At 48.2% G+C, this 70,172-nt stretch overlaps 3 protein-coding genes across 13 annotated transcripts; 1 reads left to right on the forward strand and 2 right to left on the reverse strand.

Annotated features, from left to right (window-relative positions):
• Positions 1 to 4,455: 4,455 nt before the first annotated feature.
• LOC100285692 (uncharacterized) lies at positions 4,456 to 9,552 on the reverse strand. 9 transcript variants are annotated; one of them, XM_008645612.4, is made up of 10 exons: positions 8,799 to 9,552; positions 7,651 to 7,778; positions 7,384 to 7,527; positions 7,161 to 7,307; positions 6,722 to 6,982; positions 6,359 to 6,603; positions 5,950 to 6,249; positions 5,617 to 5,856; positions 5,298 to 5,540; positions 4,456 to 5,178 (listed from the first exon to the last, which is right to left on the reverse strand). In XM_008645612.4, the coding sequence occupies exons 2-10, from the start codon at positions 7,724 to 7,726 to the stop codon at positions 4,822 to 4,824; spliced, it is 2,013 nt and encodes a 670-aa protein (XP_008643834.1). In that variant the 5' UTR covers positions 7,727 to 7,778; positions 8,799 to 9,552; the 3' UTR covers positions 4,456 to 4,821. The 9 variants fall into 9 exon arrangements, with proteins under 9 accessions (XP_008643834.1, XP_020409004.1, XP_020409005.1 ...); XM_020553415.3 differs by having other exon boundaries at positions 7,161 to 7,304; positions 8,799 to 9,549; XM_020553416.3 differs by lacking the exon at positions 8,799 to 9,552 and adding an exon at positions 8,111 to 8,635 and having other exon boundaries at positions 7,167 to 7,307.
• Positions 9,553 to 9,914: 362 nt separating this feature from the next.
• LOC100272354 (uncharacterized) lies at positions 9,915 to 18,712 on the reverse strand. Of its 2 annotated transcripts, none has more exons than XM_008683127.4 (10): positions 18,485 to 18,712; positions 17,108 to 17,548; positions 16,712 to 16,761; positions 16,441 to 16,591; positions 16,267 to 16,352; positions 15,844 to 15,948; positions 14,645 to 15,757; positions 12,148 to 14,022; positions 11,856 to 12,036; positions 9,915 to 11,447 (listed from the first exon to the last, which is right to left on the reverse strand). In XM_008683127.4, the coding sequence occupies exons 2-10, from the start codon at positions 17,541 to 17,543 to the stop codon at positions 10,279 to 10,281; spliced, it is 5,166 nt and encodes a 1,721-aa protein (XP_008681349.1). In that variant the 5' UTR covers positions 17,544 to 17,548; positions 18,485 to 18,712; the 3' UTR covers positions 9,915 to 10,278. The 2 variants fall into 2 exon arrangements, with proteins under 2 accessions (XP_008681349.1, NP_001357102.1); NM_001370173.1 differs by having other exon boundaries at positions 9,947 to 11,447; positions 17,108 to 17,544; positions 18,485 to 18,707.
• Positions 18,713 to 21,186: 2,474 nt separating this feature from the next.
• On the forward strand, positions 21,187 to 25,471 carry LOC100192477 (uncharacterized). 2 transcript variants are annotated; one of them, XM_008682830.4, is made up of 11 exons: positions 21,187 to 21,487; positions 21,570 to 21,610; positions 21,791 to 22,068; positions 22,327 to 22,444; positions 22,978 to 23,082; positions 23,177 to 23,499; positions 23,617 to 23,898; positions 23,996 to 24,176; positions 24,287 to 24,438; positions 24,543 to 24,705; positions 25,181 to 25,471. In XM_008682830.4, the coding sequence occupies exons 3-11, from the start codon at positions 21,827 to 21,829 to the stop codon at positions 25,265 to 25,267; spliced, it is 1,653 nt and encodes a 550-aa protein (XP_008681052.1). In that variant the 5' UTR covers positions 21,187 to 21,487; positions 21,570 to 21,610; positions 21,791 to 21,826; the 3' UTR covers positions 25,268 to 25,471. The 2 variants fall into 2 exon arrangements, with proteins under 2 accessions (XP_008681052.1, NP_001131169.1); NM_001137697.1 differs by having other exon boundaries at positions 21,459 to 21,487; positions 21,570 to 21,707; positions 25,181 to 25,422.
• Positions 25,472 to 70,172: the final 44,701 nt, after the last annotated feature.

Raw genomic sequence — 70,172 nt, forward strand, 5'->3', positions numbered from 1 at the left:
CTTCGCTGCTTCGTCAACGGATGGGGCTGCCTTCGAGCTAGCTCTCTTGGGTGCCATCGCGGGTGGTTTGTTAGTAGCACGAACGGTGGACGCCAAATGTTGGAACTTGCTCTCCTGGGCAAGATGATCCAATGGGGGAGTGAAAGGAATGCAAACAAGGTTTTAGCTCGAGATGGCGATTGCTCTGTTAATCCAGCCTCTCAAGGGCACTGTACGGGGGTATTTATAGGTGCCTGAGTGCCCAACGTCTTGATGTAAGGACGCATGTGCCCTCGGGCACTTGGACTATCCTCGGAATATTCCCATAAGGGAGGGTTACAGACTGTCATTACAGAAAAGCCATTACAAATCGGGCTCGTAACACACTTCTCCGTGCGGGGCCTGTTACAATGGGTCGAATCCCATGTGGGCCTCCAGGTTGGGTGAGAGCGAGGGACGGGGCGACCCCGTCATAGGCCTTCATCTTGCAGTGTAGAGGACGAAGGGTGGACCCCGCCGGTCGTTTTGCCTCCGTCAGTGCAGCGAGATTGACGAAGGCTTGGAGCGAAGGGTAGCGTCTTCGCCTTTGCCCCAACAGCGTACCATGCAAACGCGGTTCCTGTTAAAGATAATGAAAATAAACGCACGCAAAATGCTTCTGTGTCGGCCAATTCCCCTAACTGTGCTAAAAACTGGCATATGTGTTCGTGTGTGTTTTTTCCTTGGTCACCCGAAAATTTTGCGAATTCGGGTATCCTGGTTCCCTGTGGGTATGGGTGGTGATCAAATCTGCTGTCATAAGGTTTCTGATATGATTGCCCCCTAGGGACCATGCTTACTCCGAGCTTATCTCGGAACGCCCCGACTATTTCCTCCCTTACTATATCAATGGCAGCCGGTGCAAGACCACCGGCTCTCTAGTCAAACATAGGTGGGGTTGGCTGGAAATTAGCATGTTTTCTTCCCCCCCCCACTAGTTATGTGGTGCATTGCCACTTGCTCTATATGGTTCATAGGTTTGATCGTTCCTTTCTGGCCTTCTAGGTGGGGCCGGAAAGCTTTCCTGGGCTCTGGATCTTGAATTAACGGGCTGATGCATTGCATAGTGTGAAGGGAAGTGTTGCTGGGATGGGTGAGGATTCAGGTAACAATCCTCCTCAAAAAGGTCATGCGCGGACTGTCCGGACATTGGCCTGGACCGTCCGTGATTATATGTGGACCGTCTATTGTTGTATGCGGACGGTCCGACTGGGTAGTTTAAATCATGTGTCGTATGTTGTGGCTCGGGTGCATGTCGGGGTAACTCATTAAAAATGGGCTCGGCCGTGGCTGGCCCGGACGGTCCGCACTCACGTGCGGACGGTCCGGGCATGTGCAGATCGACTGATTTACTGCCGATTTGCTGTTGCTCAGGGTATGTGTCCATCGGCATCCCATAAAGGGATTGTGACTGGTCGTGACAACCTATAGCCGATGTATTATGCATGTTATCCCCTAATTCAACCTCGTGCGAAGGAAAATTTGCAATACTAGATTTATCAAATGCACGTACTAGTCTCCTATAGTCGTTTTGCATATCCCATATGATATTTTGCATTTGTTCTCGCTGTTCATCTACATAATTCTTAAGAGATTGCAGCTCGTTTGTATTACTTACATTGGGGATATCTGGTGTGGGTCGAAGTGAAGCCGGATCCGTCGCCCGTTGTCGGACGACCTTGTTATTCCTATCCACTTTGAAGTTGGCCAAGAACTTTGCTTTTGCCTCCTGGATCAGCTGCTCCTTATGCTCCTCGAACTGGAGCTGTTCGTCAGCCGGCAAGGTTTCCCAAGTCGGCTCTATAATGTTGCTGGGGGAGACTTCAGAACTATCCCTTGAACCGGCCATTGAGGGCCGATTTAATAGGTGAAAGGGAATTAGGGTCAAACCTTTTCCTAATTGATTTTAGTGGTTGAATTGCCCAACACAAATAATTAGACTAACTAGTTTGCTCTAGATTATACACTCTACAGATGTCAAAGGTTCAACACAAACCAATCAAAAGAACAAGTAAGGCTTCAAAAGATAGGAGCAAAAAGGAAACCGAAGGATGCCCTGGTCTGGCGCACCGGACTGTCCGGTGTGCCACTGAACAGTGTCCGGTGCACCAGGGTGAATCAGCTCAAGCTCTTCACCTTCGGATTTCCCAGGCACAGTTCCGCTATAATTCATCGGACTGTCCGGTGCATCAGCGGAGCAACGGCTATCTACACGCAACGGTCGACTCTGACAGGAACAGTGCGGAACAGTGATCGCGGCAGAAGTCAGAGCAGCGGTCAGAGGGGGCACCGAGCTGTCCGGTGTGACACCGGACTGTCCGGTGCCACATGAGGACAAAGCCTCCAACGGTCGACCAGCTTCAGGGCCTAACGGCAGGATGACGTGGCGGCACACCGGACACTGTCCGGTGGCGCACCGGACTGTCCGGTGCGCCCATCGCCAGCAGCCTTCTCCAATGGCTACAATTTGGTTGGTGGCTATAAATACCACCCCAACCGGCCACTTCAAGGTGTGGGAGCCCAAGCAACATTCCAAGTCATATAGTTGACATACTCAAGTCCTCCCAACCACTTCTATTCATCGATCCATCCTATACACAAGATTTAGACCACTACAACCCACACAAGTGCCACAAAAGTGAGAGCAAGCAAAAGAAAGCTTCTTGTGAGAGTTTAGCTCTAGTGCTTTGTGAGATTGATTGAGAGTTAGTGAGCACTACATCTTGTGATCATTTGTGTGTGGAGTTTTGACTCCCATTGAACTTCCTCCAAACTGCTCTGCGCACGCGCGGACCATCCAGCCCATAGGCGCGGACTGTTCGGACCGCGGACCGTCCGGCCTCAGGGCCGGACCGTCCGCCGGCTCAAAGTGATGCTCAACACCACCCTCTTTATTTTAAAATATAATTAATACTGGGTGTGTGCCCGTGCGTTGCGACGGAAGTTAAAAATTAGTATAAAATATAGATACAAAACGACAAACATCAATATGATAGTTAGGTGCTCGTGCGTCGCTACGATTTCACTGAGATCATCAAGTCACCTACAACAAGATGATCATGTATTCCTAGATATGGTTGCTTCATATCACTTCGTTTACCAATGCAATGAAATTTCTAGCCATCCTCATCGACATACCCATTCATATGAACTCCATAAAGTAAATAAATTAAGAGCAGGAAAGGGTAACTTAAGCAAGTGTCAACTTTTGTGCTAATGTTTTGATGATTTATGTGTAATAGCCAACAATTGGTGTGGCCTTTAATTATGAAATTATGCGTAATGGGAAAACACTTCCTGTAATTAGCCCTTATATGTTTCCCTAAAAAAACTAACATATCTAATGGAAATATTGTTTCTGTCAAGAATCCATCAACAACTATTGTTCCAATACACATTCTTTGCACCACAAAATCAGGATAAATTACCAAAAAGACATTCTCATTGCAAAAGGCATCAGGTTCTTTGCTACTTCCAACACATTCTTACACCAATTCATTACAGTATATTTTAATACAATTCCAAAACAGGGTCAGAAAACACACAATGAACAAGTCATTTTTCACCTGAGCTCCTCCATCTTCAGTTCTAGGTCATTCTTCCTTCTCCAAGCGCTAATTCTTTGGCAAGGTCTCTCATAAGACTTAATGCCAGTGTGTTATGCCATATGAAAATAGTACGAGTATCCGGAAATTTACCCATATGCATTCACTGATGATGGCACTAGCTCCCTGCTCGAACTACTTTAGTTAAAAAATTCAAAACCTAAGTGAATCTATATAAAAAACATACTAGCATTCACCATATTAAACAAATACCACCCTCTTTATTTTAAAATATAATTAATATTAAAAATATTAAACGTAGAAAGGCTAAAAGTTCTTATATTTAGTAATTAAAGAAACACTAGATTCACTATGACATAGATTTTACTATATGCATTTAGAGCACAGGCCACATACAGTAAAGCAAAAATGCTAGTTTGTGGCCCAACCTTTTTAAACTTTTCTAACCGGCACAAGCCATCATTTTAAGGGGTCCATGTTCGTGCGCCAAGCTTGTCACCGTGCCACTCCAGAAACCACACCGCTGACACAGTGACACGCACGTAGCAGGCCGCACGTCACAGTGCCACCACAAATAAGATTGGTCATCCAAGGAAAAAAAAAGGCTCAGCGTCAATGTTCATGGCACTGACCCTTACCACGCAAGCGCCAAATCAGCACCCCGAAGTGAGACCTCGACGCAATTTATTTTGGCGCCAAACCATATAACCTCGGCGTCAATAATAACAGCGCCGAGATAAGGGTCTATTTTTTAATTCAAACTAGAAAAGACAAAGTTGTAAAAATCTTGTAATAAGGGCCAAAAATCAAAAAGTTGGGCCCGTTATGGACACGTATATTCTAACGACCCGAAGACCACGAAGCACAAAGCTGAAAAGAGCTGCTTTTGAGATTCATGCATTGAACTCGGTCTTATATTTTTTGCTTCTGTGAACACTCATTGTCTGTTTGCTTGTGTACAACAGTGATGTGTCCAATGACGCGCGCCGTGGATTCAGATTCATGCATTGATCTCGTGTTCAATCTAGGTCCTATATCCCATAACGATCTCGATGCCTTTCTTTTCTTTTCCCGTTGCCAATCTAGATGTATTTGCCTGTACTGTACATTCATGAACGCAGATGCAGAAGCAGATGATCCTGGTGTGGATCGTGGAGGCACGAACAAGAAGATGTACAGCAGCACCCGCCGCCGCCGCACCAATCAGAACCACCACCACCTGATCCTAATCCTTCCGTCACCTGAAAGGCTGAAACGCCGCCGGCTGCGTGAACGCCTCCATCCGGGGCTCCGTCAGATCCACGTCCACTGCCTCCTCGTCGCCAAGCGGCGGCGGCCGCCGCCAGCTGCCCCGCCCGTGGGGGTTCATCAGCACCGTCCCGTTCACCAGCTCGCCCGACACCGCCGCGCCTCTGCTCACAACGTTCCCCCTGTCGCCGGGCCACGACGCGCGGCCCGTTGGCGCGTGGGTGCAGCGCGCTTGTTGTTGTTGCCACTGGACAGCCGTCGTCGGCGAGCACTCCTGCTGCTGCATCTGCCTCTCGATGTCGTCGTCTTTAGGCTCCGGGTCACACCGCCCGACGTGCGGCGATGGCTGCAGAGTTGAGCGTACGTGCACGGTGCGCCGTGCCATGTTTGAAATCAGCATGCACGCGTGGCGCTTTTTGCAAGAGATGTACGTACGTACGTGATTGGGGAGGAGGAGGAGCTCACCGTGAGGTTGAAGGCGGTGGCGATGGGAAGGTTCCGACGCTTGGCGCCGTGCTGGAGTGGTGCGATGGTGGCGAGGATGTGCACGACCTCCGTCATGGTGGGCCTGGCCTCGGGGTCCCACTGCAGGCACTCCCGCGCCAGGTGCGCCATGATCTGCATCTCCTCCGCCGGGAACTTGCCCTGCAGCGTCGGGTCCGGCAGCTCCGTGACCACCAGCCCGCTGTCCCGCAGCCGCGACGTCGCCTGCACGACCAGCCCATGCCCATGGATAAGCTTCTGCCTGTTGTGAACCGAACCGAACCGCGGCAGCAACACGCACCCAGAGTACGAGGCTCTCGTCGGCCCTCGTCGACGACGACTTGTGGATGGGCTGCCGGCCGGTGATGAGCTCCAGCACAACGACGCCGAAGCTGAAGACGTCGGACTTGAGCGACGCCTTGCCCACGATGGCGTACTCCGGTGCGAAGTAGCCGAACGTGCCCAGCATCCGCGCCGGGGAGCTCGAGCAGCTGGTCACGCCGTCGTTCATCAGGCACTTGGCCATGCCGAGGTCAGTGATCTGCACTCACGTCACGCATAGATCGAGAATCAAAACCTCGAGAAGCTTCAGTAGCAAAGCCAGGCACCAACCAGGTGTGACTGAACAAACAACCTTGGCTCTGAACTTGTCGTCCAGGAGGATGTTGGTGGACTTGATGTCGCGGTGGAGGATGCGCGGCGCCGCCGCCTCGTGCAGGTACTCCAGCCCCCTCGCGGCGCCGAGCGCGACGCTCACCCGCGTCTGCCAGTCCATGGGCTTCCTCCCTCGCTTCAGGTCTAGGCAGTCCCTCAGGTTGCCGTTGGCCATGCACTCGAACACCAGCAGCCGCTCCAGCTGCCGGCCCTGGCTCTCCGAGCAGTACCCCAGCAACGGCACCACGTGGCAGTGGTTCAGCCTCGACAGCAGCTCGATCTACGCATCATCCAGCACACGTTGTCGCAGAGATGAAAAGAGGAACCGCAATGGCTGGTGCTGCCCTGCCATTCGCAAGGCTGCTGCTTTGGCAGTCTAGTTCGCGTACCTCTGACAGGAACTCCAAGTCTTCGTCCGTGCCTCCTAGCGGCCTAAGCTTCTTCACGGCAACGACTCTGCCATCGCCGAGCTGGCCGCGGTACACCTTGCTTGACCCACCGACTCCGATAAGGTGGTCGTCCGAGAATCTCCCGGTCGCTTGCTCCAGCTCTGCGTACGAGAACCGGGCGACGACACCGGGGAATGCGCCGCTCTCTCCCCCACAGATGACAAGATTGCAGCTGCACAGAAACTCTGCAGCAGGAAGTTGGAACAGGAGTCAAGGTGTGGCCACCATGCAGTGCACAGACCTCAGATGAAGCACAGCATCTGAAATTTTTCAGACAGGGAAAAAGAAAATGCTAGTACTTGCCTTTCAGACCACCAAGCTTTGGTTTGGGTTTCATCTGGGGAAGCGGAGACGATCGACTGCTGACGAGGTTCGACCTGCTGCTCCAGCTAGTAGTGTATCTATCGAAGGAGTATATCTGCGATCGCGGAGAGAGGGCGTCCTTGCGGCGGAAGTAGTATACGGTGGTGACGAGGAAAGCGGTGGTGGTGAGAACCACGCAGACCAGGAGCGTAGCTATGACTGTTTTGCTTGAGACACGCTTTCTCCCTTCCTCTGAAGTTCCTGGAGATGCGACAAGAGACAAAATATTCAGTAACACCAAATCCAAGCATCATCTAATGGAGACTCAATGTATCTGAAACCCTGAACAGTTAGGACTAGTTTGGGAACCTCATTTTCCCAAGGGATTTCTATTTTCCCAAGGGAAAATGAACTAGACAAGAGATTATACATCGCGTACCAGTACCCGACGTGCAGTTGCAGGAAGTGAAACAGCTCCCGTCACGTAGCTCAGCATGCTCTTCCTTCTGAAGGCCCTCATCACCAGAGGCACACGTGCAGTTCCACGAGCCTGCGCCGCCGCCGCCGCCGCCGCCGTTCTCATCTGCTGCCGCAACAGCTGATTTAGGCGCCATTACATGTTGAGAAGAAGCTGTACGGTGAACCGAACCGACCGCCCTTACCTCGGTGGCAATGGCAGGAGGAAGAGCAATTGGACAGCAAGCTGCTGTTGGAGTCTGGTTCACCGAGAGGATGAGCTGCGCACACACATGTCCAGTTTGCCGTTCCGTTTTCGCCGGTGGTGGTGGTGGTGGCGGCGGCGCCATCTGCACAGCATCTAGTGTATCAGACACCGCTTCCTTTTCATCCGGATTCAGTCGTCTTTACGGGGCATTTTTGTCAGGGCAGCTTTGAGAACACAGAAGAAGTACACGTTCATGAGAGCTTACCACATAGTGCTGCCTGCATCAGAAGAAGGCAGCTGATGAAGGAGGGCAGGAGAAGTTTCATCCGGAGGAGATCCATCGGCTCGCGCCCCAAGTCGAGAACGGCAAGAGCATCAAATAAGTCCAGTCATCTAGTGAAGAAAAAAAATGGTGATGGAAGAGTAAGAATGGCATGTTCGTTCGAAACCACTGCCTTGCCTGCTCACCCAACAACAACAACAAACCCCACAAAATACATGCAGAGCGACAAAAAGAATGACATTTTTTTTATTTGTCGCGTTTTAGTTAAAAAAATTGAAAATAACCGGCGACAAATTAAATATTGAAGGACGGCACGGTTGACTAACTGTATCGGAACCGAAATCTGTCCAGAGGAATAGCCGGACAGAAAATGTTTTAGAACCGCTTTGAAAGCTTGTTACTTGGGATAAAGTAATGCATTACTGCAACTCAAAACACTAACCAAAACTAGTACGGAGATGGCGCTAGAGACGGTAGAGCGTGATGAACAAGTGACAGAAACCAAATGAAGCGTGTGCATTGAACGGAGGCACACAGACAGAAACGGGCGTAGTATCCTGGTCTGGAAGCAGAATCTTGTTGTCTAAGAGCTGGTTAGACAAGGAAGGCAGCTTGTATGCAATGCAGGCGGTTCCAATGAACAAATGGTTTGGCAAACTTGTGCCCTGCTTTTAGAAGAGAACAAATAAATAAGAGGCAGGCAGCAGCTTGCGAGACAGCAGACATCTCAACCTCCTACAGCACTGTAAAAGCAGGCCTTGAACGGGATTGGGTGTACTTAGGTGCAATGTTAAGATCAGTCCTCCAAACCGAACGGGGGCAGAGTCTGGAAACCTGGTAGATACAACACAACGACATGGACTGGATTCTGTCGGCCAAGGACGGGCGAGAGGAATTCGACTTTCCGTTTCAGAAATTAAATGTCGCTTCATACGATGGTTGCGTCCCATCTAATAAAAAAAATATATATATATGTGGTGCACGCATTGTGGTGTGGATGTGCCCTCTGCAACTACCACAGCCAGCTGCTACTCGGTGGTGGTTTAAAGTTCCAAAAAAATATATGGTTGAATGCGAGATGCACATCGGTGGTGGTTGCTTAGATCAAGATCTTAGGCGTGTGCGGCTACCTGACAGCACTGCTGCTGAGATGCGAAGCAGGTAGAGTACTGAGCTTTGCCTTTGCGTGTGGAAGCTGGAAGGAAGGAACGTGAAGCGCCTCGACGGTTGATTGAGTTCACCAAAACATCCTTGGACGGCGGTGGTGGAAGGAATGAAGGGAAGGAGGGGGGGCGGCCAATCCGGGGCGTCCATTTCTAAATTGGTGGCGGAGATGGGATCTGGAAGCGGGCGGGGGGGGCGGAATCCATCTCCATCCAGCCGCAGCGCAGCGGACGGTGGTGCGGCAATGTTTTTGATATTTCTCAGCCAAGAGCCGCCAGCCAGACCAGTGCCGAAAGCAACAGTAGTAGCTGCGAGCAAGCCTGGGTGAGGAATGCGGCGGAGAGCATGGCGGAGCAGTGCAGGTACTAACCTCATCAGAGACAGAGACACTGGGAGCTCAGCAGCACTCGGGCGGCTCGGCCGTCTTCCTCCACCTCCATTCCCCTGCCCTTTCTTTCCTCCCTTCCTTGACGGAGCAGCAGCGGAGGGAGGGAGAAGGTCGTGGATCCGAGTACTGCTAGCACTGTAGCAGGGCTTTTTATTTGAGATTGAATGCACTGCACTGTGTCTGTGCGTGAACTGAAATAATAAATAAATAGATAATAACCAATGCAAGGAGGTGAGGTGCGGTGGCGGTGGCAGTGATACCAGGCAGGCCAGGCCGTGCACTGCACACCGCATACAGAACAAAGCAAATGCAAATGCTGCTGCTGCGGCACACGGATAACGTGAACACCATCACCAACGCCTACCGCAACGGCAGCAGCTGCTGCTTACATACGACTCCTACCAGTCAGTACACCCGGGTCCAGGTACGTACGTACGCCCCAGCTCGCGCTGCCAATACCTACCAGATCCAGCTGCAGTGAGTCTCCCTCCCAATGTCATTCATATACCGCACCAACATGTTTTCACGCGCTACTAAACAAACAAACAGCCATCGCCACCAGGCAGGCACAGGCAGGCATGTGACCGATCCTCCCAGCTACATGACATGACATGACATGCCATGCCATGCCAACAACACATTCACCAGATCCCATCCGAGGCACAATCACATTTCTCAGGTCAAAGGCCTCAGCAACACCAAGTACCACATCCACAACCAGACCGATAATAATAATATATGATCATTCCAGCCCCACACCAAACAATCACCACCAGGCTATGAAACGACAAGACTATATATCAGAATTAGGGTTCATATGCTATCACTATTCACTAATATGCTGCTGCCGCCACGCCACGCCACCAGTCCCCCACCCCCCAAAAATACGACATACTACCCTCATCAGAGCCAGACATCTCCTGCTTCCAAGGATGCCGCTGCTGCTAAAAGGGGGCGACGATATCGTGCCGCTCTACTGTTGCCTATCCAACCCATGCACATCTACGTTGCACAGACCAGCCCAGCCCAAAAAAAAAACTACTACTCTCTACGCTATGCTACTCCTCGTCATCAGATAGGCACACCACCTCTCTGCTGGCGCCGGAGCCGCATCCCTGGGCAGCGGATGTGCCGGGGGGTCCTCCAGCCAGGTCAGAACATCCCTGTCCCAAGGGGTACGTGCCTTGGTGTCCACGAATCAGGCCAACCCTGAGCGTCGCCTCCCACTCGAGCAACGAAGCCGATACCTGGTACGACTGGCTGCCTATGCGGGCTCCGGGGCGCCCAACTCCAGCCACTGCGTTCAGTGGACATGCCACGTTGTCAGGAGCTGGATTCAGTAGCCCTGCTTGCTGCCGGGCTGCCATGGGAGCCGGGTGTGAGCTTGATGCGGTTGGCTGAGCTAAGCTTGGCGCCATGACTTCGGGCAACTGTAGTAGTAGGCGATGCAGCACGTCCTGACTCTGATCTGAGGCAGCCTGAGGAGTGCGTCCTATATGAGCTCTAGCTTGCTGAATTCCTGCTGGTGCAGCGTTCAGTGGACCACCTCCGATGTGGTGAACATATGGATTCAGGCGTGGTGCTTGTTCGCTCGCCATGACAACAGGGATTCTGGTACTTGACCGCACAAAGTTTGTCATCGACCCTGGACCTGAACCTGGTAGAAGCGAGGATGCTGGGAAAACTGGATGTGAGTCTGATGTGGACGACATCGCCTGGTGACCTGAACTTGGTGCCATGGATGCAAATGAGATACCTGCCAGTGCATTGCCAGAAGCAGAGCTTTCAAAATTACCATGGACAGACTGTCTCGATGGTATAACCCCGGGATTCATGATACTGGGTGGATGCTGTCCATCTCTGTGAACCATTGCAAACGGTGCTGGCATCCTGAGTTGCTGGAGATGAGGAGCAGGCCCACGTGATTGTGCTCCAACAGCTCTGTAGATTCCATGTCGTGGATGCATTGAACCAACAGGTGATGGTGCTGCTCTGGAATGGTTTCCAGGTAAAACAGGTTGCAGTTGGATAGCCCCAGAAGCCGGTGGCCGAGCCACCTGTGAAGGTGGGAGGTGAGGTCCTGTTGTATGATATGACATCAAAACTGTTGGTCGAGTGGCTAAAGATGAGGCAACCGGTAATAGTGTGGCTTGAGCTGCTGTTGTCCCACACGGAGCATGCTGAGAGGACTGGGGTGCCTGCCAAATTGTGGGCCTTGCAGATCTCTCTGTAAAATACAAGAAGCAAACCATGTATCACATGTTCCAAGGAACAAAAAAAATGAACTCAGCAACAATGACAGATCTAAATGCGTAGATCAATGTAAAAAAGAAATGCAATTCAACTAGCCAATCCAGACATAGCATATATCATTACTGCACTAGAATCGGTGAAGGGGGGAGGGAAAACTCCACACACACATGCCATAATTCTACCACACAGAACACCCAGGTATGCAAATCAATGGGTCAGGTGAGATCAAAATGATTAGTCTTAACCAAACAGTGCTCAATCTGACAAGAAAAATCGAAAACCAATGCAGACTATGGAAGATCTGCATTAAGTATAAAACCTCACAAGAGCAAAGAACACTAATACATAAACGCAAACACAAAGTTATACTGGTAATCAATACCTTGAACTAGAGATGCTTTAAAGAATTCAGCTAGTGATTGATTTACAAGAACTTTCGTGTAGATACGGTTAAGGTCTGTGGTCAATCGATGATACACAGAATCTTCCTCTTGACGTAACAACTCATACTTCTCCTTTACCTTCTCTATTTCTTGGTTGCACTCTGTTTGAAGTTGTGATTTCTGTCCGCAAGAAATTGTGCAGAGAAGGAAGAAATGAAAAGTCTCACGGTTAGAAAAATGCAATCTAATGTAAGGATAAAACATCTATATAGAAGTAAATATGCGGCAAACCTTCTGTTCATGGTTTTTACAGAGCACGGCGTTGCAGTATTTCAGTTTTTCAAGCTCATTCATTAGTGGTTCGTTACTAGACAATAGACCTGCAGGTGTCAATGTAGATAGTTGGCCTAGCAGCTCAGGAACCGGTGTCGTATTTGGCTGAAGACCTATTTGAATTCTCTCATCAGGGTGTGTCCTCAATGGTGAGATATGCTGAGCTGAGGTTGATGACCACGTTTCAGGCTGCAAGTTCTGAGCTGGAATGGTGCCAAAAATGCCTGCTCCTTCTGCTTCCGCAATTTGATCCTGCAATTGAGATGATGACTGCATTCTGGACTGCAAATCTGGAGCTGACAACATACCCCAAGTACCTGCCTCTTCTGCATGTGGATCACATGAAGGTTCCACACTCTGCAGAACAGTTGTACTTTGTGTCACAGGCATGCCCGACAGATCAGTTCTTTCAAGTGGAACATCCTCCTGTGTTATCATTGACAGTTGCAAATCCTGAGATGCTGAGGTGCACAAGAGACCAGCCCTTTCTGTTTCCTCAGACAGAATCAACGTCGGTGGCTGCAAATCACCAACTGGATGCTGTGAAGTTGCTAAAGCTAAACTATGTTGGGCATGGGGACTTGTGATTTCCTGTGCAGGCATACTTGCTTGACCATTCTCAGTTTCAGCTTCACCAGAAAGTGGAAGGGTGGACAGATCGCTGGTGGTACAAGCTAGATATTCAGTTTCGCCTTTCCCTGACAAATCAGTTCCTCTATCTGGCTGACAGACTGTTTGGCTCCTGTCATCTGGGAGCATTCTTTGAAGTGGAACACCCAACAATGACATGGATGGCCCCAGGTCATGATGCAAATCCTGTTCTGGCTGAGTGCCCAACATACCTGATGATTCTGAAACAGCAGGTGTGTGCCTTGAAGATACACCGTTACTTTGCAGGGAAGACGTACTTGATACATTAGCAGGAGTTCCAGCCTCCAAAGGAAGTGACAACATAGCTGTGCTTTGTGGGGCAGCCAAAATTGGTGAGTCTGATTGGGCTTTTTGTGCGTGAAAAGTGCCAACATCGTGATTTTTACTGCCTACCTGTGACAGAACTGTTGTAGTTTCTGGCTGATGCCTTGTTTCAGAGCTGTCAGCATCCAACGTTGAGCTTGATGGTTGAATATCTGGCTTCTGGGCAGCCTCTGTGTCCAAATTACTTGATGGATTTGCTTCTTCTGGTGGATGTCCCAAAACTGGTAACTTCCGCTGAGTAGGAAGACTTGTACTATGTTGTGCAGGCATACTTGACTGATCACTCTGAATTTCAGCTACCCAAGCTTCTGGCATAGCAATATAAGATTGATTTTCTGAATTCAATGGATCTGCAATGACAGTGTCAATATTTTTTTCTTTAACTCCAGTGCTGGAATCATCTAAATGGTCAGAAGTTTTCCCTTCCTGAGACATTCCAGTTGTTATATCTGGTTCAACGTTCACCTTACTGGAATCACCTAAATGGTCAGAAGTTGTCCCTTCCTGCAACATTCCAGTTGTTGTATCTGGTTCATGGTTCATTTTACTAGAATCATCAGGGCACACCTTCTGATGTTGAGCACCCAATGTTGGGCATGTTGTTTGCATCTCAGTTTGCAGATCCTGAACTGCCATTGCATGTAATGTATCAGACGGTTCTTCTGATGTTGGATGCTGCAAGGTCGTGACAGAAGCCAAAATATGTGATTCCAAGTGGTCTGGATCTGCTGCAACAGTACTATCATTTTCTGCATTGATTACCACAAGAGAAGTTGCACTTCCTGGAACCATACTTGGATTAGCAATAATGTCACCCTTGGCATGTTCAATATTTCTGTCATCACCAGTCGAAAATTCCTAAACATTTACAGAGGCAATCGACACAAATAATAATCAAAGCGCAATGGTTAAAGAAAATACACGCAAAAAAATCTCTAAGCACTCGTGAAGTATCAACAAAGCCCACTGGTACAGCAAAAAGGCTTAGACACTTTGATTATCTTGGTGGTCTGGGAGCTGTAGAAACATGGCAAGATCTGTGTTCAATAGAGCTTCTATGAGATCAGATACGGTTCTATAAGTTCAGACACGGCTGTGAGGGCAGTAATAGAACTGTGGAGAAGGGTGCCTTATGACGTGCAGCCAAAGCTAAAGACCTCACTGATTTCTCAGTTATTAAGCTGTTTCTTCTTTTGTTCAGTGGCACAGCTGTGATATGCGAATTGGTGTTTTGTGTCAGTAGTTCGTAAGCGGTGTGGCAGATCTCCTAAACATTGGGGGGGTAGTTGCATGAAATGGCTTGGAAGTGATTTTCCATAGACAAGATAATCACTCAAAGAATCTTGTGTGCAGAAAAATAATATAACAGATTCGACACGCTTCAAACACAGAACAACCTCCAATCAAAGAACAGTAAACAAAAGCCATGGTGTATGACAGATAACAAAAGAAAGAAAAACTCGGATGACTAATGTAATACCTGATTGATTGAACCATGACTTGTAGGAATAGAACTAGCAGAACAACCTCCTTGGTAGTCAATTCCAACAGAAATACAGTGATTATTGTTATCTGGAAGATCTACATATTCTGATGATGCTCTCCCACCAGACCTCAAATGAGCTTCTGTAGGCTCATTTCTCACTGCAAGTGTAGAACAAGCCTCTGGTGAAAACAAACTGCGTAAAATAGTAATTTCCATCGGTCTGTCATCCATAAGCTGGTCACCATCCAAAGCCATTTTTTGGTCAACATGACTATCATCATTTTGTTTCTTAAAATGGATAAATTCCTCAATGACAGAATTGGAATCTGGTAGAGTAACGCAATGATCAGGAAATTGGTCTAATTCACCTGATACTACTTCCTGTTTGAGTTTTTCCTTCATCAGTTCCTCTTCAGCCAGTGTTGTAGAATGCAGTGCATCAAGTTTGAAAAACTGGAGCCTGATGTGCGCCAAGAAAGAATGCATAAACATAGTGAACCACTGAATTACTAACTTTATTTGGTCAATTTCCATCTCTTCGTCAATGTTACTTATCCGAATGTGTTGAACAACTGCATGGCATACCTCTTTCAGTTTCTTAACTTGATTGTCTCTCAGTGTTCTTAAATTTAATATCTCAAGTTGTTGCTTCTCAATGATATCCCTCTCTCTTGAGAAAAATATGCTGTTAAATAAATCTATTCTTTTCATTGCAGCACTACTAGAAGATTCTTCACTTAAGAGATGTTCTCTACCAGCATCTGGAGCAGATAGCAATTCTTGTTCATCTGAAACCATCACCATCTGATCAGTGGCAGATGGGCTATCTTCAGTGCCTTTTGTGAAGTTACCATGAAGATCCATTGCCTGCTTCCGGAAACTGTGGTCACTTCTCAAGTTAGCAGATGAGCTCTCATGTGGTGATAATCTACCATTGATTATTCCACCTGGTTTATGTGCAACCTTTTCTTTTAGGATGCCTATTTTTTTATAGAAAAGTTCTGCGAGCTCCTCATTGCATTCATAATTCAATCCATCTGAAGCAAGGGCAAGTGATTCTCGATGATCCAACTCAGTGTATTTCAGAAAAGAAGCAGCACGCCAACACTGAAACAAGTAAGAAAGAAATTTATCATATTTGGTAAATTCAATGTAAAAGCAAACAAAGTAACACCGGTTGGTGCCTAGCTTACCAAGGCTATGTTGAACGCATGCAGTATGCTCCGTGGCTCCCGCACAACTAAATGATTATTTAAAAGATATTCAAGGAACTGGTTGGCCAGAAAGAGTACATTATCCTGCAGTTGTGAATAATTAAAAAATAGTTCAGAACCAGAGGATCAGATACTTCCACAAATAATGATATCAGAAGGACACTAAATGCAACAATAGGAGCAGAGAGGGAGGGAAAAAGTTAGCAGGAAGATTTTTCATGTTAAAATAGAACAAGCAGTAGTACAGCATGGTTTCGCATATGCATCATGAATATATAACCATTAAGTGCATCACAAAAAATCTTAGCAAATGCAGAAGAGCAACTCTGAACTGCAGACATTGTCCTTGTTTCTAGTTTAGAGCAAAAGAAAAAACTACAGAAGAGCTTAGATTATACATACTGGTAGCTTTAACACCGTATTTAGCTTTGACAGCTCACGCTTAAGTTCAGCGTGAAGACTTTTAGGTGTCCTCATGTTTTCCACTCCTTCAGAATGAATTTATTAGAAAAATGTAATATCTACTCCTACAGAACAAAAAAACTGCTTTGAAATTGTAATTTCAGATTGTTTTACCTGTCTCAGTAAGTAGATGAAGGTCAGCACTTGGAGTACTCATTTCAGGAAGCAGGTCATGATTATTTACAGAACACAGATGATCATTATCAAAATCAGGATGGCACCCATCTGGCAATCTCTGAAGTTTCTGAAATTGAATTTCCTTAAACTGTAAAGAACAGAAAATGTGGGTTTCAGTAGCCAAAAAATAACAAGTGGGGAGTAATGTAAATCAGGTAAAGAGTACGCAATTAGAGAAGAAGAATCATATTTCTGCTTTCAGGCATACCTTCTTTGTTTTTGTGGAAACAGTTGATTGCTTGGATTTAGCAACTTCATCTACAAAATTAGACACAAATTAGATATGCTAACATATTTGCATGAAACGTGTCGTAAATAGCCAATAGTGGTTATCACATTTCTCTTCCATATGGAATCTAGTGTACATGTTTAGCAAAAAAAAAATGTTGCATATATGTCCAACACACTATGTTTTTGGTAAAAATTCCAGATGCTTATTTCTTGTATGCATTTAATTGTGTAAATTTTCTAATTCCGTGTGTACTATCAGTTTATTCCCATATGAAACTTCAACTGTTTGTAAGAAATAGGCAACCCCTTGATTTTGCTGGTAAACAACAAAAACAATTTGTGGTCTAGTGGATAAGGAGAGGATATCAAGTACCTGTGTGTTTCCCTTTTAGGGGTGTAAATAGTCCCAAGTAGTGACTTGTCTGCATACATCTTCGTTTAATTGGTGAGCCCCTAGCATTCCCAACTGTGGCATACTCACTTGAATGCCCTCCAGCATGGTCTTCGGAGGTAGAAGTTCCGTTGGGATCTCTCGACACCGCAGAAGGTGAAGCACTGATCTTGCCCGTATTTGAAGCTCCACAAGGTGTATCCTCCTCATTTACCACCTTCCGCATCTTCGGGGATGGCTCTGGCACCTCACTCCCCAACCTCATGGGAGGATGTGTCCGCCTCCTCACGCTCGGCACTTTGGTCACGTGGTCTGACCCTGAGTGAGAGCTACTAATGACGCCCTGGCTGTCATTCCTGCTTGCCAGGTTGCCTCCAGCTGCTCCGTCCATCAATGATCCTCCTGAAGTGTTGGACATTCTGCCTTTGTAGTAACAGCATCAAACATGGTACAAATTTTTTGTCAATCACAAGGCAGCAGGAAAGGCACATCCACGCACGTAACATAACAAAAATAGCAGGATCGCCCCTATATCATATAAGATGAAGAGGAAGCCTGAGTGTTTCATTGTTTGATTTACATTTTGACCAAAAACTCAAAAACAGACATGGGAAACAAAATACCTTAATATATCCATGGATGACCACATGTGTGCTTTCGCATCAGCAAAATTTGGAGGGTCACTTGTGGTGTCTAGTAGGGGGCTACCATAGCTGGACATGGCTGCCATCTAAAGTGGTTTTGTGGTGTTTGTGATTGCGGTCGCCCTTTTTACACTCCCTGGTGCATATCAAGCATGTTTCAAAACACCATTGTTTGCCTTCGTCATGTGCGATTGCAGTAGGAACCATCTAAGGGGCAAGGTAGGCTGACTCGGCACTAAAAATTCTCCTCTAAGGCCTTGTTCGGTTATTCTCATCCCATAGGGATTGGAGAGGATTATTAGAAAGTATTAAGAAACATTTTGACTTGTTAGGGATTTAAACCCAACCAATCCCCTTCAATCCACATGGGTTGAGAGTAAAATAAACAGGCCCTAAATGATAGGCACCATTTAAGGTAATTGCGAAAACAATGAACCATTCCCAATCCCAACACACCATTATACAGTAAACAGAATGAATAGTAGTAGGATTGAGGGGGAATAGTGGAGGATTCTAGCCCCCTCAATCCCCTCCATTATCTCCCAAACAAGCCCTAAACCATATGCACTCCCGCGTTCCTCCGAAATTAGGGTCTAAATTTCTCACGATGAGACTAGGCACTCAGCATTCCTCCGAAACTAGGGTCTAAATTCCGCACGATGAAAAGGCGCATGGGATGAAGGGAAGAGGAGCCGGCGTGTGGGTGGCATCGTACCTCCGGTGGCCGGGCGAGGGAGTGTGCGACGGGGAATGTGGCGGAGGTGGCGGCAGTAGGGTTACGCGCGTGACGAGCTCGGGCGCCGGCGAGCTTGGGCAGACGACGCGTAGGCGAGGTGGAGGGACGGTTGGCGGTGGCGTAGCCCTCCTCTGGTCCTCCTCTTCCCACCTGCACTCCGTCGCTCTCACTCGGTGTTGAGTGTTGATGATTCATGATGAGTAATTTGCTCTTTTCTCTCGCTAGCTAGCTTGTAGGGATGTAATCGAACCGATATTATTTTTTATATTTTTCATATTTTTTTCTTCAAATTTGAATGGAATACGTATGTATCGAGTGTGTCGTATAAAATTTAAATTAAATATCTAAATTTAGATATATGAATACAGATAAATCGAATAAATATAGGATACTGAACAACTAGACTAATTGGATCTCACCTCTCTTAAACGGATCAAATTCGAATATAGACGTATAACATCCATATCATTTACATCCCTATTAGATTGTATGAGTGAATAATAATAAAAGCAGTAGTATTATTAATAATAATAATAACAACAATACATGTGTGTGAATACAATATTTGTTTAGTCCTAAATAAAATTATAGTATTTGAGCATATCATGGTGTTTTAGGTCAAAAAATGTTTATAAGCATATTTAAAACTCTGTATTCTATCATAGTATTTTGGGTCTAAAAAAATTTGGCCTATCTTCTCTCCTCCTGGGTTGCAACCAAAAAAATATGTCTCTATATAGGTATTAGTTTAAACTGATATAAAATATAATATAGTTGTGCTGTAATATTCGATAAAATGTGATATTATAAATTACGATAATTTTGTAAAGTAATATTGCCACACAAGCCCTGAAGGGTTGATTCTGCCGCACAAAGATAAGGGAGCAAATTAGGAATTTAGTCTGTTTGGGATTCTACCTAAATTACTACACCTACTTTTCTGATTAAGGTTAGTTCTTCAATACGAGCGACTAAGTTTAGACATATTATGGTGTTTAGGTAGAAAACCAAACAAGCTCTTTGTCAATGACACACCCTATGCCCCCATCACTGCACATAGCGTGAACTTCGAGGTTGGTGACATTATCCTTTGGTACGCGACGGTTTATCACCAGCGCCCTATATACTGGGGTGAGAGGAAACTCCTCTCTTATATTGGTGAAAAGGAAATAGGCTTAATCATTCTCTATAATCAATTTTGGTGGTTGACGTCCATTACAAAACCACATGGACTAATTAGTTTGTCAAGATGTCATTTATCTTAGGTGCATAAGGTTCAACACAAATCAAAAAAGTAAATTCAGTTACGGACTCAAATAAATTTGAAGCAAAGAACTTGAGAGTGTGCTGCAAATGGACGCTCCGCTATAATTCATCGGACTGTCCGGTGTGCACCAGACATGTCCGGTGAACCAACGGAGCAATGGTAACCTGCGCCAACGGTCGTCTACCAAAAGTAAACAATGGTGAACAGTGCGCGGATAACTCAGAGCAGAAAAGTCAGAGCATCCAGTGTAGCACCGGACTGTCCGGTGCAGCTACAGGACAAAGGGTTCTAACGGTCAACTGCTTCAAACACCAGCGAACTTGCGTACAATGTAAAGCTACCTTTGTGTTTGCAAAAAGATGCTACCATGTATTATAGCTTTTGGTGACGGATGTGCCTGGTTGATTTCACACGGTAAAGAATGAGATAACATAAAAAAGGATGCGCACCTTGGTCAGCTCAGATTTATGAGTGAACTTACTCTTAGGGTGTATTTGGTTTGACTTTTGCCTTTGACTTTTGCCCCCCTAAAAGCCAAAAGCCAACTAAAGGACTCGATACAGGAAGCAGCTTTTACTAAAAGCCGACTTTCTCGTTGTGCAAATCTGAAAGCACTCCTAGATCTGCTTTTAGTGGCTTTTCGGATGGAACTATGAAAACATATATCGAAGAATTTTTAACGACTTTTAGTGGTTTCCACCAAACAGTTTTTAGCTTTTTAACAGCTTACAACCTACAACAGCTTTTTCCACAGCTCACAGTTCACAACAATTTTTTTCACAGCCACAGCCCAACCAAACAGACCCTTAATATATCTATATTGCAAGAGCTTTTCAAAAACAAATTACTCCTGGTGTGTGCACCCGCGTGTTATGCGTGTTCATGTATCAAATTGATAAGGCTTTGCTAGGTTATTCTCAATCCATGTGGATTGGAGTGGATTGAGGATCCGTTCGGTTGACACAGAATGGAAGGTCGGAAATGTTCCTACTCAGATTGTTTCTCTAATTTGTATAAGTTTTGATCAACAGGAATGATTCTTGGACATTCCTGCAGAAACGAACGAACCCTGAGTGAGATTGGTATGTATTTTGACTTGTTATATATTTAAACCGACACAGTCTCACCCAATCCATATAGATTAACATCAAACCGAACAATGCGCACCAAGGAGAGATGCACATGACACACATATACAACCTTGTCCATCAATTGTTCATCTAACAGACCCTCCCACCTCCCTTGGCTACCCTACCCCCCCCACACACAAAAAAAACCTAGCGCTCCACCTCACCGATAGAAATTTGTGATTTTGTCATTATCAGTTTTGGTTGTCTGTTATTATGTCATCCCGTATCTATAACTAGTGAGACCATCTGTATCTATAATTTGTAGGGTTGATGTTATATTGGCGAAGCCCACAAATCATAATGACAAAATTGCCAATTTCTCCCTCACCGACAGGTTGAAGCGCACATCGTTCCAATCGTCGCCGCCGGCTACCTCCTCCAGCCGCCGCGCCTCCCTCCTCCACCCGCTGCCGCCTCCCTCCAAAACTTGTCGTCGTATCCCTCCAACACCCGCATCTGGCGCAGACGACCATACACCCGCTCTGATGCTTTAAATCAATGTGTATGGGGTTCCAAGCGTCTGACCTGACAAAGACCGCCCCAAGCAACGATGATTCTTGAAGCGATTGCAGAGATAAAATTGAAGTGATTTTATAGTGATTTTTTGCGGAGACAGCTGATTTCCCATTGGATATAGTGATTTTATGGTGATTTTTTTTTTTTGCAGAGGGCTGATTTCCTTGATGTGCGCTTCAACGAGTTGGAGAGGTGGGACGCCAGTTTTTTTTTTTTTTTTTTTTTGAAAAAAAACAGGGCAACGAAGGGGAGGTGGGAACTGGGAAGACCTGTTTGATAAATTACAGAGGTGAGGAGATGGTCTGTTGAATGAGCAATTGATGGCCAAGATTGTATATGTGCACCATGTGCATCTCTCCTCAATGTGCACAGGATACTTCGCCAACCGAACAAGCCTAAGTGGGGGTGATGATGAGCCACCGGAGGCGTTCTCGCGCTGCCGGCTCGCCGCCTGGCGACGCCAGTACGGGTACGCCCCCTACTCCTGAGAAGTCGGGACGGGTCCGGCCGTGGGCGGCGACAGCGTCGAACCGGAAGGTGCTGGTGTTCGCGCTGGCGTTCCGCGCGGCCAACGCGCTGCTCGTGCGCACGTACTTCAACCCTGATGAGCACTGGCAGTGTCTCGAGGTCGCCCACCGCGTCGCCTTCGGGTAACCTCGCCCTCGCCTTGCTGTTGCTGCCTGCTTCGCTGGTGTTAGTTGCGGTGCGCCCCGAATTGGATCCGGTTGCTGCTCACTAGTCACCACTGCTTGGCTCGAGGGAATGGGATGGTTTCCCTGTGAAATGGGGGTTGCGTAGAGTAGCATTTCTTTCCATGCGAAATGGGGGCTGCGCAGTGTAGCATTGCTTTCCAGGGAAATATGATGCCCAAATGCTAAAAAAAATTATTTTCTTGCGGTTGGGTGCAGGTATGGTCATCTCACGTGGGAGTGGAAGCGGGGCCTGCGCAGTTATCTCCACCCATTGCTCTTTGCTGCTTTGTACAAGACCCTGGCGCTACTCCATATGGACACTCCGTGGGTTATGGTAATAGCCTAAGCAGCAGTTTATGTCAACTATTCAGTTCTAGCAGACCGTCTCTTCTAATTGAGAGGAGGGTGGTGCATAGTCACGAGCTCGCGGGGCTAGAATTGTCAGGGATCCGGTTTTATATTTTCTAGTGTAGGTTATATGACAGTATTACCAGGAACATAACTTCTCTAACCAGTAACTATGGGTTGAAGCTTTTTGAAAGAAAGATTCAAGATCAATAATTATTCTGACATATGACTTGGAACCATATTTGAACTATTGTGTTGGTCTTGTGATATCAGCCTCTTAATAAACATAAGAAAATGTAGTCTAATATTAATTTTAAAGTCTCAAATATCCAGTTGCCAGCTTAATTTGAACATTAGTCCTCATGAGAACCATGTCTATTTCACTCCAATAAAAGCCACATGTATCATAATTCAATACATTGATCCTCATCTCTCTACCCAGCTAGTCAGCTTCATCCTTTTCATTTTCCATTTTCCAAGGAGGGGCATTTCCTTAGCTGTTTCTCTATTTTCCTGCAGGTGATGGCTCCACGTCTCGTGCAATCTTTGTTTGCAGCTTTTGGAGATCTATACCTATATAAACTTTCCAAACTTATTTTCAATGGTCAAGTTGCTAAGTGGACGGTATCCTTAAACTCATTTATGTACCTATACAATTTTCTTCGTGAGTATATGACTTCAACAACCTTGGATGTCGGCCTTAACAAACTGTTTGCAGTTATTTTCTCAGTTGGTTAACTGGTTCATGTTTTTCTGTATCACACGGACTCTATCAAACAGCTTGGAGACTGTTTTGACCGTGGCTGGACTCTATTATTGGTTTGCTGCAATAGAGTCTTCCAAGGCAACCTCAATCGTTTCAAAGCAGCACGCGGCCTGTGAACAAAGTATCCCATCAAGAAAAGTGGCTCTTCTGATAGCAGCCTTGTCATGTGCCATTCGGCCAACAAGTGCTGTAACATGGCTATATGTTGGCCTTTTGGATTTTATTCAGATGAAATCAAAATGTCGCTTTATCCTTCTTGATGTCATTCCAGTGGGGTAAGTTATTGTTAAAATTCATATAAACCTTCTATCTTTCGTTGTTTAAGATTTTTTTATTTCACTACACTGGCTTATCACTATTGTTTCTTGATTTCACAAACTGGACATATGCAGGGCCATTGTCCTTGCAGTAACAACACTCCTTGATTGGTGGATGTATGGTTCCTGGGTCATAGTGCCGCTTAATTTTTTGAAATTCAACTTATTGTCTTCCGGAGGAGACTACTATGGAACACATGTCTTCCATTGGTACTTTACACAGGGTTTTCCATCCATGATTTGGACATTCTTACCATTTGCATTGTGCGGTATTGTAAAGTCTCAGGAATGGAGGCTTTCAGGTCTAATTGCTTGGGTGTTAGGGGTTTACAGCATTCTTGGACATAAAGAATTCAGGTATTCACCTTTTCCTGTAAGTGTATAGTGCCCTTGTAGTCAAGTAACCTCTTCTCTCTATTCACATGATATGATACAAAAAGATTGAATACTGCAGGTTTGTTCTTCCAGTGCTACCTTTAGCATTGATGTTCTCAGGTTACTGCTTAGCTTCCATGTCACAGTCCAAGGGCAAAAATCAGCATAGGAAAGGAAGTCTTTCAAGGCTGCAGCTTTCTGTTATTCTTCTCGTCATAACCAATGTTCCCATGGCTTTATATATGTCCTTATTCCATCAAGTAGGTTTTCCCTATTTCAATGTTTTTGTATTGCTCTATGCATCTATGGATCACTTTTGTTGCTTATCCATTATTTCCATTTATCCCATATTCAACATTCATTGTGGCAGAGGGGAACAGAAGACGTTATGTATTATTTGTCAAAAGAAGCCTATGATGGAAGAGTGAGGAGTGTTCTCTTTCTCATGCCTTGTCATTCAACACCTTACTACTCAACCTTACATTACAATCTACCTATGCGTTTTTTGGACTGCACTCCTAGGTGGTTATTTTATTTGTTTTTTAATGAAAAAAATAGTTAACCTTTCATATCTATACTTGTGCTTGAATACATATGTCCCTGCTGACTCGTTCTACTGCACTCAGTGATAGCAAAGGGACCTTGGATGAGTCAGATCGTTTCCTTACAAGTCCATCTGAGTTTGTCGGCGATGTTTTTGGAAATTTATCTGCATTCAGTCACATTGTATTATTCGAGTCAGAAGAAAGACATGTTCTCCAGTTGCTTCTGCACAATTCCTTTCTTGAGGTAACACATCATTGTGCCTTAGATATAACTTGTTTTCTTTTAATTTTTTTCACTTAAGAGTTCAATAGACACACATTAGCTACCGCTTTCTAGCATTCTTATTTGTCAAGCAGTACCTGTTACTAACTAGCGTAGGAATTTCCATGAATTTGGCAGTATTCTAGCCCTCTAGGACACTGATCGCAACTCTACAGTTTTTATATGGAATCCTGATTAACATAAATCATTTCCTTATTTATCACTTTGAATCTTAAATCGCTTACACATGCAAATATTTGGATGCTTTAACAGAAAAAAATGCTTTTTACTGCCCTGCTATTTCGTACAAACCTTGTATTTTGAAAGACGATGACAAAAAAAAGAAGAAAATTGCCATATGTATGATTCAGAGGGAGTACATGTCAATAATGATAGGATTTATTGTTTCATAACAGTAAAACTCAAACTCATTGGTAATAATTGTTATGGTTGGCAGATGAGGAGGTTTTTCCACTCACATTTCAAGATTGACAGAGACCTTCAGTCGGCTGTTGTGGTTTATTCATGGAGGGATGTGCTATGATTTAGTACTGATGTGGCAGAAAATGCCTGTTAGCTCGTGTAACAATCCCCACATGTTTAATGTTGTTTCAGCTTTTCATTTGAGAAATGAGTTGTGGCATTGCTGGATACTTCTGATATCTTAATCCTCTTGGAATGAGATGTTATGTTACTTTTACCCAAGTGCTTTACGACGGCATAACAATTCACAGTTCGCTTTCTTGCATCGAGTCTCTATGTCCATGATATCTGCTTCTAAGATAAAGTCTGCAGCATTGATGATCTTTTTTTAGAATTAACTAAAATGTAGGGAGAGCAATCTTTACTAACGTCAAATGAGAGAAAGGGTTAGTAATAGGGAGGTGTGTTGGTTCATTTGTTTCTTTGTTTACTTGCTCAAATATTTGCTACGAACATTAATAAGGGATCACACAAATTGACAGAACTCTAAAATTGGGTTCGACTTCATAATGGCATCTGGTTTTCTTTTTCCCATTGGATAACCTAGCCTATCACAACTCTCCCCGTTCACCACTTTATCAGATCCCAACATTAAAACTTTCTGGGATGGACAGTAACATGTTGAGTGGATGGACCTTGTTTTCACCACCTCTTATGATGTTGCAAATAGAACTCGATCCTAACATGCTGTAACAAATAACAGGCAAGCATGGCTAAATGATATGGCCCTTCACTTTATGGGACAGGGTCCTTTCTAACGTTGGGCCACTGGACACGATTGACACATCCTATGACTTCTAGTTACCATGGCCATGAGCATACATGACCTATTGCTTATGAAGAAACATGAATTCATATTGGACACCTCAACTGCCAGTTATTCTCAACCAATGATAGATAGTACTGAAAAAAATACTACTCCCAACTAAGCAAGTACTCTCTGGTACGATTGCTCTTTTTTTTTGGGTATTCTATTGCGGCAACAACCACTTTACAATCAGGCCTTATATTCAGGCGTTCCTAATTTGTTAGATTATGATCCAATCATATGTCACCTAGCGTGGCTTGTAACGTCCCTGGGGTTATGACAACTAAAATCTTGGCGTGTCATCATGTGCACTTGCATTAGCTTTCTTGATACACCTAAAATGTATTCACTAGGTCAAAAATTCAAACCAAACGTGTTGTGTTGTTGTGAGTAAGAAATGTTTGAAAACCTTGCTTGAAGTTGTGTATAAACAAAGTAACTCCTAAACCAAGGACATTTTGGTTATGAGTTCTGAATGCCTAAGTTAGATGTTAGGTTAAAGAGCAACTTCGTTTTAGGAGGATTGTGACACATTTGAAACCCTAGTTTGGAATGGGGAATTCAAAATCTAATGAGAATTTGCCAAAAGTCCATATACCAAATATACCAAAGTCGAAGAGCTTAGGAAACTGAACAACTTACATATTTGGAGCTTTCCAAGGCGTGTAGAAAAATTTGAAATAATTTGCAAAAGTTCAGAATTGGTCAACTCTTTGATTTCTGAAAATTGTGACAATGAGCTGACTTTGGACCTCTGTATCTTTTAGACCACGGGCTTTTGAAAAAAGATCACTATAGCAAACTTGTAGAATAACTATAGGAAAGAAACTTATGTTGAGTGTTGAGACCCTAAAACCATATGGAACTAGGAGAAAAAGAGCTCCAAAGTAGGGCTGACAGATTTCAGAATTTCAGATTTGGAACAGTAGGCTGAATTTGGATTGCAGTATTTTGAGTGCAGTTTTGGAGCTTCTTTGTGGCTAATCTAGGGAGTCGGGGGCTGTGGTTCCTATAGAAGAGTTGTAAACCATAAGTTGGTGGACAAATGTATTTGAGGGTGAGGTACTTGATCCTACACAAAATTTGGAGAAAATTTGATTCCAAGATGGATTGTCAGGTTGCAGTGACTGGATTTTTGTTCAGTTAACTGAAAGCTGTATGGCAGTGCATGGTGTCCAGTTTAGAGCTATTTTGTGATCAATCCATGAGGTTTTAGACTAAAGTGTCTGTGGGAATTTTGAAGACCATAGTAAGGTGAGAAAGTTTCCTTAAGGGAGATGGGCTTGGGGCTACACAAGTTTGAGAGTAAAGTGCACCTAAACTTCCTCTGTTAGGGCAGGTGGGTGCTGAACAATGTTCAGTTCATTGAGACAAGTGAGTTTGGTTCAAACCTGGAGTATTATAGCTCTTGATCTGTGAGCTTTCGGTTTGGGGTTACTGTGTAAAGTTTGTAGAGTTATGTTTTGTGAGAAAGTTTGGTGAACCAAGGTTGGCCTGTTGTCACAGTGGATTGGGAGAAAAATCTTGCTCCGAATCGAGCTGTCAGTCAAGGGAGGGTTCAGTCGGATTCAGCAGTTCAGTGTTGGTCCAAAAATATCTGGAGTAAAAATCCTCATCCACTATGGACTCCAGGTGCTTCTAGGTACAGTGAGGATAAGTGAAGGCTGGTATAGGGAAGTGTACTGTGACTGGGTTCACTGTCCATGGTTTGAGTCGAGCCTGTTTGATGGTTTCTCACAGCCGACGCCCACCCTGCCCTGCCCTTTATTTGCACGCCAATGGGTGTCCGAGCTCATGCAATTGCTGGCGGTTGGGGGCTTGCCGTCGTGATAAGAGCAAGCGCGGCATGATCGTTTAACCCCCTGCTGTTACCGTGGTCACCAGCGCAGTGTCCCTCCCCCCCCCCCCCCCCCCCCCCCCCCTCGTGCTCGTAAGGACCTTAGCCAACGTTGGGAAGTGTTTCACCTGTCCATGAGCTCGTGCCCATACTGAACTCTGTCGTGCTGTCCATTGTCCCAGAACCCGCCTTACGCCGTCGTTTTTCTCTTGGGCGGTGACCGCGCCAGCCAGTTTTCCACCTCACCGTGGCCAGGCTAGTACGATCTGGTTTCGCGTGTTTGTCTCTGTGTTCTAGCGCCTATTCTCGATGGTGAAGCTCACCAGGCTTTTCTTTTAAACTCTACTGCACTCAGATTGTTGGAACGGTGGTCTCGCCGTCAGACATCGTCGTCGTGCATCGGTTCTTCGTCGACCGGCTTCCTCCGTGGTTCCCCGATCAAATTAGCGCGCGCATCGGCCTCTCCGTCTATCGGTGATACTCTCCGAGCCTTAAATCTTAACTCTACCGCGTTGTTATTGCAGGATCGGGCTCGCCGAGCCGGGAGCTTCGTTGGTGCCGCGGTCCATGTAGTGCTTAATTATGCATGGCGGTCTTGTGGTTTTAGATTGTAGTGTTCTTGGTAGATCTGTTGTTGTTTTGGCTAGTTTTAGTGCACCTTGTAGGAAGGTGTATTTTAAATGTATTAATTGTGTGTTTTCATGACATAGCACAAACATTTATATCATGTTATTTCATGTAAAGATCCTCGAAGCAGTGGATTTTGAAGGAGTCTGCTCTAGAACTTGAGTACCCGTCGAGTGGGTTTAGTGCCGATTGGTTATCTAGTAGAAGGATCTTGAGTCTTCTCCTCTGAAAAGGCAAGTCTCGGTGTATTTGCCACCACCCTTGTATTTACAAATTTTATTATCATTTATGATGCATTAGGTGATAGGAGTTATGTGATAAAACAATTAATGCATTATCTTTCTTGGAATATTGAGTACTGTCGGTACTCTGAAACTAGGGTACCCCTTACTACAGTATGAAGACGCAATACCCACGCGACTATCTTTAGTCGCATGGTAAAGGAGTTGTGCGTGGGACCAGGCCGTGACTCGCTCCAACCGCAGGTGATTACTCTGGGTCCACAACAGTGTCTGACCCCGTCACATGGGCGGGTCCGGAACCGCCACGTGGCCAGAAAAGATGATATACTCCAAGGTATCAACAGTGAGTCCGGACCCCCCATGGGAAAGTGCCGGACCCCTGTATGTACAGACCGGACCTCCGGATAAGGTCCAGGACCTCCACGGGCGTAAACCGGACCCCTAGGATGGGTTCTGGACCCACTGTGTGGCGTCCGGGCCACTCACAGCAGGGTCCCGGGATTCTGAGACAAAGAATACCCAGGCCTTAATCAAGGCCAGGCGGGGGTCCGGAGCCGACACGTGTCTGGACCATACCGTATACGCTCCTGCTCCCCGCTCAGGCGGAGCCCCGATGCTGCCACGTGGCATGGTGCACGTGACGTAAGCCAACGGGCGGAGCCTGACGTAAGGCCTCTGGGCTGCGCGGCCTCTGCATTTATTGAGGATAAGGCGCGCCGCCTGTCCATTCCACTGGCAGGCGATGTGCCGCCTCGGCATTTATTGAGACCTGTCCATTCCACTGGCAAACGATGTGCCGCCTCCGCATTTAATGAGACATACCCATTCCGCTGGCAGGCGGCGACCAGTCCGTTCCGCAGGCGGCGTGCCTGTCCATTCCATTGGCAAACGGTATGCCCATACTGCCGCGTGCACTACACTCATCATTACTCGTACGTTACCAAGGAAGCAGCCGCCGCGTATCAATACAGTGTGGACTGCGGACATCAGGGCGCCTAGAGATTACTCAGGCGTTACATGCATTAGTTACTCCTATAATGTATTACTTCCATTTTGCTCCTGGGCCTACATGTCGGGGCTCAGGATCCTTGTATGTGCCTCCCTTGAGCTATAAAAGGGAAGGCACACAACGTTACAAGGCAGACCCAACTCAGACTCTCAAGTAGACTCACAAGCTCTCAAGCTCACAGACTCAATACAACACACAGACAGTGGAGTAGGGTATTACGCTCTGGTGGCCTGAACCACTCTAAATCCTCGGGTTCACTCGTGTTCTTCGACCATCTAGCAGACAGGCAAAACGCTTAGGCCCCTCCTCATCTTAGGATTTAGGGCGGGTGCGTTCCGCCACCCGGCCGGAGAATTTCCTCTCCGACATTTGGCGCACCAGGTAGGGGAGATTGGGCATTAGGTTTTTGCTTGTTTTCCTACTCGACACCATGGTCCACATTGTCGAGCACCATGACTTCATTCCCGAGGACTTCCCAATGGAGGAAGAGGCTGCGTCTTCCACGCCACGGGCCTCCAATCGCCCTGCGCCTGGTGCTGCTGTTGTGCGCTCTGCGCGACAGAACACTCCGGCGCAGACATCCAGAGCGTCAAGGGCTGCGCCTAGGGCCTTGTCTGCAGCCAGGGAGTTGCTACGCCACCCTCCTAGCTCCACGGCTTCACCGGGGGCCATGAAGCAGTGGCGTGACGATGTCGATCGTCTGCTCGACATGGCGCATTCTGGCTCAGCCAGGCCTAGGCCTCGGTCATCCCGGTGTCAACACGAGGCGTCGGCGTCTGTGCGCTCACCCTCGGTAAGGGCCACACCGACTGAGGACCTACGGGCGGAGCTCAACCGCAGGCGTGCGGGAGAGGACGCTCTAGTCTCTCTGAAGAGGTCTGATGACCTGCGGGCAGAACTCAACCGCAGGCGTGCGAGCGAGGACGCACGAGTCTCTCTCGAGAGGGCGCGTGAGCGCCGGCTAAACTTCGAGGGTCGCAACCTCGACCACGACTTCGCTGCGGTTGCACCACAAACTCCAACGGGCACCCGGATCCAGGCTGGTGTCCCATTGGCCGGCGTGGGCTGCACCGCACTGGCGGACCATCTCCGTGCGGCGACTTGGCCATCCAAGTTCCGGCCGCACCTGTCGGAGAAGTACGACGGTACGTCAAATCCGTCGGATTTCTTGCAGGTATACGTCACCGCTATTACGACGACAGGTGGAGCAACATACTTCCATGTAGCCTTGTCTGGGCCGGCCTGGACTTGGCTCATGAACCTCACCCCAGAATCGATCTACTCCTGGGAAGAGCTCTGTGTGCGGTTCACAGCGAACTTCGCTAGCGCTTATCAACAGCATGGCGTGGAGGCTCACCTCCATGCAGTGAGGCAGGAATCCGGGGAAACTATCTGGGCTTTCATCTCCCGCTTCACTAAGGTACGAGGGACTATACCCCGTATCTCCAATGCTTCCATCATCACCGCTTTCCGCCAGGGGGTATGTGATGAGAAGATGCTGGAGAAGTTGGCAACGCACGACGTGGAAATTATCACCACGCTCTTCGCTCTGGCTGACAAGTGTGCAAGAGCTGCCGAGGGTCGTGCATGGCACTCGACACCACAAACCGGAGTAGCCCAGACGGGTGGCTCGGGTGCCGTCACCCAGGACGGCAAAGAGAAGAAGAAGAAGAACCGCGGCCACGAGAGGCCGCAGTCTGCTGTTCCGGTCGTCGCAGCCGCGACTGGGGGCCAAAACGAGCGCAACAAGCGCCCACGGCCACAGGGAGGCAACAACGGCTCATGCCCTGTGCACCCCAACAGTCGCCACAGCGCCGCGGAGTGCCGCGAGATCATCAAGCTCACGAAGCGCGCCAGTGAGCGGTGCGAGCAGACTTCCAAGGATGGCTCCCCACCTCGTCGCCGGCCTGGCAAGGAGAGGGTCGATGATGGTGATGTGGCCGTGGGAGAATGGGACCTCAGGTATCAGTCCCTCGAGCAGGTCCTCAAGGACATCCTCACTAGAGACTCCGACTCCGATGATGATACCGACCGCCACAAGAAGCTGTACGTGATGTACGGTGGAAGCTGGGAGCTCACCTCCCGTAGGAACATGAAGTCCCTGCGCCGGGAGGTCCTGTCGGCAACCCTAGGGGTCCCGAAGGCAGCCCCACACCAGCGGTGGCGGAGCACCACTATCTCCTTCGGGGCATCCGACTGCTCCGAGAACATGGCAGGGGCCGGCATATTGCCGCTCATCACCGCCCCTGTCATTGCCAACATCAAGCTGCATCATGTTCTGATCGACGGTGGGGCTGGGCTCAACGTCATCAGCCATGCTGCGTTCAAGCAGCTGCAGATCCCAGGGTCCCGACCGGGACCCTCTCGTCCATTCTCCGGAGTGGGCGCTCAACCGGTGTATCCCCTTGGGAGCATCACGCTCCCGGTTACATTCGGGACAGAGGAAAACTTTCGCACAGAGAACGTCCAGTTTGACGTTGTGGAGGTTAACCTCCCATTCAATGCCAACATTGGCAGGCTGGCCCTATACCAGTTCATGGCCATTGCCCATTATGGGTATTTGGTCCTCAAGGTGTCGTCCCCAGCCGGGGTCCTCACCGTGCGTGGCGACCACGCCGCTGCGCTTGCGGCTGTGGAAAAGCTGCACGCCCCGGTGGGGGAAACTGCTCGCCCGGACGATAGAGGAAAGAACCCCTCGACCTGCGGTACCAAGGTGCCTACCAAGGTGCCTACCAAGGTGCCAAAGGTGCGGCCATCCGGAGCGGATGACGTCCCCATCAATGCCATCCGGCTCTGCGTGGATTCCCCCCAGACCACTCGCATCGCGGGTGATCTGGAAGAAAAATAGGAACTCGCGCTCGTCGCCTTCCTCCAGGCAAATGCCGACGTGTTCGCATGGGAGCCGTCGTAGATGCCTGGGATCCCCAGGGAGGTGATCGAGCACCGTCTGAAGATCAACCCTGACGCCAAACCGGTGAGTCAGAAGCCTTAGAGACAGTCCGTTGAGCGGCAAGACTTCATCCGAAAGGAGGTCCGGAAGCTACTGGACGTCGGCTTCGTCGAATAGGTTCATCACCCAGTGTGGCTGGCCAACCCAGTCATCGTCCCCAAGGAAAATGGGAAGCTTTGGATGTGCATCGACTACACCGTCCTTAATAAGGCTTGTCCCAAGGACCCATATCCACTTCCACGTATAGATCAAATCGTGAACTCTACCTCCGGGTACGACCTCTTGTCCTTCTTAGATGCTTACTCTGGTTTCCATCAAATCCAGATGTCTAGGGAATATAGGAAGCATACCGCTTTTGTAACAGTGGATGGGCTTTACTGCTATGTCGTAATGCCTTACGGTCTGAAAAACGCCTTGCCGACGTTTGTGCGGGAGATGAGTAAGACTTTCGGGGACCTGATTAGGGACAAGGTGGAAGTATACGTCGATGACATTGTAGTCAAGACTAAGAGAGGGTCGACCCTAGCGGAAGACTTAACCCTGGTCTTCGACAAGCTGAGGGCAACACGCACAAAGCTGAATCCGGACAAGTGCGTCTTTGGTGTCTCCGCAGGAAAGTTGCTGGGGTTCCTAGTTTCGCACCGGGGCATTAATGCAAACCCGAAGAAGATCAAAGCGATTGAGGAGATGAGGCCTCCGGCCCGCATCAAGGACGTCCAGAAACTTACAGGGTCATTAGCCGCCCTTAGCCGCTTCATTTCAAGGCTGGCTGAGAGGGCGCTGCCCTTCTTCAAGCTGTTGCGGAAGTCCGGCCCATTCTCTTGGACCGAAGAGGCAGAACAAGCCTTTCAAGAATTGAAGCAGCACATGGTGTCCTTACCAATACTGGTAGCTCCAGAACCTATGGAGCCGTTGTATTTATACATTGCGACGGCTGCAGAAGCGGTGAGCATGGTGCTGGTCGTCGAAAGGGCGGCACAAGAAGACCAGGTGGCGCTAGAAGGCCAGGAACCTAAGGGCTCGGCAGGGGTTCGGACCGTGCAGAGGCCGGTCTACTACGTTAGCGAGGTCCTCCATGAAGCAAAGGCTAGGTACCTTGAGACGCACAAACTTCTCTATGTTGTGCTTGTTGCGTCCAGGAAGCTGCGCCACTATTTCCAGGCACACAGGGTCATGGTGGTGACCTCCTTTTCGTTAAGGGCCATCCTCCACAACTCTAACGCCATAGGCAACATCGCCAAGTGGGCCGCGGAGCTTGCTGAGTTCTAGCTGGACTTCCAGCCTCGCCACGCCATCAAAAGCCAGGTCCTGGCTGACTTCATCGTGGATTGGACACCTCCCCTGAGCGCTCTTGGGGGCCCGGATCCCGATTCGGACCCCACACCTATGGAGCCCAGAGATCCGGTCTTCACCGAGCCCCACTGGACACTCTTCTTCGATGGATCCGCCCGTCAGTAGAGTGGCGGAGCCAGAGTGGTCCTCACCGACCCAAGCGGAGATCAAGTGAAGTACCTGGTGCACCTTGAGTTCAAGGCCGCCAACAATATGGCAGAGTACGAAGCATTGATCTTTGGCTTGTCGGCCGCTCTATCCCTGGGGATCCGCCAGCTCCTCGTGAAGGGGGACTCCCAACTGATCATCAAGCAAGTTCGCGGGGAATGTAGCTGCAACGAGCCCAGGCTCGCAGCTTACCTCCTCCACGTAAGGAAGCTGGAAAAAGACTTCACGGCCCTGTAACTGCAACATGTTCCTCGGGATGACAACTCGGCGGCAGATGAACTCTCCCAGAGGGCATCAACTTGGGCACCCGTGCCCGAGGGCGTCTTCGAAAGACGACTGCTGAGACCCACCACCCAGCCTACCAAACTAGACGAAGGGGGCGATACTAGCACCTCGAAGCTAGCGGTCCCAGTGGCGTACCATCTACAGAACCCACTGAAGACTGTGTGTGCTACAGGGGGTCCTACCAGCCCCTTAGCGCCATAGCCAGTATCTCAGAGTGGTCCCGATGCATGGATCTCTGAGATCCAGGACTACCTGAAGGAAAATATCCTTCCTGAAGATCATGTGTCCGCAGAGCGCATAGTGCGGTTGGCTAAACGCTACACGGTGGTAGAGCGGGATCTTTACCGCCATGGCACCAATGGCATTCTCATGTGGTGCATCACCCAGGAGGAGGGCCGTCGGAAGTCATTCATCATCCCGCACACTGGTCGGTAAGGCCTTCCGGCACGGCTTCTACTGGCCAACCGCTCTCCAGGATGCAGCTAAGATGGTAAAGTCCTGCAAGGCGTGTCAGTTCCATGCAAAGCAGATACACACACCAGCTCAAGCTCTGCAGATGATTCCACCCTCCTGGCCATTCGCCGTATGGGGGTTGGATATCCTGGGACCATTCCCCAGGGCCGTCGGCGGCTACCGATTCCTCTTTGTCTCCATCGACAAGTTCACAAAGTGGCCAGAGGCCACCCCTGTGGTTAGCATCACCCAGGGTGCTGTTGTTGCCTTCCTCAAGTCAATCATCTGCATATTCGGGGTCCCAAGCCGTATCATTACGAACAACGGGACCCAGTTTACAAGTCGGCTCTTCCGGGAGTATTGCGAGGGCATCGGCACCCAGCTCTGCTTTGCGTCTGTGGCTCATCCCAAGAGCAACGGCCAGGTGGAGAGGGAAAATGTAGAGATCCTCAAAGGACTCAAGACACGCACCTATGTCTGCTTGAAAAAGCATGCTGCAAATTAGGTCAATGAACTTCCGTCGATACTGTGGGGGAACCGGACCACACCCAGCTGAACTACCGGGGAGACCCCGTTCTTCCTGGTCTACGGGGCCGAAGCCTGCCTTCCCCCAGAAATCCTTATGGGCTCCCCTCGGGTCCAGTCGTTTGATGAGTCTATGCAGGAACAACTACGACATGAGGACGTGGACTTCATCGACGAGCGCAGATGGCGAGAGGCAATCCGAAATGCACGGTACAACCAAGCGCTCAGGCGCTACCACCAACAGTTCGTGCATAGTAGGGAGCTCAGGGTCGGGGACCTAGTCCTTGAAAGGGAAATGTGCCCTTGGGCCATTTCTAAGTATTTTGGTGATTAAGTGTCCAACACAAGTGCCTAAGTGTTAAATTGCGCCAAGGACTCAAGAAGTGCAAATCAAGATTAAAGGTATGTTTCTAGACTTAGTACATTGTTTTGATCAAGACTAATGTATTGTGTCTAAGTGCTAGAAACAGGAGAAACAATTGTGGAGAAGTTGGTTGTGTACAGACTGCTCAGTCTGGGTGCACCGGACAGTGTCCGGTGCGCCAGGCTGGCGTCTGTCAAACTGGCTGCTCTCGGGACTTCGACGGCGGCGTACGACTATAATTCACCGGACTGTCCGGTGGTGCACCGGACTGTCCGGTGAGCCAACAGTCGGTCGGGCCAACGGTCAGCCGCGTAATCCGCGCACGACACGTGGTAGAGCCAACGGTTAGAAGGGGGCACCGGACTGTCCGGTGTGCACCGGACTGTCCGGTGTGCACCGGACAGTGTCCGGTGCGCCAACGGCCGGCTTCACCAAAGAAGGAAAGAAATCCGCACCGGACAGTGTCCGGTGGTGCACCGGACTGTCCGGTGCGCCAGGCGACAGAAGGCAAGAATTGCCTTCCTGGAATGCTCTCAACGGCTCCTAGCTGCCTTGAGGCTATAAAAGGGACCCCTAGGCGCATGGAGGAGGACACCAAGCATTCTCTAAGCATTCCTAAGCACCAAGACTTCAATTCCGCGCATTCGATTCTTTGTGATAGCAACTAGAGCTCCATTTGAATAGAGAACTCTTTGAGTTGTGTTGAGAGCTCGTGTTGTGACTTGTGTGCGTATTGTCGCTCTGATTTTGTGTCTTGTGTGCGTTGCTCATCCCTCCCTTACTCCGTGCTTCTTTGTGAACATCATATTGTAAGGGCGAGAGGCTCCAAGTTGTGGAGATTCCTCGCAAGCGGGATATAGTAAACAAAGCAAAACACTGTGGTATTCAAGTGAGTCTTTGGACTGCTTGAGAGGGGTTGATTGCAACCCTCGTCCGTTGGTACGCCACAACGTGGAGTAGGCAAGTGTTGAACTTGGCCGAACCACGGGATAAACCACCGTGTCTATCTGTGATTGATCTTCTTGTGGTTATCGTGTCTTGCAAGAACTCCTCTCTAGCCACTTGGCTTTATTGTGCTAACTCCTAACCAAGTTTTGTGGCATTAAAGTTCAAGTTTTTACAGGATCACCTATTCACCCCCCCTCTAGGTGCTCTCAATTGGTATCGGAGCCGTTCTCTTCAAGAAAGGGACTAATCACCCGAAGAGATGGATCCTAAGGGCAAGGGGATGGTGGTCAATGATAAGGAGAAGGAGTCCTTCGTCAATGATCCAAAGGATGACAAGCCTACTGACTCAGGCTCGGGCCACAAAAGAAAAGACGGGAGGAAGAAGAAAACAAGGCGCATCAAGGAGATAGTCTACTACGACAGCGACGGATCTTCCTCTTCTCAAAAGGACGATGACAACGACTACGAGAAAAAGAAGACGGTTAATTCAAACTTTTCCTTTGATTATTCTCGTATTCCGCAAAGTTCCAATGCTCATTTGCTTTCCATTCCCCTCGGTAAACCCCCCCCACTTTGATGGAGAGGATTACGGATTTTGGAGTCACAAAATGCGTAGCCACTTATTCTCTCTCCATCCAAGTATATGGGAGATAGTAGAAAATGGAATGCACTTTGATAGTACGGATAGTACCATGTTCATTAATGAGCAAATTCACAAAAATGCACAAGCTACTACTGTTCTTCTAGCTTCATTATGCAGGGATGAATACCATAAGGTGCGCGGCTTGGATAACGCCAAGCAGATTTGGGACACCCTCAAGATCTCTCATGAGGGGAACGACGTCACCATGCTCACCAAGATGGAGTTGGTGGAGGGAAAACTTGGGAGATTCGCAATGATCAGGGGCGAGGAGCCAACCCAAACGTACAACCGGCTCAAGACCCTCGTCAACAAAATAAGGAGCTATGGAAGCACGCGATGGACGGACCACGACGTCGTCCGCCTAATGCTAAGGTCTTTTACTGTCCTTGATCCACATCTTGTGAACAATATTCGTGAGAATCCTAGGTACACCAAGATGACGCCCGAGGAGATACTTGGAAAGTTTGTAAGCGGGCGGATGATGATCAAGGAGGCAAGATACGTTGACGATGCGTTGAACGGCCCAATCCACGAGCCTCAAACCGTTGCTCTCAAAGCAACGAGGAGCAAGGAAGTGCTACCTAGCAAGGTGGCACAAGTTGAGGTGGCGGGACTCAATGAGGAAGAGATGGCCCTCATCATTAAGCGTTTCAAGACGACACTAAGGGGTCGCAAGGAGCATCCCAACAAGACCAAGACGAAGGGGAAGCGCTCATGCTTCAAATGTGGTAAGATTGGTCATTTTATCGCTAATTGTCTCGATAATGATAGTGACCAGGAACAAGGGAACAAGAGGGAAAAGAAGAAGGCTTACAAGAAGGCTAAGGGCGAGGCACATCTTGGAAAGGAGTGGGACTCAAATTGTTCGTCGTCCGACTCCGACAACGAAGGACTCGCCGCCACCGCCTTCAACAAGTCGGCCCTCTTCCCCAACGAGCATCACACCTGCCTCATGGCAAGGGAAAAGAAGGTAAGCACTCATAATACTAGTACTTACACTTCCTCAAGTGATGAAGAATCTAGTGATGATGAAATAGACTATTCATGTTTATTCAAGGGCCTAGATAGAACTAAGGTTGATAAGATTAATGAATTAATTGATGCATTGAATGATAAGAATAGGTTATTAGAAAAGCAAGAGGATCTTTTGTATGAAGAACATGATAAGTTTGTAGAGGCACAAAAATCCCTTGCTTTAGAAATTAAAAGGAATGAAATGCTTTCTTGTGAATTGTCTACATATCATGACTCTATTTCTAGCTTAAAGAGCATAAATGATGATTTGAATGCTAAGTTAGAAATAGCTAATAAATCAACATCTTGTGTAGAACATGTTGCAATTTGCAATAGGTGTAAAGATTTTAATGTTGATGCTTGTAGTGATCATCTAGTTTCAATTTCTAATTTGAATGATGAAGTGGCTAGTCTTAATGCCCAACTTAAGACTAGCAAGAGTGAGTTTGACAAACTAAAATTTGCAAGGGATGCCTACACGATTGGTAGACACCCCCCAATTAAGGATGGTCTTGGCTTCAAGAGGGAAGTCAAGAACTTAACAAGCCATAAGGCTTCCATCTCCGCCAAGGAGAAAGGGAAGGCCCCTATGGCTAGTAGTTCTCAAAAGAACCATGCTTTCATGTATCATGATAGGAGACATTCTAGGAATGTTTATAGAAGTTATGATGCGTTTGATTCTCATGCCATGATTGCTTCTAGCTCTTCTATTATGCATGATAGAAATTTGGCTAGGAAAAATGCTATGCCTAGAAGAAATGTTGTTCATGTTCCTAGAAAAGTAATGAATGAACCTTCTACAGTTTATTATGCTTGCAATGCTTCCTTTGCTATTTGTAGAAAGGATAAGAAGGTAATTGCTAGAAAATTAGGGGCCAAATGTAAGGGAGACAAGACTTGCATTTGGGTCCCTAAGACTATTGTAACTAACCTTGTAGGACCCAACATGAGTTGGGTACCTAAGATCCAAGCCTAAATTTGCCTTGCAGGTTTATGCATCCGGGGGCTCAAGCTGGATTATCGACAGCGGATGCACAAACCACATGACGGGGGAAAAGAGGATGTTCTCTTCCTATGTCAAGAACAAGGATCCCCAAGATTCAATCATATTCGGTGATGGGAACCAAGGCAAGGTGAAAGGGTTAGGAAAAATTGCTATTTCATCCGAGCACTCTATTTCTAATGTGTTCTTAGTTGAGTCGCTTGGATATAACTTGTTGTCTGTGAGTCAACTTTGTAATATGGGATATAACTGTTTATTCACAAATGTAGATGTGTCTGTCTTTAGAAGAAGTGATGGTTCATTAGCTTTTAAAGGTGTACTAGACGACAAACTTTATTTAGTTGATTTTGCAAAAGAGGAGGCCGGTCTAGATGCATGCTTAATTGCTAAGACTAGCATGGGCTGGCTGTGGCATCGCCGTTTAGCACATGTGGGGATGAAGAACCTTCACAAGCTTCTAAAGGGAGAACACGTGATAGGTCTAACTAATGTAACTTTCAAAAAAGATAGACCTTGTGCAGCTTGTCAAGTAGGTAAACAGGTGGGAAGCTCTCATCATGCCAAAAATGTGATGACAACATCAAGACACCTGGAGTTACTTCATATGGACCTCTTCGGACTCGTCGCCTATCCAAGCATAGGAGGAAGTAAGTATGGTTTTGTTATTGAGAGCACCTAGAGGGGGGGGGGGTGAATAGGTGATCCTGTAAAACTTGAAACTTAATGCCACAAAAACTTGATTAGGAGTTAGCACATAAAGCCAAGTGGCTAGAGAGGAGTTCGTGCAAGACACGATAACCACAAGAAGATCAATCACAGATAGACACAGTGGTTTATCCCATGGTTCAGCCAAGTCCAATACTTGCCTACTCCACGTTGTGGCGTCCCAACGGATGAGGGTTGCAATCAACCCCTCTCAAGCGGTCCAAAGACCCACTTGAATACCATGGTGTTTTGCTTTGTTTACTTTATCCCGTTCGCGAGGAATCTCCACAACTTGGAGCCTCTCGCCCTTACACTTTGATGTTCACAAAGAAGCACGGAGTAAGGGAGGGATGAGCAATGCACACAAGACATAAAATCAGAGCGACAATACGCACACAAGTCACAACACGAGCTCTCAACACAACTCAAAGAGTTCTCTACTCAAATGGAGCTCTAGTTGCTATCACAAAGAATCGAATGCGCGGAATTGAAGTCTTGGTGCTTATGAATGCTTAGAGAATGCTTGGTATACTCCTCCATGCGCCTAGGGGTCCCTTTTATAGCCCCAAGGCAGCTAGGAGCCGTTGAGAGCATTCTAGGAAGGCAATTCTTGCCTTCTGTCGCCTGGCGCACCGGACAGTCCGGTGCACCACCGGACACTGTCTGGTGCGGATTTCTTTCCTTCTTTGGCGAAGCCGACCGTTGCAGTTTCAGAGCCGTTGGCGCACCAGACACTGTCCGGTGCACACCGGACAGTCCGGTGCCCCCTTCTGACTGTTGGCTCTGCCACGCGTCGCGCGCGGATTACGCGGCCGACCGTTGGCCCGACCGACTGTTGGCTCACCGGACAATCCGGTGCACACCGAACAGTCCGGTGAATTTTAGCCGTACGCCGCCGACTATTTCCCGAGAGCGGCCGGTTCGCCAGAGCCAGCCTGGCGCACCGGACACTGTCCGGTGCACCACCGGACAGTCCGGTGCACCTAGACTGAGCAGACTTTTGGCTGTTTCGAGCCAAGCTTTTCCAATTGAATTTTCTCTGATTCTAGCACTTAGACAAACATGTTAGTACACAAAAACCAATGTACTAAGTCTAGAATCATACCTTTGTGTTGATTTGCACCTTATCCACAATTTTGCATAGTTTATCACTTAAGCACTTGTGTTGGACATTAAATCACCAAAATTCTTAGAAATGGCCCAAGGGCACATTTCCCTTTCAATCTCCCCCTTTTTGGTGATTTATGCCAACACAACAAAAAGCAACTAAAAGAAGTGCAACATCAATGCAAATGAAAACACAAATTTGTTTTGTCTCAAATTTGGCATATTTGGATCATCCTTTGCCACCACTTGGTTTTGTTTTTGCAAATCAAACTCAATTCCCTATCTCTAAGTCAAACACACTTGTTGAGGCATAAAGAGAGTTGTTCAAAGACAAATTGATTCAAAGATTTCAAAAACTCCCCCTTTTTCCCATAATCAACCATTCTCCCCACAAGAGGCCAACTTTTGACAAAAGAGACAATAAGAGATTTTTGACAAACCAAAAGCTCTATTCTACTATTTTCAAAATTCTCAAGTGGTAGCTGATCCATTTGTTGCTTTGGCCTTATTTTCTCCCCCTTTGGCATCAAGCACCAAAACGGGATCAACTTTGGCCCTTTAACCCCATTGCCTCACCAAAAATCTTCAACTAAGAGTAAAAGGCAATAAGATCATAAAGATGAACTTGGAATAAGTTACCCTCTCATCGGAGGGCAGTGGAAGTCTTGCATGGTCCAAGTCCACCTTTTCCCTTTCAATCATTCTTAGAGACTAAATCAAGCAAACTCAAGCACATGGTTAGTCTCAAAGGGTCAAGTTGTAACACATCTCCCCCTAAATATGTGCATCACTTTGCAACGGACTTGTGAGGTCCGGGGAGTGCATGTACAACTTGAGCACCATAAATAAACAACACAATGCAAAAGGAACATGATCAAAGGCATAAACACATGTATGCTATAAATCAATCCAAGTTCCGCGAATCTAAGACATTTAGCTCACTACGCAACTTGCAAAAGGTCTGCTCATCTAAAGGCTTGGTAAAGATATCGGCTAGCTGGTTCTCGGAGCTAACATGAAACACTTCGATATCTCCCTTTTGCTGGTGGTCTCTCAAAAAGTGATGCCGGATGTCTATGTGCTTAGTGCGGCTGTGTTCAACAGGATTATCCGCCATGCGGATAGCACTCTCATTATCACATAGGAGTGGGACTTTGCTCAGATTGTAGCCAAAGTCCCGGAGGGTTTGCCTCATCCAAAGTAGTTGCGCGCAACACTGTCCTGCGACAACATACTCGGCCTCAGCGGTAGATAGGGCAACAGAGGTTTGTTTCTTAGAACTCCATGACACCAGGGACCTTCCAGAATTGACATGTCCCCGATGTACTCTTCCTATCGACCTTACATCCAGCATAGTCGGAGTCTGAATATCCAATCAAGTCAAAGGTAGACCCCTTTGGATACCAGATCCTGAAACAAGGCGTAGCGACTAAATATCTAAGAATTCGCATCACAGCCACTAAGTGACACTCCTTAGGATCGGATTGAAATCTAGCACACATGCATACGCTATAATATCTAGTCTACTAGCACATAAATAAAGTAACGACCCTATCATAGACCGGTATGCTTTTTGATCAACAGACTTACCTCCTTTGTTGAGGTCAGTGTGTCCGTCGGTTCCCATCAGAGTCTTTGCGGGCTTGGCGTCCTTCATCCCAAACCTTTTGATCAAATCTTGTGTGTACTTCGTTTGGGAGATGAAGGTTCCATCCTTGAGTTGCCTCACTTGAAACCCAAGGAAGTAGCTTAACTCGCCCATCATCGACATCTCGAATTTTTGAGTCATCACTCTGCTAAACTCTTCACAAGACTTTTGGTTAGTAGAACCAAATATTATGTCATCGACATAAATTTGGCACACAAAAAGATCACCATCACAAGTCTTAGTAAAAAGAGTTGGATCGGCTTTCCCAACCTTGAAAGCATTAGCAATTAAAAAGTCTCGAAGGCATTCATACCATGCTCTTGGGGCTTCCTTAAGTCCATAGAGCGCCTTAGAGAGCTTACAGACGTGGTCGGGGTACCGTTCATCCTTGAAGCCAGGGGGTTGCTCCACGTACACCTCCTCTTTAATTGGCCCGTTGAGGAAAGCGCTCTTCACATCCATTTGGAACAACCTAAAAGAATGGTGAGCGGCATAGGCTAGCAAGATACGAATGGACTCTAGCCTAGCCACAGGAGCAAAAGTCTCCTCAAAGTCCAAACCTGCGACTTGGGCATAACCTTTTGCCACAAGTCGTGCCTTGTTCCTCGTCACCACTCCGTGCTCGTCTTGTTTGTTGCGGAACACCCACTTGGTTCCCACAACATTTTGCTTGGGACGAGGCACCAGTGTCCAAACTTCATTTCTTTTGAAGTTGTTGAGCTCCTCCTGCATGGCCAACACCCAGTCCGGATCTAGCAAGGCCTCTTCTACCCGGTTAGTAGCTCGTACGACGTCTTCTTGAGGAGGCGATGAAGGTAGACCCTGTTGATGGCGTGGCAAGCCGTGTTCACGGCTTCCGACCAAAAGCGCTCGGGGGTCTTGAACTCTCCAAGCATCGTCCTCGCCATGTCTATAAGCGTCATGTTCTTCCTCTCTACCACACCATTTTGCTGTGGTGTGTAGGGAGCGGAGAACTCGTGCTTGATCCCTTCCTCCTCAAGGTACTTTTCCACTTGAAGGTTCTTGAACTCGGACCCATTGTCGCTCCTTATCTTCTTCACCTTGAGCTCAAACTCGTTTTGAGCTCTCCTTAGGAAGCGCTTGAGGGTCCCTTGGGTTTTAGATTTATCCTGCAAAAAGAATACCCAAGTGAAGCGGGAAAAGTCATCAACTATAACAAGACCATACTTACTTCCTCCTATACTTAGATAGGCGACGGGTCCGAAGAGGTCCATGTGAAGCATCTCCAAAGGTCTTGATGTGGTCATCACATTTTTGGTGTGATGAGAGCTTCCCACCTGTTTGCCTGCTTGACAAGCTGCACAAGGTCTATCTTTTTCGAATTGCACATTAGTTAAACCTATCACGTGTTCTCCCTTTAGAAGCTTGTGAAGGTTCTTCATCCCCACATGTGCTAAGCGGCGATGCCATAGCCAGCCCATGCTAGTCTTAGCAATTAAGCATGCATCTAGACCGGCCTCCTCTTTTGCAAAATCAACTAAGTAAAGTTTGCCGTCTAATACACCCTTAAAAGCTAGTGAACCATCACTTCTTCTAAAGACAGACACATCTACATTTGTGAATAGACAATTATATCCCATATTGCATAATTGACTAACAGATAACAAGTTATATCCAAGAGACTCAACTAAAAACACATTAGAAATAGAGTGCTCATTTGATATTGCAATTTTGCCTAAGCCTTTCACCTTGCCTTGATTCCCATCACCGAATATGATTGAATCTTGGGGATCCTTGTTCTTGACGTAGGAGGTGAACATCTTGTTCTCCCCCGTCATGTGGTTTGTGCATCCGCTGTCGATAATCCAGCTTGAACCCCCGGATGCATAAACCTGCAAGGCAAATTTAGGCTTGGGTCTTAGGTACCCAACTCTTGTTGGGTCCTACAAGGTTAGTCACAATTGTCTTAGGGACCCAAATGCAAGTTTTGTCTCCCTTGCATTTTGCCCCTAATTTTCTAGCAACTATCTTCCTATCCTTTCTACAAATAACAAAGGAAGCATCTAAAGCATGATATATTGTAGAAGGTTCATTAACTTTCCTAGGAACATTAACACCATTTCTCCTAGGCATATGATTAATAGCATTTCTCCTAACTACATTTCTACCATGCATATAGGAAGAACTAGAAGCAAACATAGCATATGAATCATAAACATGTGAATCAAAAGCATCATAACTTCTATTTGCATTTCTAGCATGTCTCCTATCATGATACATAAAAGCATGGTTCTTTTTAGCACTACTAGCTATAGGAGCCTTCCCTTTCTCCTTGGCGGAGATGGGAGCCTTATGGCTTGTTAAGTCCTTGGCTTCCCTCTTGAAGCCAAGTCCATCCTTAATTGAGGGGTGTCTACCAATTGTGTAGGCATCCCTTGCAAATTTTAGCTTGTCAAATTCATTATTGCTAGTCTTAAGTTGGGCATTAAGACTAGCCAATTCATCATTCAATTTGGAAATTGAAGCTAGATGTTCACTACAAGCATCAATGTCAAAATCTTTACACCTATTGCAAATCGTAACATGTTCTACATAAGAGTTAGATTTACTAGCTATCTCTAACTTAGCATTCAAATAATCATTTATGCTCCTTAAGCTAGAAATTGTCTCATGGCAAGAAGATAGTTCACAAGAAAGCATTTCATTTCTTTTAACTTCTAAAGCATGAGATTTTTGAGCTTCTACAAACTTGTCATGTTCATCATATAAGAGATCCTCTTGCTTTTCTAGCAATCTATTCTTATCATTCAAAGCATCAATCAATTCATTTATTTTATCCACCTTGGTTCTATCTAGACCCTTGAATAAACATGAATAATCTATTTCATCATCCTCACTTGAAGAAACATAAGTACTAGTGTTACGAGCGCTTACCTTCTTTTCCCTTGCCATGAGGCAAGTGTGATGCTCGTTGGGGAAGAGGGATGACTTGTTGAAGGCAGTGGCGGCGAGTCCTTCGTTGTCGGAGTCGGACGACGAACAATCCGAGTCCCACTCCTTGCCAAGATGTGCCTCGCCTTTTGCCTTCTTATAATTCTTCTTCTTCTCCCTCTTGTTCCCTTCTTCCTGGTCACTATCATTGTCGGGACAGTTAGCAATAAAATGACCAACCTTACCACATTTGAAGCATGAGCGCTTCCCCTTTGTCTTGGTCTGCTTGGCTGCCCCTTGCGACCCTTTAGCGCCGTCTTGAAGCGCTTGATGATGAGGGCCATCTCTTCATCATTGAGCCCGGCCGCCTCAACTTGCGCCACCTTGCTAGGTAGCGCCTCCTTGCTCCTCGTTGCCTTGAGAGCAATGGGTTGAGGCTCATGGATTGGACCGTTCAACGCGTCGTCGACATATCTTGCCTCCTTGATCATCATTCGCCCGCTTACAAATTTCCCAAGAACTTCTTCGGGCGACATCTTGGTGTACCTAGGATTTTCATGGATATTGTTCACCAAATGTGGATCAAGTACAGTAAAGGACCTTAGCATTAGACGAATGGCATCGTGGTCCGTTCATCGTGTGCTTCCATAGCTCCTTATTTTGTTGATAAGGGTCTTGAGCCGGTTGTATGTTTGGGTTGGCTCCTCGCCCCTTATCATTGCGAATCTTCCAAGCTCGCCCTCCACCAACTCCATTTTGGTGAGTAAGGTGACGTCGTTCCCCTCATGTGAGATCCTGAGGGTGTCCCAGATCTGCTTGGCATTGTCCAAGCCGCTCACCTTATGATACTCGTACCTGCACAAAGAGGCTAACAACACAGTAGTAGCTTGTGCGTTTCTATGAATCTGCTCATTGATAAACATAGGACTATCTGAGCTATCAAATTTCATTCCACTTTCCACAATCTCCCATATGCTCGGATGGAGAGAGAATAGGTGACTACGCATTTTGTGGCTCCAAAATCCGTAGTCCTCTCCATCAAAGTGAGGAGGTTTGCCAAGTGGAATGGAGAGCAAATGAGCATTTGTATTTTGCGGAATACGAGAGTAGTCAAAAGAAAAGTTCGAATTAACCAGTTTCCTTCTCTCGTAGTCGTTGTCGTCGTTGTCCTTTTGGGAAGAAGTGGACTCATCGCTGTCGTCGTAGTAGACGATCTCCTTGATGCATCTTGTCTTCTTCTTCCCATCTTTGCGTCTGTGGCCCGAGCCCGAGTCGGTAGGCTTGTCATCCTTCGGCTCGTTGACGAAGGACTCCTTCTCTTTGTCGTTGATCACGATTCCCTTCCCCTTAGGATCCATCTCTTCAGGCGATTAGTCCCTTCGTGAAGAGAACGGCTCCGATACCAATTGAGAGCACCTAGAGGGGGGGTGAATAGGTGATCCTGTAAAACTTTAAACTTAAGCCACAAAAACTTGGTTAGGCGTTAGCACAATAATCGCCAAGTGGCTAGAGAGGAGTCTCAACAAAACACAATAACCACGAAGATATCAATCACAGAGATGGCACAGTGGTTATCCCGTGGTTCGGCCAAGACCAACGCTTGCCTACTCCACGTTGTGGCGTCCTAACGGACGAGGGTTGCAATCAACCCCTCTCAAGCGGTCCAAAGACCCACTTGAATACCATGGTGTTTTGCTTTGCTTTTCTTAATCCCGTTTGCGAGGAATCTCCACAACTTGGAGTCTCTCGCCCTTACAAAGATGTTCACAAAGAAGCACGGAGTAAGGGAGGGATTAGCAACTCACACAAGACACAAAGATCACAGCAAATACGCACACACAAGACCCAGACTTAAGCTCAAAAGACTAGCACATTAGAACGGAGCCCAAATCACTAGAATGTCGAACAAGTGCGCAAGAATGGAGTGTGAGTGATCAAGAGTGCTCAAGGAATGCTTGGTGTGCTCCTCCATGCGCCTAGGGGTCCCTTTTATAGCCCTAAGGCAGCTAGGAGCCGTTGGGAGCAATCTGGGAAGGCAATTCTTGCCTTCTGTCGCCTAGCGCACCGGACAGTCCGGTGCACCACCGGACACTGTCCGGTGTGGATTTCCTTCCTTATTTGGCGAAGCCGACCATTGGCAGCCTTGGAGCCGTTGGCGCACCGGACACTGTCTGGTGCACACCGGACAGTCTGGTGCCCGCTCCCGACCGTTGGCTCGGCCACGTGTCTCGCGCAGATCGCGCAGCCGACCGTTGTCCCGGCCGACCGTTGGCTCACCGGACAGTCCGGTGCACACTGGACAGTCCGGTGAATTATAGCCGTACGTCGTTAAAATCTTCCCGAGAGCGGCCAGTTCGCCTGAGCCAGCCTGGCACACCGGACACTGTCCGGTGCAACCGGACAGTCCGGTGCACCCAAACAGCGCTGGCTTTGGCTGAAACAAAGCTATCTCTCTCCAATTTGTTTTCTCCTGTTTCCAGCACTTAGACATAATACATTAGTCTTTAAAACAATGTACTAAGTATGAGAAACATACCTTTTGACATGATTTAAACTTTGTCCACCACATTGCATAGATCAACACAAAAGCACTTGCGTTGGCACTCAATCACCAAAATACTTAGAAATGGCCCAAGGGCACATTTCCCTTTCAATCCCCCAACTCAAGACGATGAACAGGTTCATCAAGAGGAGGCGTGTGATCAAGGGGGTGCACAAGATGATCATGTAATGGAGGAAGAAGCACAACCGGCACCTCCAACTCAAGTTCGAGCGACGATTCAAAGGAATCATCCCGTCGACCAAATTTTGGGTGATATTAGCAAGGGAGTAACTACTCGCTCTAGATTAGTTAATTTTTATGAGCATTACTCTTTTGTCTCTTCTATTGAGCCTTTCAGGGTAGAAGAGGCCTTGCTAGATCCGGACTGGGTGTTGGCCATGCAGGAAGAGCTCAACAACTTCAAGAGAAATGAAGTTTGGACACTGGTGCCTCGTCCCAAGCAAAACGTTGTGGGAACCAAGTGGGTGTTCCGCAACAAACAAGACGAGCACAGGGTGGTGACAAGGAACAAGGCTAGACTTGTGGCAAAAGGATATGCCCAAGTCGCAGGTTTGGACTTTGAGGAGACTTTTGCTCCTGTGGCTAGGCTAGAGTCAATTCGCATATTGTTAGCCTATGCTACTCACCATTCTTTCAGGTTGTTCCAAATGGATGTGAAGAGCGCTTTCCTCAACGAGCCAATCAAGGAGGAGGTGTACGTGGAGCAACCCCCTGGCTTCGAGGATGAACGGTACCCCGACCACATGTGTAAGCTCTCTAAGGCGCTCTATGGACTTAAGCAAGCCCCAAGAACATGGTATGAATGCCTTAGAGACTTTTTAATTGCTAATGCTTTCAAGGTTGGGAAAGCCGATCCAACGTTATTCACTAAGACTTGTGATGGTGATCTTTTTGTGTGCCAAATTTATGTCGATGACATAATATTTGGTTCTACTAACCAAAAGTCTTGTGAAGAGTTTAGCAGGGTGATGACTCAAAAGTTTGAGATGTCGATGATGGGCGAGTTAAGCTATTTCCTTGGGTTCCAAGTGAAGCAACTCAAGGATGGGACCTTCATCTCCCAAACGAAGTACACACAAGACTTGATCAAGCAGTTTGGGATGAAGGACGCCAAGCCCGCAAAGACTCCAATGGGAACCGACAGACACACCGACCTCAACAAAGGAGGTAAGTCCGTTGATCAAAAGGCATACCAGTCTATGATAGGGTCCTTACTTTATTTATGTGCTAGTAGACCGGATATTATGCTTAGCGTATGCATGTGTGCTAGATTTCAATCCGATCCAAGGGAGTGTCACTTAGTGGCCGTGAAGCGAATTCTTAGATATTTAGTCGCTACGCCTTGCTTCGGGATCTGGTATCCAAAGGGGTCTACCTTTGACTTAATTGGATATTCAGACTCCGACTATGCTGGATGTAAGGTCGATAGGAAGAGTACATCGGGGACGTGCCAATTCTTAGGAAGGTCCCTGGTGTCGTGGAGTTCTAAGAAACAAACTTCTGTTGCCCTATCCACCGCTGAGGCTGAGTATGTTGCCGCAGGACAGTGTTGCGCACAACTACTTTGGATGAGGCAAACCCTTAGGGACTTTGGCTACAATCTGAGCAAAGTCCCACTCCTATGTGATAATGAGAATGCTATCCGCATGGCGGATAATCCTGTTGAACACAGCCGCACAAAGCACATTGACATCCGACATCACTTTTTGAGAGACCACCAGCAAAAGGGAGATATCAAAGTGTTTCATGTTAGCACCGAGAACCAGCTGGCCGATATCTTTACCAAGCCTCTAGATGAGTCGACCTTTTGCAAGCTGCGTAGTGAGCTAAATGTCTTAGATTCGTGGAACCTGGATTGATTTATAACATACATGTGTTTTATTCTTTGATCATGTTCCTTAATGCATTTTGTTGTTTATTTATGGTGCTCAAGTTGTACAAACACTCCCCGAACCTCACAAGTCCATTTGCAAGTGATGCACATATTTAGGGGGAGATGTGCTACAACTTGACCCTTTGAGGAGTTTTGCTTAATTTAGTCTCAAAGGAGGTTTGAAAGGGAAAAGGTGGACTTGGACCATGCAAGACTTCCACTGCACTCCGATGAAAGAGGAACTGATTCCAAGTTCATCTTTGTACTCTTATTGCCTTTTTACTCTTAGTTGAAGATTTTGGTGAGGCAATGGGGTTAAAGGGCCAAAATTGATCCCGTTTTGGTGCTTGATGCCAAAGGGGGAGAAAATAAGGCCAAAGCAAGAAATGGATCAGCTACCACTTGAGAATTTTGAAAAAGTAGAGTCAGAGTTTTTGTTTGTCAAAATACTCTTGTTTGTCTCTTATTGTCAAAAGTTGGTCTCTTGTGGGGAGAATATTTGATTATGAGAAATAGGGGGAGTTTTTGAAATCTTTGATCACTTTCTCTTTGAACAACTCTCTTTATGTCTCAACAAGTGTGTTTGACTTAGAGATAGGGAATTGAGTTTGATTTGCAAAAACAAAACCAAGTGGTGGCAAAGGATGATCCAAATATGCCAAATTTGAATCAAAACAAGTTTGTGTTTTCATTTGCATTGATGTTGCACTTCTTTTAGTTGCTTTTTGTTGTGTTGGCATAAATCACCAAAAAGGGGGAGATTGAAAGGGAAATGTGCCCTTGGGCCATTTCTAAGTATTTTGGTGATTAAGTGTCCAACACAAGTGCCTAAGTGTTAAATTGCGCCAAGGACTCAAGAAGTGCAAATCAAGATTAAAGGTATGTTTCTAGACTTAGTACATTGTTTTGAAGACTAATGTATTGTGTCTAAGTGCTAGAAACAGGAGAAACAATTGTGGAGAAGTTGGCTGTGTACATACTGCTCGGTCTGGGTGCACCGGACAGTGTCCGGTGCGCCAGGCTGGTGTCTATCAAACTGTCTGCTCTCGGGACTTCGACGGCGGCGTACGGCTATAATTCACCGGACTGTCCGGTGGTGCACCGGACTATCCGGTGAGCCAACAGTCGGCCGGGCCAACGGTCGGCCGTGTAATCCGCGCGCGACGCGTGGCAGAGCCAACAGTCAGAAGGGGGCACCGGACTGTCCGGTGTGCACCGGACAGTGTCCGGTGCGCCAACGGCTCTGAACCGCCAACGGTCGGCTTCACCAAAGAAGGAAAGAAATTCGCACCGGATAGTGTCCGGTGCGCCAGGCGACAGAAGGCAAGAATTGCCTTCCTGGAATGCTCTCAACGGCTCCTAGCTGCCTTGTGGCTATAAAAGGGACCCCTAGGCGCATGGAGGAGGGCACCAAGCATTCTCTAAGCATTCCTAAGCACCAAGACTTCAATTCCGCGCATTCGTTTCTTTGTGATAGCAACTAGAGCTCCATTTGAGTAGAGAACTCTTTGAGTTGTGTTGAGAGCTCGTGTTGTGACTTGTGTGTATTGTCGCTTTGATTTTGTGTCTTGTGTGCGTTGCTCATCTCTCCCTTACTCTGTGCTTCTTTGTGAACATCATATTGTAAGGGCGAGAGGCTCCAAGTTGTGGAGATTCCTCGCAAGCGGGATATAGTAAACAAAGCAAAACACCGTGGTATTCAAGTGGGTCTTTGGACCGCTTGAGAGGGGTTGATTGCAACCCTCGTCCGTTGGGACGCCACAATGTGGAGTAGGCAAGTGTTGAACTTCGCCGAACCACGGGATAAACCACCGTGTCTATCTGTGATTGATCTTCTTGTGGTTATCGTGTCTTGCAAGAACTCCTCTCTAGCCACTTGGCTTTATTGTGCTAACTCCTAACCAAGTTTTGTGGCATTAAAGTTCAAGTTTTTACAGGATCACCTATTCACCCCCTCTAGGTGCTCTCAAGTCCTAAGGCGAGCACTGAACCGAGAAGGGCTCCACAAACTCTCCCCCAGTTGGGAAGGACCCTTCAAGGTGACGGAAGTATGCCGACCCGGGTGTGTCCGCCTTGCCACAACTGAAGGAGTGCCTCTTCCCAACCCCTGGAACATAGAGCAACTCCATAAGTTCTTCCCATAGAAGAGAAACTAGGGGGTTGAGTTTTTTCCTTCGTAACTAGGTTGTGCATATGTGTACGTCAATCCGGTGAGGTCCGCCCTCGTAAGCCCGGTCTGTTGACCTGCACCCACGTATATCAAGTTATGAGGAAAGAATTTACCCCCCAAAGGAGCTTTTGTGATTGTTTTATTCTGCTTCAGTTCACAACCGTTACTTTTTATCTAACCCACCCATACAGTTCCCACCCTTGATGGTATGATGACATCCGAATTGAGTAAGCCAGGCTTGCAGTTCGGGACCCCTATACTGATGCAAGGGGTCCGGCAACCTACGGGTTCGGTTCTAGAGAATGGGGACCCGTTTCCTGGGGTGCTCCGGAGCTGTGTAGCGGCTTAGCCTGGTCTCGTACCCTAAGCCTGCACCTCCACCACTCTGCAGCGGGTACCCTAGTCTTTGGAGCTGTAATCTTGTAGGTCCGGACATGAGGCTTGGCTTCCCAGGCTAAATCATGCAGGTCCTGTTGCATGAATCAAAGGATGACAGATACCAGACGATGGGTCCTATGGGTGTGCTACTAACACTTCCTAGCCGAAGCTGTGTACAGTTCCAGGTCCCAGTCGAGACTACCTCCTGGGGGCTGGGTCACCAACTCTTTCTTAGGTATGTTGGTATCCAGCCTCAACACGTCGAGCCTACATCCCAGGGGGCCAAGTACCAGGGAGGAGTTGGTAACGCCACACACAACAAGGACAAATAACATACAGATAAGTGCTAATACTGCTTGATAAATAGTACTCAAAAGTATCTTACAAAACCAAAAAATATTACAAAGCCGCTTCCCAGCGGGACCCTTGCCTTTTTTCTGCAGATCTAGCTACTCATCATCATCAGGATCCCACTGGAAGCATTCGGCCACCAGTTCTACGGCATCTTGTACGCACTCCCGGGCGGCGTCTTCAGTATTGGCCACCGGGCCAACGATCACCGGCTCCAAGGAGATGGCCGGGTCGTGGCTCCAGAAGCACGTCAAGATATACTCGATTATCGCCCGGCAGAGCCTGCCGCCCTCGGCCTCCAGGCGCGCGCCAAGAATCTGGTCCAGGCTTCTGAGGCGGTCGGCGGCGAAGTCCAGCACCGGGAGCGCGTCAGAGATGGACGTCGGCAGCTCCGACACCGGGATGGGACTCATCCCTAGCGGCACCAGTGCTATGCTCGCCTCGCTGGCCCATGCAGCGATGCGCTGGACCCCGGCGTGATGCTTCGCCTGGAGATCTTCAAGTGCTTTCTTCGTCGCCTCCACCACCTCGGGGCCCGATGCCGCCTGCGCCGCCTGGAGCTACCGGATCCGCTCTTCCAGCTCTTTCTCCTTCTCCGCCTCGAGCTCATACTCGGCCAACAACTTATCCCGCCTTTCAAACATTTCCTCCCTGAAGGCGAGGTCCTTCTCCCACCAGGCGAGGTCCGTCTCCCGCTTATCCAGGGACGCATCCTTCTCCTTGAGGTTCTCCTCGGCCAGGGAAATGTTGCTGGCCATGTCCTCCAGCTCCCACTCCCATTTTTGGATCCTCTCCACAGCTGCGGTCTGCTGGATCCGCTGCTCTTCCAGGATTTCGTTCATGGCACTCAACTTGGCCTGGAGCTCTGTGACGACCTCCTCCCTCTGGTTCAAGGCCTCCTCCCTCTTGGCCAACCTGTTCTCCTTCCGGCTCGCCTCCAGCTCACGGGCGTACACCTTGTGGAGGTCCTTTTTGTAATCCTTGCGGTCCCGCTCGAGCTCGGACCGCTCGAAGGCGAACTGGCGGGACGCTGCCTTGGTGCACTCCTCCAGCTGGGTGCGCCAGTCGCTGAGGCGCTGGTGCTCGGCCTCAAGCGCCTCCCACTCCCGCAGGATCGCCACCTCAGTCTCATGAAGAGCCTGATGGGCACGAGACAGCACCCAGGGGAGGGGAATTGGCGCTGCTTCTGGCTCGGCGCCGGACCGGAGCTGCCGCCCAAAACCCACCTCCGACTCCTCTAGAGTGGGCGGTGGGACGAAGTTGGACGTGCCCCCCACGTCACCCTTGATGGCGGGGGTGGGCACCGTTGGGACCTCCTCCGCCGCTGCCGATGGTGTACTCGATGGCATCGCCGTCGTTGAGGCTGCGGTAGCCGTCGGCGCAGTTACAGCAGCCGGGGGCGGACCGCCGGCGCCACTCCCAGCAGACGCCTGCTGCTGAAAGTCAGACCCGCCGGGCATGGTGAAAGTCGCCTAGAGGGGGGTGAATAGGCAAATCTGAAATTTATAAAGTTTAAGCACAACTACAAGCCGGGGTTAGCGTTAGAAATATAATCGAGTCCGAAAGAGAGGGCGAAAACAAATCACAAGCGAATAAGAGTGGATGACACGGTGATTTGTTATACCGAGGTTCGGTTCTTGCAAACCTACTCCCCATTGAGGTGGTCACAAAGACCGGGTATTTTCAACCCTTTCCCTCTCTCAAACGGTCACTTAGACCGAGTGAGCTTCCTTCCTTGATTTCCCGGGTCACTTAGACCCCGTAAGGACCACCACACAATTGGTGTCTCTTGCTTTGCTTACAAGGCTTTTGAGAGTAAGAATGAGAGAAAGAAGAAAGTCAACCAAGCAACAAGAACAACAAAAGAACACAAGCCGATCTTCTCATAAGTCCTAAAATCTAGAGTTGAGTTGTGGACTTTGATTTGATCGGAGGCTTTGATTTGTGTCTTGGAGTGTTGTGTATTGCTCTTGTATTGAATGAGGAGTAGTGAATGCTTGGATGGTTGGAGTGGAGGTGGTTGGGGGGTATTTATAGCCCCCAACCACCAATTCAACCGTTGGGGCAGGCTGTTGTCGAAGGGCGCACCGGACATTGTCTGGTGCGCCAGCCACGTCACCCAACCGTTAGGGTTCGACCATTGGAGCTCTGACTTGTGGGCCACCGGACAGTCCGGTGGTGCACCGGACAGGCACTGTTAACTGTCCGGTGCGCCATATGCGCCTGCTCTGACTCTACGCGCGCAGTCCGCGCACTGTAGCGTTGTCAGCCGACCGTTGCACTCGACCGTTGCGCTGCCGACCGTTGCTCCGCTTGGCACACCAGACAGTCCGGTGTTACACCGGACAGTCCGGTGAATTATAGCGGAGCGGCCTCCCCGAATTCTCGAAGGTGGCAAGTTTGGAGTTGAGCTCCCTGGTGCACCGGACTGTCCGGTGCGCCAGACCAGGGCTGCCTTTCGATTGTCTTTTGCTCTTTTTATTTGAACCCTTTCTTGGACTTTTTATTGGTTTGTGTTGAACCTTTGGCACCTGTAAAACTTATAATCTAGAGCAAACTAGTTAGTCCAATTATTTGTGTTGGACAATTCAACCACCAAAATCATTTAGGAAAAGGTGTAAGCCTATTTCCCTTTCACATGGTATCTGGCGGAGGAGGCGCGACCTTGGAGCAGAGGGGGAGGAAGCCCTGACAAGCAAAGGATGGGTTAAGATCCGTCGGCATGATAAATAGACTAATGGAAAAAGGGTTTACACTCACTTGGGGCCCTAGACTTTCCAGCGACCCTGGAAGCGGGGCGACCGCTGCTGTTGCTGTTGTTGCTGCTGCTGTCGTTGCTGCTGCTGCTGGTGCCCCTGGGGGAGATTACCCCCAGGTGGTGGTGGCGACGGCGGACCCGACAGTGGTGGTGGTTGTGGTGGCGGCGGACCCGATGGTGGTGGTGGCGGAGGACTGACGCGCCTCTGCGCACCCTGGGCCTGGGAGCCGGCCTCCTCGGCCTCACCAGCAGTCCTTTGACGCTTCTGGGGGGTCTGAGATAAATGACCCGTCGGCGCGGCGTAGTCGGCGACGCCTCTCTTCCTCTGACCCCCCGGTGCCACCTGGGGCGGAGGAACTGCCTGCAGCCCCTTTGCCCTTGTCCAAGGGGCGGGGGGCCACAGCGGGGGCGCTGGGAGCCATGGCGGGGGCGCTGGGAGCCACGCCGTTAGACTGGGGGCCTCCAGCCGGTGCATCGGAGATCTAGATCCCGTGGTGGGGGTCCCGACCGCCGGTCTGGCGAACCGCCACGCCGCTCTCGTCGAAGGTCGACAGCGTGGCCAAGATCGCTCTCCTCAACCCTGGGTCGTCGCAGAGCGCAGGGATGCCCCGGGGGAGGATTAGGGACTCAGGCACGAAGGACTCACCAGTAATACCCTTCACCAAAATTTCCAGCTCCTCCCAGGACAGGTCGGTACCCGGCCCGCGCTGGATCCGACCGATGTCGTTCGAGCCGGTGAACCAGCAGCACAGGCGCGCCCTCCTCTGCAGCGGCGCGATCCGGCGCTTCAGGAAGTCGCCGACCACATGCTTGAGGTCAGACCACCAGTTGCTAAGGTCTTGATTCTGTCTAGCACGGGCAGGAACTCTGGCGCTAGTGATGGCTTGGCCCTCCATTGCTTCCGGTCGAGTGCTGGCCCGTCGCTTGGCAGGACGAGGCGGTCGTTGGCCTCGGCGCTGGCGATCACCCGGTCGTCGTGCCAGTTCTCCCACCTTGCGCCGCCAAGGGTGGGGATGTAGGCCACGGCTGAATCTGACCTTGTCTGGAAGTAGTAGGCGGCGAGGTGGTCCTTAGCCTTCCCAGACTTCACCAACACGAAGAAATGGCGGAAGAGGGAGGTGAAGGGGGCCACCCCCACAAACATCTCACAGAGGTGGACGAAGATGGCCGCCTGGAGGATGGAGTGGGGCGTGAGGTGCTGAAGCTAGAGGCCGAGCTCCTCCAACAACAGCAAGAAGAAAGGCGAGATCGGCAGCGCCAACCCGCATGAGAGGTAGGAGACGAACAGCACGAACTCCCCGGCGGCGAGATCGCCGAGGGGAGTGGCGCCGGCGCGGATCCTTCCAGCGAACGCCGGCGTGCTCCATCCGAGCAGGTGGCGCACCAGGTTGAGTGCCCCCTCAGTCTGGAAACGCTCGGGATGAACTAGCGAAGCCATGGCGACTACGGCGGTGCAAAGTAGAAGAGCGCGAATGCAAAGGGGCGCAGAGAGCTCGAAGGCGAAAGGGCGTAGCGATTGGGAGAGAATGCGAAAGCGTAACTGCTGTACGTAGGGTGAATCAAGCTTTGGCCCCACCTGCAGGCTCGCATCCTCCCCTGAGGTGGGCCCGGGGGCCACTATCGGTACCCTGAAACTAGGGTACCCCTTAGTACAGTATGAAGACGCAGTACCCACGCGACTATCTTTAGTCGCATGGTAAAGGAGCTGTGTGTGGGACTAGGCCATGACTCACTCCAACCACAGGTGATTACTCTGGGTCCAGCGTCTGACCCCGTCACATGGGCGGGTCCAAAACTGCCACGTGGCCAGAAAAGATGATATACTCCAAGGTATCAACAGTGAGTCCGGACCCCCATGGGAAAGTACCGGACCTCTGTATGTGTGGGGTCCAGGCCACTCATAGCAGGGTCCCAGGATTCTGAGACAAAGAATACCCAGGCCTTAATCATGGCTAGGCGGGGGTCCAGAGCTGACACGTGTCCGGACCATACCGTATACGCTCCTGCTCCCCGCTCAGGCGGAGCCCCGATGCTGCAACGTGGCATGGTGCACGTGACGTAAGCCAACGGGCGGAGCCTGACGTAAGGCCTCTAGGCTGCGCGACCTCTGCATTTATTGAGGATAAGGCGCGCCACCTGTCCATTCCACTGGCAGGCGATGTGCCGCCTCGACATTTATTGAGCCCTGTCCATTCCACTGGCAGGCGATGTGCCACCTCCGCATTTAATGAAACATATCCATTCCGCTGGCAGGCGGCGACCAATCTGTTCCGCATGCGGCGTGCCTGTCCATTCCATTGGCAGACGGTACGCCCATACTGCCGCGTGCACTACACTCATCATTACTAGTACGTTACCAAGGAAGCAGCCGTCGCGTATCAATACAGTGTGGACCGTGGACATCACGTCGCCTGGAGATTGCTCAGGCATTACATGCATTAGTTACTCCTATAATGTATTCCTTCCATTTTGCTCCTGGGCCCACATGTCGGGGCTCATCATCCTTGTATATGCCTCCCTTGAGCTATAAAAGGGAAGACACACAACGTTACAAGGTAGACCCAACTCAGACTCTCAAGTAGACTCACAAGCTCTCAAGCTCACAGACTCAATACAACTGAAAGGGAATTAGGCTTACACCGATTTCCTAATTGATTTTGGTGGTTGAATTGCCCAACACAAATAATTGGACTAACTAGTTTGCTCTAGTCTATAAGTTCTACAGGTGCCAAAGGTTCACAATAAGCCAATAAAAAGACCAAGAAAAGGGTTCAAACAAGAGAGCAAAAGTCAACCCGAAAGGCACCCTGGTCTGGCGCACCGGATTGTCCGGTGTGCCACCGGACAGTGTCCGGTGCACCAGGGCACTCGAGGCTGAACTCTTCACCTTCGGGAAAAGATAGAGGGCGCTCCGCTATAATTCACCGGACTGTCCGGTGCACACCGGATAGTCCGGTGTGTCAGCGGAGCAACGGCTCCTTCCGCGCCAACGGTCACCTGCTACAGCATTTAATGCGCGCCAGAGCGCGCAGAAGTCAGGCACGCGTGAGAAGGCGCACCAGACAGTCTACAGGACCTGTCCGGTGCGCCACCGAACAGCCCAGAGGCCCCACAAGACAGAGCTCCAACGGTTCGAACCCAACGGCCAGGTGACGTGGCTGGCGCACCGGACTGTCCGGTGCGCTCGTCGACAGCAGCCTCCACCAACGGTCAAGTTTGGTGGTTGGGGCTATAAATACCCCAACCACCTCCACATTCAAGTCATCCAAGTTTCCACACTTCTACACATTACAAGAGCTATAGCATTCAATACTAGACACACCAAATAGATCAATCCTCTCCCAATTCCACACAAGGCTTTAGTGATTAGTGAGAGAGATTTGTTGTGTTCTTTTGAGCTCTTGCGCTTGGATTGCTTCCTTCTTTCATTCTTTCTTGCGAACAACTCAATTGTAACCAAGGCAAGAGACACCAATTGTGTGGTGGTCCTTGCGGGGAAGTTTGTTCCCGTTTGATTGAGAAGAGAAGCTCACTCGGTCCGAGGGACCGTTTGAGAGAGGGAAAGGGTTGAAAGAGACCCGGTCTTTGTGACCACCTCAATGGGGAGTAGGTTTGAGAGAACCAAACCTCGGTAAAACAAATCCTTGTGTCTCACTTCTTATTCGCTTACGATTTGTTTTGCGCCCTCTCTCGGACTCACATTTATTTCTAACGCTAACCCGGCTTGTAGTTGTGCTTAAGTTGTTAAATTTCAGATTCGCCCTATTCACCCCCCTCTAGGCAACTTTCAATTGGTATCAGAACCCGGTGCTTCATTAGAGCCTAACCGCTCGAAGTGATGTCGGGAGATCACGCCAAGAAGGAAATGGTGACCGGCGAGAAGCCCGCTACAAGCCACAGGAAAGGTCCATCGGGAGAGTCCCGCAACAAGGGGAAGGAAAAGGAATCCCCTTCACACAAGTCGCATCAGAGCGGTGACAAGAAGAAGAAGATGAGGAAAGTGGTCTACTACGAGACCGACACCTCGTCACCATCCACCTCTGGCTCCGACTCGCCGTCCGTAACTTCTAAGCGCCATGAGCGTAAGAAGTTTAGTAAGATCCCCCTACGCCATCCTCGCATTTCTAGACATACGCCATTACTTTCTGTCCCATTGGGCAAACCACCAACGTTTGATGGTGAAGATTATGCTAGGTGGAGTGATATGATACGATTTCACCTAACCTCACTCCACAAAAGTATATGGGATGTTGTTGAGTTTGGTGTACAGGTACCATCCATAGGGGATGAAGATTATGATGAGGACGAAGTGGCCCAAATCGTGCACTTTAACTCCCAAGCCACCACTATACTCCTCGCCTCTCTACGTCGAGAGGAGTATAATAAGGTGCAAGGGTTGAAGAGTGCTAAGGAGATTTGGGACGTGCTAAAGACCGCGCACGAAGGAGACGAGGTACCAAAATCACCAAGTGGGAAACGATCTAGGGGGAGCTCGGTCGCTTCCGACTTCGCCAAGGGGAGGAGCCACAAGACATGTACAACCGGCTCAAAACCTTGGTGAACCAAGTGCGCAACCTCGGGAGTAAGAAATGGGATGACCATGAGATGGTTAAGGTTATTCTAAGATCCCTCATTTTTCTTAACCCTACGCAAGTTCAATTAATTTGAGGAAATCCTAGATATGCACTAATGTCTCCCGAGGAGGTAATTGGGAATTTTGTGAGCTTTGAATTAATGATCAAAGGCTCAAAGAAGATCAACGAGCTTGATGGCCCCTCCACGTCCGAAGCACAACCGGTCGCATTTAAGGCAACAGAGGAGAAGAAGGAGGAGTCTACATTAAGTAGACAACCCATTGATGCCTCTAAGCTCGACAATGAGGAAATGGCGCTCATCATCAAGAGCTTCCGCCAAATCCTCAAACAAAGGAGGGGGAAGGATTACAAGCCCCGCTCCAAGAAAGTATGCTACAAGTGTGGTAAGCCCGGTCACTTTATAGCAAAATGTCCTATTTCTAGTGACAGTGACAGGGGCGACGACAAGAAGGGGAGAAGAAAGGAGAAGAAGAAGTACTACAAGGAGAAAGGCGACGATGCCCATGTATGCCGCGAGTGGGACTCCGACGAGAGCTCCTCCGACTCCTCCTCCGACGAGGACGCCGCCAACATCGCCGTCACCAAGGGACTCCTCTTCCCCAACGTCGGCCACAAGTGCCTCATGGCAAAAGATGGCAAAAAGAAGGTTAAATCCAAATCCTTCACTAAATATGAGTCCTCTAGTGATGATAATGCTAGTGATGAGGAGGATAATTTGCACACTCTTTTTGCCAACCTCAACATGCAACAAAAAGAAAAACTAAATGAACTATATAGCGCCATCCATGAAAAAGATGAACTCTTGGATACCCAAGAGGACTTCCTAATCAAGGAAAACAAAAAGCATGTTAAGGTTAAAAATGCTTATGCTCTAGAAGTTGAGAAATGTGAGAAATTAACTAGTGAGCTAAGCACATGCCATGATTTAATTACCAACCTTAGAAATGAGAATGCAAATTTAATTGCTAAGGTTGATTCAAATGATTGTAATGTTTCTGTTGGGACCATGCTTCGTCGCCGAAGGTCCTGCAGGAAGAAACACCTTCGGCAAAACCTGTTTATACGTGATACCGAAGCTACCGCCCATGAAGCTTCGATATTATAGCGTATCCGAAGATGAAGGATCGAACTGACTTAAAGATGGAATGACTTTTTAGTCCATAAGGGTCTGAGTCATAATTGTAATCTTTTGTAAGGGGTATGATTGTAATTTCTTACAGGCTGCATCCTGTGCCTATAAATAGTGAACAATACTCATTTACTATTCACGGAATCTTGTAATTGCTAACGCATTACTCTGAAATTATTGTTTTCTGCCAAGGCAAAGGTATAAATGTAACTAAACATCATGTTTTAATATTTCAATTTATATTATAAAATAAGTAAATAATGTTTTTTATTCTTGGTATTCTTTAACGTTTTATATTTTATATTTCATTTCGCATTATTTTATCTCTGAACACGAAGGTAGGACCTTCGTGATTTATCATCCATAACCTTCATCCGAAGCTCATTAAATCTTCAGGGAAATAAAGCTTCAGCGGACGAAGGGCTTTAACATTTAACATTCTATGTTGCCTTGTTCTTAATTCATAGCATTTGAGAACAAGTTCCCAACATTGGCGCCCACCTCCGGTGAACTCACTTCCACTTTTTTGAGACGATGGCTTCGTTCAAGAACCAAGCTGGAACTGCTTCGGCTCCGAAGCTGATCCTCCCGATAACAGGCGGTTCATGTTCAGAGCCGGCTAACAAGAAACAGAAGAATGAGGCACAGAGAAGAGTACAACATGTAGGGGTACAAGGACCCTTCATCAAGTCAAGATGGTCTCACATTCCAATTACCTTCTCTCAAGAGGATCTTCAGCTCAAGGATTACCCACACAATGATGCTACGGTTATCTCTTGTGTGACCAAAGGATTTCTGGTCCACAATGTTTTGGTTGATACAGGCAGTGCAGCGGATATTATATTTGCTAAGGCCTTCAGACATATGCAAGAGCCCGAAGACAAGATTCATGATGCTACGCACCCTCTTCGTGGCTTCGGAGGAAGACAGATTGTAGCGCTTGGTAAGATTATCATGCCAGTGACCTTCGATTCGTCAACAATACAAGGACTGAGCAAGTTGTGTTTGACATTGTCGACATGGAGTATCCTTACAATGCTATCATTGGTCGCGGAACACTCAATGCTTTCGAAGCAATTCTTCATCCAGCATATCTTTGCATGAAGATACCATCGGATCAGGGACCTATTACTATTCATGGGAGTCAAGAAGCTGCCAGAAAGGCCGAGGGGAATTGGACTGATTCAAAAGCAATCCACAATATAGATGAAGCCGAAGCTTGTGAGCAGTACAAGTACAGAAGGGAGAAGGCTGCTTCGGCCGATCAGCCGAAACCCATGCTTTTATGCGAAGATATCGCAGAGCAGAAGGTGCTGCTGGGATCTCAATTGTCTGAGCAACAAGAGAAAACCCTGATAAGGTTTTTCTTCAACAACAAAGATGTCTTTGCATGGTCGGCTAACGATCTCTGTGGCGTCAACAGGGATGTTATTGAACACTCGCTCAATGTTGATCCATCTTTCAGACCCAGAAAGCAGAGGCTTCGAAAGATGTCTGATGACAAGGCCGAAGGTGCTCGAAATGAAGTAAAAGACTCCTCAGCGCCGGAGTCATTAGAGAAGTGAAGTATCCAGAATGGCTGGCTAACACTGTTATGGTAAGAAAGGCCAATGGCAAATGGAGGATGTGTATTGATTTTACTGATCTCAACAAGGCATGTCCGAAGGATGAGTTTCCATTGCCAAGGATAGATTCCCTAGTTGATGCAGCAGCTTCATCAGAGCTTATGAGTCTGTTGGATTGTTATTCAGGCTATCATCAAATTTGGATGAAGAAGGAGGATGAGCAAAAAACCAGCTTCATAACCCCTAGCGGAACATATTTGTTACCTTCGGATGCCTGAGGGGCTCAAGAATGCTAGAGGAAGCTTCAGCAGAATGACAGCAAAGGTTCTTCATTCTCAGATAGGCCGAAATGTGCTAACTTATGTTGATGATATCATTGTAAAAAGCACGAAGCAAGAAAATCACATTGCTGATCTGCAGGAGACTTTCGCTAATTTTAGACAGGCTGGTCTAAAACTGAATCCAGAAAAGTGTGTTTTCGGACAAGGTACGCACAGATTTACATAAGTTTCTTTACAATCATATTACAAAATTTTCTCTAGAATCTTATGCAGCAAAGTCTTTTGGAGCATTTGTTAAGGCTTCAGCTCGTCATTCTTCAGCTTCATCATCTGTACATATTAAAACGGAATGAGAAAGGTGCAGAGTTCAAGGAGAAGGTAAAAGTAACGAGTATAAGTTTCTCACTGGCTTAAGGTGGCTCCGAGCTTCGTCACCAGCCATTTTCGCCCGCCGTTTATCCAAATCTGGGCCATAAACCTATTTCCTATGCTTCGAGCTAGGCTGGGGATGTCAACTAAATCTGCTGGCGACAAACTGAAGTTTGGCCTATTAACAATATTCCCGTGTGTACAGCCAGCCTTCAGGAAAGCAGTAGTCGTGCCTCGAGAAGCTAACAGGGCGCAGAAATCGGCATGCCCAGCGATAACTTCGTCAAATGCATCAACTTCGCCCTCAATGTATTCAAAGGTGCTTGGCAGGTTTTCAGCTGAAGGTGTAAACTTATCAGAGCTGGCTCCAATTGAGTAAAACACATCCTTCAGCCGTTGCACACATCGGCTGCCGAAATCTAAGCATTTTTCCTGAAGCTCCTTCAATGATTTCTGCAAATTTGAATTTTTCCCAATTTCGGTCTTGCGACTTGTTTCGAGATTCTTCTTTTCTTGCTCAGATTTTTCTGATTTTATGAGTAATTCGCTATTTAATTTCTCAATTTCGGCTTGAGCTTCAGCCAGTGAACCTTCCATAGAGTGAATGACGAAGTCTTTCTTCTCAAAGGCAGCTTCGTGATCTTTAACTTTGTTTTCAAGGTCTTGAATGACGAAGTCCTTTTTCTTCAAAGCAGCTTCGTAACTTTTGACTTTGTTTTCTAGATCTTTGATGGTAGCTTCGTTTTTCTCGTCTTCAAGATCTTGTTGCATCCTCAACACTTTACTTAGTAATATACTCTGCCAAAACAACCTTCGTCAGAAAACATCTTAATTCAAAAAACAATAAAAAGTTGAGTTTGTACCTTGAAATTAGCATAGAGCAAGCTACTGGCGATATGTTGTCGCTGGTACCTGCAGAGATCCGCTTCAATCTTCGGCAGGCCAACGCTCTTTGAGAAAGTCCTAACAACCTTGGCCTCGGTTCGATTCCGAAGGCATCTTAGTTTCCCTTCATTGACTCCGCCAAACAGCAGAGACCCTGGTTTGTATCCACAGGATATAGCATATTCCTTTAGCTCTTCTTTCTCAGTTTCTGATAACTCTTGTCCAAGTATATTTTGAAAATTAAAGTTTTCTTCTTCCAAAGTGTCTTCAATTTGCTCTTTTCCTTTCTCAATTGTTGTGTCCACCGCGGTCGCAGCAGCTTCTTCTTCAGCCATTTTCAGAAGCATGTTATCAATATCACCAAGTGTGGTTTCTAGATTAGGATCTTCGGTGGTCTCGGTTTCGGCTCCGGTAGCTTCGGCTTCGGTGGCTGCTCCGGTGGTTTCAGCTCCGGTGGCTGTGGTTTCGGCAGTGACATCGCTTTCAATAAATGGTATTTTTGATGTCGATGTTGGTGGCGGTGTCTGATGAATGACATCGGCCACTTGGATAATTCTCCGTTTTTTCGGCTTAGCGGGACTTTCTGTTGCCGAAGGTTCTTTTTCCTTTTGAAAAAACTTCGTCAGTTCTGGCGCCAGCGGACTTAGCTTGATAGGCAAAGGTTCAGTCATTACCTTTAGAATCTCTTCCACTTCGGCAGCAGAAGGTGTTGCAGGAGCTTCCTCCTCTTGGGTCGGCGTCTTTGGTTTTGGGGATGCGGCTTTTCTTTTCTTTGGAGCAGCTATCTTCGGCTCAGGGCTCAGTTTTCTTTTCTCAGAAATTTCTTTGTCCTTTTTAGCCAATTTGGTGCCTTCTTTGTCAAGGACGCTGGCAATCCTTTTTCTTTTCTAGCCTTCGGCATCTCCGCCCAGTTGCTCATAGTCATGGTAATCAAAATTCAAGGCATCCAGCACCCGATTCAATCTTCGTTTCGGACGAGTGCCGAAGGCCGCAGTCATTAACTGATCTTCTTTCTTAGAGTAGTTGTCGAGGATCTCGTTTCACATAACCTCAATAGTGTCCAACCACTCTTGGCAGGGTACTTTAAAATGTTTCTTAAACTTGTAGTGATAAGACAATCGAACAAGTTCTCCCTTCTTCTTTTCTCCCTCTAGCTTCGGCATCTCCCACTCCCTCAGTGTTGGGAACACTTTAAAAGCCAAAAATTCCTGCACTAAGTCTCTAGTGCCAATATGATCTGAAATCACTCGAAATTCAGCCAAAGCAATCTGACTCGGGCTCCCCATTATCATGTTGCATCGGGGCCTCGTCTCTCCGAAGGTTAGTGCTAGCGGACTCTGGACCAATTTATCTTCATCTTCACCAACTTTAACATAAAACCATTCAGACTTCCATCCGGCTGGCCATTTGCTTCGGTAGCTTATCACTGGAAACTTCGTAGTCTTGCGATAAGCAAAGTTGTAGCAGCCAAAATTCTCGTGCAGACCATCTCCTCTGGCTTTAGTCTGGTAGTGCAATTCATGAACTCGGCAAAAACCCTCACCGAACGGTTCCACTCCCTGGCTACGAAGGGCCCAAATATAAACACTTAACCTAACGATAGCATTAGGGGTCAGCTGATGAAGGTAAATCCCAAACTTCTTCACTACAATAGCAATCATCTTGTTTAGGGGGAATCTTAAACCAGCTTTAAGAAAACTTTTGAAGACTACTACCTCATTCTTTCCTGGCTTTGGGATAGTTTCTTCTCCACCAAAACGAATTAGTTCCTTCTTGGCCTCACTAAAATAACCCAGCTTCACCATTTTAGGAAGATCAGCTTCAGAAATGGTGGACTTTCCAAAGTCCAGATGACTAGGTTTACTTGGCACCCCGCAGTTGTACTCATCTTCGGAACCAACTTCTTCAACATTAGCTTGTGTTGCTTCGGCAACAGGTGTGTCCTCTGATGAAACCAGCCCAGAACGCCTCATTGCTTCGGAAATCGGAACAGTTTCAGTGGCTTCAGTCTCATCTCCATCATGCTCAACCCTGGCAGTGGAGCGTACTCTGGCCATTTGATTATAAATTTTTTGGAAGTTTTTTGGAAATTAATAACCTTTTTTCCGAAGCTCTTCTTGTGACGAAGCAGAATCCAAAGTGGTGCTTCGTTTGAATGCAAAAGTCAAGCTTCGGTTATGGTTAAATTTTTGGCAGCAAAACAGTGCAATAGCAATGAATGCTATGGTAACTTCACACCTACCCGTCTGTTTATATAGTGCTGCAGGTAAGAAGGTGAATCGTCAAGTCTTTTACACCGGACAAACAGTCGCTCGCACCCACTGAACGGTGGGCCACAAAACCCGAGAAAGTGAACCTGCATGGTGGGACCGCTTCGCGCTCGGAAATTGTATCGTTTCCCAGCAACAAGCTCAGGGAAGGTGTTTTTCGGACCTTCGGCTTCCTGAAGCCTAAGAGACTTTTTTCACGGATCAAGCTCGTTACGAAAAACGATCTAGCACCGCGAAGGGGCTACTGTTGGGACCATGCTTCGTCGTCGAAGGTCCTGCAGGAAGAAACACCTTCGGCAAAACCTGTTTATACGTGATATCGAAGCTACCGCCCATGAAGCTTCGATATTATAGCATATCCGAAGATGAAGGATCGAACCGACTTAAAGATGGAATGACTTTTTAGTCCATAAGGGTCTGAGTCATAATTGTAATCTTTTGTAAGGGGTATGATTGTAATTTCTTACAGGCTGCGTCCTGTGCCTATAAATAGTGAACAATACTCCTTTATTGTTCACGGAATCTTGTAATTGCTAACGCATTACTCTGAAATTATTGTTTTCTGCCAAGGCGAAGGTATAAATGTAACTAAACATCATGTTTTAATATTTCAATTTATATTATAAAATAAGTAAATAATGTTTTTTATTCTTGGTATTCTTTAACATTTTATATTTTATATTTCATTTCGCATTATTTTATCTCTGAACACGAAGGTAGGACCTTCGTGATTTATCATCCATAACCTTCGTCCGAAGCTCATTAAATCTTCAGGAAAATAAAGCTTCAGCGGACGAAGGGCTTTAACATTTAACATTCTATGTTGCCTTGTTCTTAATTCATAGCATTTGAGAACAAGTTCCCAACAGTTTCAATTCCCAAACTTAAAGATGATAATGTTGATTTGCTTGCTAAGATTGAAGAATTGAATATCTCTCTTGCTAGCCTTAGGATTGAAAATGAAAATTTGCTTGCTAAGTGTCGGCGTTTCGAACCCGGGGGGTCCCTGGACCGACGAGTAAATTATCGCCGCGTGCCCCAGCCCAGATGGGTCAGCGCGAGACGGAGCGCGAAGGGGGGAAGAAGCCAGAGGGAGGCAGGCGTGAGGGGGTTACAAATCCCGCGGCCTTCGTGTTTGTCCCGCGCCCAGGTCGGGTGTGCTTGCAGTAGGGGGTTACAAGCGTCCACGCGGGAGGGAGCGAGCAGCCTCACGCGAGCGCCGTCCCGTCCTTCCCCGCGCGGCCAACCCTCGTAAGAGGGCCCTAGATCTTCCTTTTATAGGCGTAAGGAAAGGATCCAGGTGTACAATGGGGGTGTAGCAGTGTGCTAACGTGTCTAGCGGAGGAGAGCTAGCGCCCTAAGTACATGCCATCGTGGCAGCCGGAGAGGTTTTGGCACCCGATTCGTGTGATGTCGTGGCCGTCGGAGGAGCGCCAGAGCCTGGCGGAAGGACAGCTGTCGGGGCTGTCGAGCCCTTGCTGACGTCCTCTTGCTTCCGTAAGGGGGCTGAGAGCCGTCGTCGTCATAGAGTGTGCGGGGCGCCATCATTACTCGTATAGTGGAGCGAGCCAGATGGGACGCCGGTCTTGTTCCCCGTAGCCTGAGTCAGCTTGGGGCAGGGTAATGATGGCGCCTCCTGTTGACGTGGTCGGTCCGTGCCCTGGGTTGAGCGAGGTGGAGGCTCCTCCGAGGTCGAGTCTGTCTTCCAAGGCCGAGGTCGAGTCCGAGCCCCTGGGTCGGGCGAGGCGGAGACCGTCGGCTGATGCCAGGGCTAAGTCCGAGCCCTGGGGTCGGGCGAAGCGGAGTTCGTCGTCCTTCAGGGCTGAGCCTGAGTCCGAGCCCTGGGGTCGGGCGAAGCGGAGTTCGTCGTCTTCCAGGGCTGAGCCCGAGTCCGAGCCCTCGGGTCGGGCGAAGCGGAGTTCGTCGTCTTCCGAGGCTGAGACCGAGTCCGAGCCCTGGGGTCGGGCGAAGCGGAGTTCGTCGTCTTCCGGGGCTGAGCCCGAGTCCGAGCCCTGGGGTCGGGCGAAGCGGAGTTCGTCGTCTTCCGGGGCTGAGCCCGAGTCCGAGCCCTGGGGTCGGGCGAAGCGGAGTTCGTCGTCTTCCGGGGCTGAGCCCGAGTCCGAGCCCTGGGGTCGGGCGAAGCGGAGTTCGTCGTCTTCCGGGGCTGAGCCCGAGTTCGAGCCCTGGGGTCGGGCGAAGCGGAGTTTCCCATAGCGCCTGGGGCCGGGCTTGGCTGCCGTCAGCCTCACTCTGTCGTGTGGCACAGCAGTCGGAGCGGCGCAGGCGGCGCTGTCCTCTTGTCAGACTGGTCAGTGGAGCGACGAAGTGACTACGGTCACTTCGGCTCTGTCAACTGGAGGACGCGCGTCAGGATAAAGGTGTCAGGCCACCTTTGCATTAAATGCTCCTGTGATTTGGTTGGTTGGCGTGGCGATTTGGCCAAGGTTGCTTCTTGGTGAAGACTGGGCCTCGGGCGAGCCGAAGGTGCGTTCGTCGTCGTAGGGGGTCCTCGGGCGAGACGTAAACCCTTCGGGGTTGGCTGCCCTTGCCCGAGGCTGGGCTCGGGCGAGGCGCGATCGCGTCCCTTGAATGGACCGATCCTTGACTTAATCGCACCCATCAGGCCTTTGCAGCTTCGTGCTGATGGGGGTTACCAGCTGAGATTTAGGAGCCTTGAGGGTACCCCTAATTATGGTCCCCGACAGTAGCCCCCGAGCCTCGAAGGGAGTGTTAATACTCGCTTGGAGGCTTTTGTCGCACTTTTTTGCAAGGGGACCAACCTTTCCTGGTTGTGTTTTGTTCCGGTGGGTGCGCGCGAGCGCACCCGCCGGGTGTAGCCCCCGAGGCCTCGGAGGAGTGGTTTGACTCCTTCGAGGTCTTAGTGCGTTTTGCAACACTTCGGCTGGTCTGGTTGTTCCCTCATGCGAGCTGGCCGTAGCCCGGGTGTATGGTTGGGTCCCAAGTTCTCGGGCTGGTATGTTGATGCTGTCAACGGTTTGGCTGGAGCCGGGTTTGCGAGAGCAGCCCCCGAGCCTCTGCACAGGGCGAGAGGACGGTCAAGGACAGACTCGACTTTTTTACATAAGCCCCTGTGTCGCCTTTCCGCAAGGAGGAGGGGGGAAAGCGCCATGTTGCCCTTGGAGGGCGCCGAACATGGTGTCTCCAGCGAGCTGCTGACGGGTAATCCGAGTGGACGCTCGTGACCCATTTGTTAGGGGT

This window comes from Zea mays, chromosome 5 (genome assembly GCF_902167145.1).
Source record: "Zea mays cultivar B73 chromosome 5, Zm-B73-REFERENCE-NAM-5.0, whole genome shotgun sequence".
Classification (NCBI taxonomy): Eukaryota; Viridiplantae; Streptophyta; class Magnoliopsida; order Poales; family Poaceae; genus Zea; species Zea mays.

Bases quoted from the DNA above. Each gene is read 5' to 3' on its own strand.
- LOC100285692 (XM_008645612.4), bottom strand. From the start codon at position 7,726: ATGGATCTCCTCCGGATGAAACTTCTCCTGCCCTCCTTCATCAGCTGC. The intron at 7,528-7,650 runs GTAAGCTCTCAT...GATGCTGTGCAG, and splicing joins GATGCAGGCAGCACTATGTG to ATGGCGCCGCCGCCACCACC. The intron at 7,308-7,383 runs GTAAGGGCGGTC...CTGTTGCGGCAG, and splicing joins CTCCTGCCATTGCCACCGAG to CAGATGAGAACGGCGGCGGC.
- LOC100192477 (XM_008682830.4), top strand. From the start codon at position 21,827: ATGATGAGCCACCGGAGGCGTTCTCGCGCTGCCGGCTCGCCGCCTGGC. The intron at 22,069-22,326 runs GTAACCTCGCCC...GGTTGGGTGCAG, and splicing joins GCCCACCGCGTCGCCTTCGG to GTATGGTCATCTCACGTGGG. The intron at 23,899-23,995 runs GTATTCACCTTT...TGAATACTGCAG, and splicing joins CTTGGACATAAAGAATTCAG to GTTTGTTCTTCCAGTGCTAC.
- LOC100272354 (XM_008683127.4), bottom strand. From the start codon at position 17,543: ATGTCCAACACTTCAGGAGGATCATTGATGGACGGAGCAGCTGGAGGC. The intron at 15,758-15,843 runs GTAAGCTAGGCA...TACTTGTTTCAG, and splicing joins ATGCGTTCAACATAGCCTTG to TGTTGGCGTGCTGCTTCTTT. The intron at 12,037-12,147 runs GTTTGCCGCATA...TCTTGCGGACAG, and splicing joins GTAAAAACCATGAACAGAAG to AAATCACAACTTCAAACAGA.